The 72,089-nt window shown below is 44.4% G+C and overlaps 1 long non-coding RNA gene across 2 annotated transcripts; it reads right to left on the bottom strand.

The window, feature by feature from the left end:
• Positions 1–15,787: 15,787 nt before the first annotated feature.
• LOC311608593 lies at positions 15,788–50,840 on the bottom strand. Of its 2 annotated transcripts, XR_014783031.1 has the most exons (5): positions 50,453–50,840; positions 24,849–25,269; positions 17,784–17,912; positions 17,418–17,693; positions 15,788–17,116 (listed from the first exon to the last, which is right to left on the bottom strand). It is a non-coding gene; the product is annotated as an uncharacterized lncRNA (long non-coding RNA). The 2 variants fall into 2 exon arrangements; XR_014783032.1 differs by lacking the exon at positions 24,849–25,269.
• Positions 50,841–72,089: the final 21,249 nt, after the last annotated feature.

Below are 72,089 nucleotides of genomic sequence, written 5' to 3'. Positions count from 1 at the left end.
TTTAATCCAAGGGGTGGCTGCTTGCTCCGGCAACAAACAATTTCCTCCTGATACCAAACAGTGGGTACCTTATAGGATAACAAACACACAAGTTATTGTCACAGTTCCTGGTTCCTAGTAAATAAATGTTGTGTGTAGTGTTAGCACAGTTATTATTGTTTAGACACCAGAGGCAGTGTCCTGGGCTTGTGGCCTGTGCAGTCATTTACTCTAATGACTCTGTCATGCACATCTGTCACCACTCCGTGCCACCCCACTCACAGATGTCATGCCTCACACCCTTTAAACACAGAAAGGAAAAGAAAAGAAACAAAAAGGAACCAAAGATGAGTCCATGATCATTTTATTCCTTCCAGAATGTTCTTGCTCATTGCTCAGCCGGGGGGGTGTGGAGGCAGGATTTGTGCATGCCAACCAGAGAAAATGGTGGGTTTTGTTTTGTGGTGCAGCCCCATTGTGCCAGAAAGATCAAAATACACATACATTTAGATGAAGCGTGAAATACAATATGTGTGATTTTAGTGCCTCTGCCTGGGAAGCAAATGCTCTTGTATTTGCATTTATAACTAGCATTGCACCACATAAAGATGAACTGCACAATTCATGCCAACAACTGAAAGTCTTAAATCTTCCTTTATTTAGAATGGCATTAAATAGCAGTTTTTCAAAGCACTATGGGAAGTCAAGGAAAAGGCTGGTGAGCAAAGGAGAAAACTTGACATTTTAGCGTCTACCCTTAAAATTTAGGTTCTCCTGCTTTTTGAACAAGCCCCGTGTTTTTGTTTTGTTTTGTTTTGTTTGTTTTTGGTTTGTGTGTGTGTGTGTGTGTATGTGTGTGTTTTGTTGTTTTGTTTTGTTTCTGCCCAGATCCTCACACATTATGTAGCTGACCCTGAGAAATAAAATCTATTTGGTAATGGTAAAATAATTGCTGTAACTACAGTTTCTGGGAAACTCCATATTCAAAGAACGCACTGTAGAAATAGTTGCTGCTACAGAAATGAGAAGTTGGACTAGAGAACGTCAGACTCACCTAAGACAGTTTCCTGTGAGATTTCCTCCACCATGGAGAAGACTTAAAGAGATAAGTGAGCTGGGCATGGTGGCGCTCACCTTTAATCCTACACTCTGGGAAGCAGAGGCAGGCAAGTCGCTGTGAGTTGGAGGCCAGCTGCGCCTTCATAGCAAGTTCCAGGACAGCTAGCACTGTCTCAGAATTAATCAATCAATTAGCTAATTAAAATTTAAAGCCAGGAGTATATGACTATAGCATCTGGATGTCATCTGGTAAGCCATGAATGATGGCACACACAAGTTAGCTCAGTGCGTAGAAGGGGAGCCAGGCAGATGCTTGGGCTTGCTGGCCAGTCAGCCTACCTTAAGCATTGAGCTTCGAGTCTTAGCAAGAGACTCTGTGTCAGAATTTTAAAAATTGAAAAACACCAAAGTCGACAAGTATCAAGGACTGACGTGCGAGGTTGACCAGACAGGTACACAACATCTACACACACACTCACACACACTCACACCACGTAGCAAATCCAGTGTCTGGATGCACCTGCCTTTTGCTTTGAAGCAGTAATGTTTCTATTGCCACCAGCACCATCTGCAGTAAGATGAAACTTACTAGCGGTTCATCTGTTGTCACATGAGGCAAAGCAGGAAACGATTCCAAGACAGCGACCGTCTCCTTCGTGCCTTGCTTCCTCACTCTGTGCGTGCTACTTCCTCTCTGCTGTGTATTCCCTCTCCTGACAGCTTTGTCATCTGCCTCTCTGTGTAATGCAATCCATGCTCCCAAAATAACATTACCACTTCCATCCAGTTCTGATCATAAAACACAGGAGCAAATGTCTATAATTATGATGCTGTGCTTCAAAATCTTGACAGATTGAGATCATCAAGAACTGAGAACCTAGAAATCAAGGTGCTACATGGGGGAACAGCAACCCCCAAATTCAAAGGAGCTACAATCTGCTTCCCTTGAGTGAAAAATCAGAAGGTGCTTCGTCAAATCGAGTAAGTGCATCCAATGGTTTGACTGTAAAGCCTGGGGCTCAGGGTTTTGATCAATTCCTACCTACTATGGGGGGGGGGGTGGATTAAGCCATGTATACAAATACCTTGATTTGATATTCATAATTGACAACCTTTCTACCACACCCCAATAAAAGACTATTTGTGAAAGGATTCCTCAGATTAACATTTCCAAAGGAAGGTGCAGGTCACTGAAAGGAAAGTTCTGGAACTTTCCTCTAACTGAATTTGAAATGAAGTAGATCTTTTCATCGAAAGAAGTATAATGAGCCACAGAAAGCATCACGTAGGAGAACTGGGAACGGTCGTATACGCCTGGAGTTCCCCCGCTGAGAAATGAAGACCAAAAGTTCAAGGTCATCCTTGGCTACAAAGCAAGTTCTGTAGGCACCACGCATGCATATGGAGCACAGAAATACACACAGGACAAACATGCATACCCATACAATAAAAATAGTAAACCATCGCTTTGGCTTTCTCTCTGTTCATGCATGACAGATATCTCATTGCCCTCAGAGCACCCGTGACTACCCACGCGGGACCCTCTTGAGATCAAGCCTATTGACGTTCTTCTGCAGATGTGGAGGGACATCATGCCCTCATCTGAGATCCTAACCACTCACTCCTGACACCTCCCCCTCAAGTTGTTCTCAATCTTGCTCTATTTGCAGGTGTTCCTGAGGGTGCTAGAGACCATCTGTTGGCCAGGTTATGGATACCAGTGGTTTGGCTCTTCTGGGTTGTCACCCCACTGTGGTAGAGTGCTTTTTGGTGACACAGTTGCCTGAGAGTCACCCACGCTCTCGTAAGTAATCCCAACAAACTCTAGCTGGACTTGGATGGGATCCTTTCTTTGGTGTGTTGGTGCTGTATCGGGGGGGGGGGGGGGGGAGGGGGGGGAGTGGGGATGTTTCTGTGCATCACCCAGGAAAAGTAGCACACGTCAGCACAGTACAAGGTAACCTTCATTTTGAGCTTTGTAAAACTGATAAGTGATACCAAAACTAACAAGCTCCTCTCTTTGCTGTACGCCTGACATCTTAAATTCAATTAAGTAGTAAGAAACAAGCCCTAATCCGGGCATGGATGTTCAGTCTTCTGGATGGAAAATTGTCAGTTCAACAATGATATTTGTAGTATGGCAGCTAGCCATGTACTAAATGCCATCCAACCTCAGGCTAAGAGCCTAAGTCCTCACCTGTGTGAGGTGTGGGAAACAGGGAAGCTCAGCAGCAGGGTAGCCAATAACTAGCCTTTCACCTCTGTGAACAAATACCTGACAGAGACAAATTCTTGGGGACGTTATTTACTTTGCATCACAGCTTTAGAGGTGTCGGTCCACAGTGGCAGGTAGGATGTGGTGGGGCAGAACAGCACACGCAACAGTAGCTGGAAAACAGAAGTGGAGAATGCCAGCATGTTTCTCCTTTTTCCATGGGATGGTGCCATGGTCCACACTCAGGGAGTATGTTCCCTGCTCCTCTCTGGAAACTCCCTCACAGACACTCCCAAAGTTCATCCCCTCACTATCTCATAAGTGACTCGAAATCTGGCCTCATCCACTATGAAGTCAACTCAGCGAAACGCCCCCTCTTTCTGATGCTTCTGCTTGGTTCCCAACTATTGATAGCCTCTCACCTTGCCCCTTGGCTGTAAATCTCCAGATGTCTGTGATGCCTTGAACCCTCTTTCATCCCTACTTCCACAATCAGGAAAACTTTACAGTCATCCCAAATAGAATCTTTTTTACTATTTTAACGGGTGTCAGAAACTCTTTTTCTAAAAGATGAATTGGTATTTTTTTTTGATTTAACAATGTTTTCATTTGTAGAATTTTATACTATATTTACATCATTCCCACCCTATCCTCTCTCTCCAGCCACACTGGCTATCAGTCGGTGTTGCCATCGTGCAGGTATTGTCTAGGCAGCCATATTGTTGACATTTCCCCGGGTGCAACTCCCAGCGGACTTCCTGGTCCTTTAGCTTTTATCCTTTCACTCTCTCTTCAATATTGTTCCCTGAGCCTTAGGTTCAGGGCTGTGCCGTATTGTCACAGTTGGGATGGGTGGCTGGTGAGATCACGGACTCGGAAGGAAGCCTACAATTGCCATTTTCCTAAACCACTATAATTCCCAACTGCATCCTAAATTCTTTTTTTTTTTAAACATTACTTTAAAAATTATCAATTCCTAGGAATTCTTTTTCCTCTTAACCAAGATTTAGAGTAGCAACTTTTCAAAAAAAAAATTACTAAAGTAATACAATACGTTTTCTTGATCAATTATGAATTAAGAGGCAAATAATTTCAAATGAATAACTCCTAAGGTTTTGTACTTTGTGAATCATTCACCTTAAAAGCACAACTGGAATGGATTCAAAATTCTCCTTGCAATCCTATTTTGTCCCTGATGATCTGGCATGCTTCCTTGATTGATATGTCCACAAAGAACACAGACCTGCCCTTTGTACTCATAATTCTGTATCTATGTATGAACTGGAATCAGCCCTTTAACAAAATTGTATCTGGATGGGCTCAGTGGCCTTTAATCCCAGCACTCAGGAGGCAGAGGCAGATGGATCGCTGTGAGTTTGAGGCCAACCTGGTCTACAAAGTGAGTCCAGGACAGCTAGGGCTATTATAGCAGAGAAATCCTGTCTTGAAAAACCAAAACAGAAAAAGAAAAGAAAAGTTGTATTTGTCCTGAGTACCCACAGGCTTTTTCTTGCACTGTTCACTAAACAAAATAAGTCAGAAACTAGTTACAAAGTATTTACATTGGAATGTCTATTAGATATAATCTAACAATGATTTCAAATGTCCAGGAAGATGTGCATAGGTTGTATGTGAGTACTGCTCCTGTTTAGACAAAGAAGTTGAGTGTGGGGATTTTGGTATCCAAGGGGAGTAGGTTCTTAATATGAAGAGCTAACTGCAGTTATAAAAGATCGTACCACAGTCCAGAGAGCATCCTAATGTCAAATGCACTGTTAACCAAATGACTATAAAATTCTTTCCACAAAGCAGACACTCCCCGGGAATAAACATGACAGTGATTTATGTACATGGCTTCGCTCTCCTGGTCCTGATGGTACAGGAAAAGGCATCATCTGATCTCCTTGAAACCATGGAGACCAAGTCCAGCCAATGAAATGGGAGCTGAGGAAACCAATGCTTCCTCTAAAGAAGGAAGGGCTCGCCATTCTCACTCCTCTCTCCAGGCAGCCAAGTAGTGTGCAGGTACCACATGGTGTGGCTGCAAGGCGGAGCCTCTGTTAGTTACCCCATCTCTGTTTCAGTCACACTCAACACCAGCTAACTGTGCACTTAGAAACACCCACAATGCTAAAGTTGTGTTATCTGTTTTTTTATTACAATCAGAAATTCAAGTGTTATTTTAAAATAGTAGCTGATGTGTCTGTTGTTACTCACTAGAAGTATGAGATTTCACAACCAATTTTGACAGTTTTATAAATGCACTCAAGCCAGCTATGAATAACACATGATTTTTATAAGCTATTTGGCTTGGTTTCTCCGCACACTCCCACCAAACACATTCTCCATGCTGGTCACCAGAGCCACTGTGAACTGGGGGGTCCCTAACCATATGACATTCTTGAACCCTTGAAACCACACACAAAGTGTCATAAAATGTGCATTTTTGTGATAGGTGGTTCAGAAAGATGATTGATTTTCTTAAATAAAGCTGAAAAAATACTACCTGACTTGGAGCCCACGGGTGACTGCCTAGGTCTACCGTAGGACAGGCAGAGCTGAAAACGCTGGGTCAGTCCCGCTGGGGAGGGCAGCAGAGTGCGACGCAGAGCGAAATGGGAAAGAGGGCTTGAGATGAAACATAAAGGCACATTGAAAACCTTGCAACGCTGTAATAAGAATGTTATAAAAGGTCAGGGGACTGTGGGTGGGTCCCCTTTGTGCCCCCACATTTATGCTGCCAGCAATGATACATTTTGACAAATTCCTGCTAATTTATATAAATTACTGCCCTCCCGAGGAGTTTGCTCCTTTTAAATAAAAGGCACAGAATTGTAGGTACCAGGTCAATTGGACGGCTATTTGAGACTCAGGGCTTTGTATAGATCCTCAGATATAGACCTGCGAGACGCAGCCAAGCTCCCCACTACCACCGCTGTGCCAACCACCTCTGGCTTCCTTAGCTCTTGCCTGGGGTAAGAATTCATGTGAACAATTGCAGGCAATTCCAAGCTCCAGGCTCACTAATGGTGTCTCTAGCAAGAATCCTCCCTGGAGTGAGGTCCAGGCCCCTGCATCTGCTCTGAGGTCCATGCTGCCCGCCCTCTTGGGGAGCGCCATTTAAAATCTGTCCATCTCTGAAGACAGCATCTCCTCACTGGACAGCTGAGCCTTGGGAAGCAGGACATTAAAGACAGAAGTGTCCTTTCGTGTGACACATGCAGAGCAGCGGGAAAGGCCTGCCTTCGGGGAAGAGGCCACGGAAGTGAGCAGTGAATAAAGCAATGGTCCGGAGAGCACCAGCTTGGCAACATTTGTCTCCAAGAGCACCGTGTATGGGCGTGGCCGAAAGCTGCAGCTAACACCGTTATTGCATCGACTCAGACCTCATTTCCCCTAGTGCTTTATTCTGTAATTTGTTCCAACTTTTTTTTTTTTTTAAACAAAAGGAAAGTAATTCTGCATTCAGGAAGCACTATCGATCCAGGCTAATTTGGTCCATAAGGGGCAATTTCAACAGACTGTCAGGTTGCCATGGTAACATCCTGTTTTATTTATAGTAACAAGTTCAAGGTATGGCTAGGAGAAGCAACACATCTCAGCGCAGTGGTTTACGAGCTGCGTTCTGAGAAGATACGTCTTTGGGAGAAACCTTGAAAGGTGGGAGGTGGACTGGTGGGGGGGAAGGGGGGTTCTGGTCTCCACTTCCGTTACAGTTGGAGCAGCCTTGCTTCGATTGATCAGGAACATTTCCGGATTCTGCTGTATTAAAATAAACACAAACTAAATACAGCCAGAGAACTGTCTTTAAAAGCAAAGTGCCAGCCACCGGGCGTGGTAGCACACACCTTTAATCTCAGCATGTAGGAGGCAGAGGCAGGTGGATCGCTGTGAGTTTGAGGCCAGCCTGGTCTACAAAGCGAGTCCAGGACAGCCAAGGCTACACAGAGAAACCCTGTCTTGGAAAACTGGGGGAAAAAATGAGAAGACTAGGTCCTAGTATCCCTTTCTATCTCAAACAGGCAGAATCTAATGTCCACGGACAGATGTTCCTGGGCCTAATAGGAGCCTATTGCCCTCACATGCTGGCCTAGGAAAGGCCTCTGCAGCATCCTTAAGCCCAGTTCTGGTTCGTCTTGGCCACATCCTGGATCGACCTCAACTTGCATCTAGGTCTGGTTTCTGCCCTAATCTGATCCGATCCTTCTCCCAGAAAAATGCTTGAGGGATCCTAAGACCCCTCACGGCCAGTGCCTTTGGCAAGAGCCTTGGGAAACTTTGTCCTGCCATCTCTGTCTGTTGTGGAGCCTCTTGAGATTCCAGCGTGAACTGATATAAAATGTTTGCTTCAGTCGTATATGCCTGTGGTCGCTGTTTCCTGGGAGGATGCAGCAAGAGGAATCGCATGCGGGAGGGGAAAGGTCTGCATGGGAAATGGAGCAAGATTCTATCTCCTAAAACAAAACAAAACAAAACAAAAGCTGGGCTGGAGAGATGGCTCAGAGGTTAAGAGCACTGGTTGCCCTCCCAGAGGTCCCGAGTTCAATCCCCAGCAACCACATATTGGCTCACAACCATCTATGATGGGATCCGATGCCCTCTTCTGTCATGCAAGCCTACATGTAAACACATATGTAAAACTTCATATACATAAGTAAATAAGTCCTCAAACAACAACAAAAGCTGTGACGTTGAGCAATTCTTTATATGTCCTTGATGCCGGAAAAAAAGAGGAGGAGAGAAAGAGGGCAGTAAAAAGTGCGGGGAAGAGGGGGACACAGAGGAGGAGGAGGACTGTCACTCACAGCCCCTCTGTATTTGGATTTTGATCTGACCATGAGCCAGACCCACGCCTGTGTAGAAGGGAAAACCCTTGTTTGTCTCCATTGTTCCTCCTTTACATGCTGCCTGATGTTACAGATTCAGGGGAGCTGGAGAGGGATGCCAGGAAGAGAGGCAAATACATGGGGGCATCTCTGGACTGGCTATTCAATTTCACTATTAACCCAAAGTTGTTCCCCTAAAATAAGGTTATTAACTTTTCTTAAAAAGTTACCCAAGAGCCCAATGCAAAGACAGAGGCCACCCAGAAGAGACTGAAATCAAAAAAAAAAAAAAAAAAAAAGATTCATGAAGAGAATAGCTTATGAGATATCCCTTAAAAGATGGGATTTTTTTTTCCACAAGAGAGATGAGAGAGGAAAGTGGCTTCAGTGAGAGGCAATATGGACAAATGTGTAGTGGAAGCCGAGGATACATAGCTGGAAGCTCGAATAGGTAAGCAGCTAGCTTCACAGCGTTGTAGAGACAGACACTCCTTCCCTCGCTAGTAAGTATTAAAACTTGTCAGAGGCCAGGCACAGTAACAAGGACGGGGCAATGACAGCCCTTGTCGGTGTGGGCCTCGTATTCTTTTGAGTCTACCACAGGAGTCTCGAGTACTGGCTGAGGTGTGGGTACTTAATTAATCAGGCAACAGGGATCCAGAGAAGGTTTTGAATCAAAGAGCTGATGTATATTCTGTTCTTGCCTTTGCAGTTTCCATGGCAACCGAAGAGCAACATCATTTACTTACTCTACTTTAACCTAGCCTCATGTGTATTGACCCCTGACGATTGTAAGCTTTTCCAGAGAAACCTCATCTCCGACTCTTGGTTGAGTGTACCGCGTAGTCACGAGTCATTCTGCAGCCCTCAGCTGTCACTGAGGGGCAAGCATTTACCCGCTGCTCAGCGGTCCGAGAGAGGTCTCGTGCAGGCTGGATATCACCCTAAGGCATGGCAATCCCTGCTCAGAAAGCCAGGTACCACTCAAGGGCTTTCAAAGGAGGGATTTATACTAAGCTGTTAAAATTGTCAAAAGGACTGAGGAAGCAAAGGCCAAGGAAAGATACCGTCTGCTTCCAAGAAGTCTAGAACTGCGAACTGACCACTGATGATCTCAGCTTCCTCCAACGGCAAAAGAAGCAATTTGCATGAAGGCACATAGAAATTATTGCTGCAAACCCACATCTGCCACTGATCAGAGGCTGTATGCTTGGTGCTGCTCCCATGGGGGGCAAGAACGCCTATTTTCCTCTTACCTCATTTCATGGGTCTCTTTTACTGGGAAACTATAAAGCAGAGCTCTGAGGCCGAGGGATTCTGGGGAACATAATTCAAGGTTTCTAGGCTCTACAGTGCAGGAGAAAACCAGATGGGGCTTGAGGGAAAATGGCTGCCAAAACAATAATTCCTATTTAAAGTACAGTCATATCCTCCGAGAGGACATGCTCAACATCTAAGCCCTTGTGAATTCAATCTTATTTGGAAATAAGCATTTGGAAGATGTAATCAAGTTTAAATGAAGTCATAATGATTTGGGGTGGACTCAGAGCCAATATGATTAGTTGTGTTGGACGAAAGAAGAAGTCCAAACACAGACCCCAAAGGAAAAAAGATAGATGCTGACAGAGGCAAGAGTTGGGTGATTCATCTACAAGGCCCCAAACACTAAAGATCAGAAGCAAACACCAGAAACTAGAAAACTAAGGAAGTATTCCATTTTAGAGCCTTCAGCAGGAGCTTGACCCTGCTGACACCTCGATTTCAGATGGGTAGCCTCCAGAACTGTGGAACAATCTCTCTCTGTTATTTTTAGCTACCAATATGGTATGGTAAACTGCCATAACAGTCCTGGAAAACTGCTACATCACCACCACAGTCATGCACAAACATACGCACGTACATGGGCACATACATGTCTTTTGTAGCTTAAGACCCCTGTAAGCCACTGTTGCAAATAAGAGCGTGCTTGGGAACGGAGATCAGCAGTAGAAAAATGAAGAGATAAACAACTATGGTTTGAGATGGAGTGTCTCTGTCTGTAGAAGAAAAGCGGTTTCATTTGAACGCATCAGCACAGGACGAAAACTCTTCCAAGCACAGCCAATGCCCAAGCCAGACATCGCTACCTAAAATAAGCCTGGACCCACCAGATGTGGATGAAAAGTGTGTGACCTTCTCAGCCCTGGCAATTGCTTAAGGGGCTGTAGCTCTCCAGCACAAATTGGCATGCGGTGTTTTTCATGGATTTGCTTGGTGAATGGCTATGCTGATTTTACACGGCAGCTACAAAATCCATCTCTAAAATAGCAGGACTGCCTTCTAAAAGCATATCCAATTACCAAATCCATGGTGATCTCTCATCAAAATGGCCTTGATGGGGACAGAAGAGCCTGTATCTTTTTTCCCATCTTTTCTGCAAGTTGTACATCTGTGAGCTGTTTTCACTCACTCAGACAGTTCCTACCCAGAATATTTAGGCCTATTATTTGCTTCAAGGGTCATCCTTTTCTTAGACTGGATGCCTAAAATCCAACAGAAAGGCTTAGGAGTGGGCAAGTGGCCATAAAGATAGTGTTCGTCCATGTATATGGAAGACTATAAGAGATAAAGTGATGGTACAAACCTACAATGAGGTTTACTACCTCGAACTTTACTGTAGTGCTGAGAATTGAACTCATAATCTGATGCTTGCAGATTAACTTCTAACCCTGAACTATGCCCCCCAGCCAAAGTATTTTTGAGTTTTAAAACCCTGCTGCTAAACAAACCCATGTTCCTAGCCTGGAACCAAGAAAACCACAGTCTGTTCCTTCCTCTAAGCAGCTTTTCCCCCCCCACCAATAAAGTGCATTTCAGAAATTACAAAGTACAGTAAGAACAGCTACCATCCATCCTGGTTATCAGAGCCTACACTAGAGCCATTTTGATTTGGTCAGCAGAGAGGATATCAAGGAGTAGAACTGCAAGCTGTCAGTTTGGCCTGGTCCAAAGGCAAAGATGCTTAGAGGTGGGCGGGGGGCGGGGACTCGAACCACTGACCCAAGACTCCTTTCATGATGGCTAACTAGGATGCATGTTGGGTAATAATAATCATTGCTTTTTTTTTTTTTTTTTTTTTTTGCCTTTAGCAGCAAGAAAGTCTGAACACTTGCCAGCACCTCTTCCCAAGTCATTTGCCTCACCCAGTCAAAAGCACTCATGTCACAGCAGAAAACTTCGCTGCCTCTTCCAATGATATAACTTCATGTCAAAAGACTGTCAGAAGTCAGTAAGGCTTTTAGACGCTGAATTTCTCTACTAAAGTCTTGCAAGGACAAGCATATATTCCCTCCCTTCCCACACCCCACCCCCGTCCCTCACTTTAACCTGTCTCTGGAGGCCTGGCTGGGGAAGGCAGAGTAGCCATCCATCCAGTGTTGCTGACACGGTCTGCCCTAAGCCAGCCTCTCAGATGATACGGCTTCAGGGTTCATCTTCGCATATCTGGCCCTGGGTCTGCTCTCTGACACCAGCCCAGGAACGGGCAGGGGCAGTAACCAGCAGCAACTGCACATCCGCGGGTTCTGCCAGACGTGATTTCTTCTCCCTCATCAAAATTCATTACCACGAAGACGGTCTCGCTTCCCATTAATAACTGCGACAGTGACCAGTCTTCCTCGATTATCAACTCATTGCTCATGCAAAAAAAAATGTCAAGCGATCTAATATGGTTAGGAGCTGTTTGCAAGCATCTCCTATCTCGGCCTCCCTCAGCACAATCCAGGAGACAGCCTGGCTTCACCGGTACATGAAACGGAGCGACTGTTACAGGATCTGCAGAGCTTGTGAGGAATCAGAAGGCACAAAGGCATCGCAAGACGCCAACAGGCTCATCCTGACTCTACACGCGAGCAAAAGCCAGCCATTTAGGATGCCAGTCGGCTCTACCTCACGCCCACAGCTGTGGGGAGTGATCCAGACATAACTATCAGAGCTGTGCTGCGGGACCTTAAGCACTGTGTGAGGATAAATTACTCCCAACTCACAGACGCATAATCAAGGTCAGAGAAATTGAAAAACTCACCCAAATGAGTGGCGACGATGATGAGATTTAACCAAGTATTGTTGGTTCTTGGGGAGAATCACGGACTAGGTTGTTAGTTTGTTATTTGTTGTTTCTGGTGACAGGGTCTTTCTCTGTAGCTGAGGTGGGTCTCCAACCTACTGTAGCACAGATGGACCTTGAACGCAGCATCCCCGAGTGCTAGGTTTACAGATATGCACCCTCACACCCAAGAAACGTACTCGTATTGTTCTCGGCACTGAGCCCGTGCCATGCTTCATGAGACATACCAAATATTTTGAGTACCTGTAGACCATACCTGTAAATATTATACAGTCTGTAGTGCTGCTTATAAACAACTACAGCCTACAGCAATATTCAAATGATTAAAATAAAAACCCACAAAATTTAAAATGCAGATCTCCCAGTAGCAAAACAGCACCTCGTGGAATCCCAAGTGGACGCTGCCCAATTAAGGGCTTATTTTGCATTGATAATGCGTTACACCATAAGAGCCCATCCCAAGGACTTGCATTAAGTACCCTGTATGTGTGAACTCATTGACAAGTGGTCTTTTTGTTCTCCTTTCTAAATGTTTATGTGAAGTTTAGCTATCCAATAGATTACTGAGTGTGAGGATTTTTAGAAGTTTGTTTAATATAAGAATTTTGAGGTCTCTGGGAATTCCTGGGATCACTGATTTATTGTCCCTGGCCCTCCAAGAGTGGGGACTTCCCAGGAATTTGGAAACACTGGGAACCCAGTGTATCATTATTGTTGAATAAATGCACTTTAAACACGCCCCCTCCTTCCCATTTCTTTCAGTCAATTAGATCCTACACGCTCTCTTTGTATCCTTGTTTTTTCATTCCCCCACCCCCACCCCCTGCCCCATGAGGAAGTTCTCCTTCAAAGGTCTAATTTTGATGTGTCTCATTGAAGGGTTTGCTACTCTTTCTCATTTGGTCTCCAAGGAAAGACAAATATATGATCTATTCTTTTTTAATGTAGTTGAAAAATCACTGACTGACCCCTTGTGTGTTTGGAGGCGGGAGACAGAGACAGAGAGAGACAGAGTGAGACTGAGCAAAGATTCCAAGCACAGACAGGAAGCGCATCTTCCCACCGGCAGGTCACAGAGCCATCAGCTTCTCCACATAGGCACAGTGCATTGGCTACATTAAGTGCCACAGGCAGAGCTGGGACTCCGAATGACATTTATACCTCCATAAAGTGCCAGTGACACTTCCTGCCTTGTGAGTAAACACTTTCTACTCCTTGTGGCCCATGATTCATAGCTCAGACTGACCAGAGTACAGAACTTTAACATAACACCCAAGCTTTGGGTAATGCAGACCTGAGGAACCCTCAGACAACCACTGTCTCTGAAAACATCTCCTGAATTAACGTCCTCAGAATCAGCCACAAATCTAGCTTTGGGGGCAAATGCATTATTCCCAAATAAAAGACTAATTTCTTAACTCCTGCTTTAAAGTCAAAGACTTTTAAAAGAGGAAAACATGGCTTTGTGTGTGTGGTTTTTTTTAATTGACATATTCTAAATGGCATATACTTGCAGAATGCAGTATGATGTTTTGGTGCATTGTGAATTTATTAAATCAGGCCAGTTAATATAACAATCATTTCTCACAATTGTTTCTTGTAGCACAAACACTTAAAGTCTCTTAACCACTTTCAAGAACACAGAAGATCATTACTAACTATAGCCGACATTGTAGGCTCAATTTCCTTAATCAATATATTTTATTATAACTTATTAACCGAACGTATGTCACTTATAACCCGACTAGCCAAAACAATAGGAAAAGAGGATTAAAGAATAACAAAACTGTAAGGATATCAGTTCTGAGGAACGATTCTCCTGGCGTTGCCAGCAGGATTTCTTCTGATGGTACCTGGAGTAACCAGAACCTGGAACCTCAGCAGGAGCCAGAGCCCCGAAGCCTTCCTCGAGCGGTTCTCTCTAGGATCATCTCGAAGTGGAGCGATGAACAGCCAAAACTATCCCAAGTCTCCAAAGGCCCACCTCCAGTTCTGGCCTCATTTATATATCTCCTCCCAGAGTGTGTTCATGGGATCTTTTCAGCTGGCAACAATCAAGCTCCCTCATGAAGTGGTTGGTCTTCTAGTGGATTAACCTCACCTGTTCTCACAAGACCATTCTGATTCCGCACTTGGGATCATAAAAAGCAGGTTTATCTCTCCTTCGCACCACGCCATACAATAGTACAGAATGTATTCATTCCAAGATGACTCTGATCTTTTAAAGGTATTTAAATTGTTTGGTTAACTACATATTCTGATAGAGGTGCCTGAAGGACTAGCTAACTGAGGGTCTGTGGCTTCCAACAGTTCTACATCATTAGCAGTAGTAATATACTAAGTCCTATTACTGGCCCACTCTTCCTTCCAAACACTGACATACCAGAGATGGCGCCCCAGTCCCAAATAGGAGTATGTTTGTTTCATGTACCCAGATGCAGGGCACTGGATGTTTTTCCCACCAGGGCACTGTAGTTGGCCCTCTGAACATCTACTGTTTTCTCCAGCCCAGAGACTCATGCAGGAAGTGGCCTTTCATCCTCAGGGATACATTCAGCCTCATGTTTACAGGATTTTTCATTGGTAGTACTCATCAACAGTATGGCCACCATGTTTAGAGGTACCTGGACAGCTGCTAAGGTACCTCTTAGCAGGCCTTAGAATCTGCATTTCCCCTCTTCGGTGATTTTGATGACCAACTAGGTTTGGGAAACTTTGGTTAATGGTGACCTTGACTTTGTAGTCCCTGGCTAAATTGCCATCTGAGCCAAGAGAGACAGGCAATGAACAAGACTGTCTCAAGAAACAGAGAAAGGGGAAAGTAGGGCACTGGTCCTGGTCTCAACTCAGACAAGAACTGCTCGGCCTAGAGCAGGTTCCAGTGTGTGTGCTGCAGGTTGGAGGGCGAGTATGAACCCTGCCACATGCTCAGGAAGTGCTCCTTAGTGGTTGAAAGCTGTGAAGCCCCTGGCTGGGGAGCCTGACTCTGCCTCTTGCAAGATGTGGGAATTATGTAACCCTAGGCAGCCTCCGGCTCCTAATTTCTCCAAAGGGGATAAACTAGCTGCCGCATAGGAATCTGAGAAGTTGAAAGATCTTAGGCTCAGCACAGTGTCTGTTCTTTGTGACCAAGGGCCGGAAGAGGTGTGTATAAACTGTTTAACTATTGAGGAGGAAAACCCTTCTCTAAGCTCTCGGCTTTAGTAAACTGGAAGTTGGCAAAATGAAGTGTCAAAAGACAGATTAACGTGAGACAGGGAATACAAATATATTAGTATTTCCACATATTTTACCTGACTGGGCATGATTTAGGTCACTTGGGTCCCTGAAGATGAGTCTGCATGAGTCTCTGAGCTGCAGAAAATAGCATGTGTTTCACAGGATCATATACTTTTACACATTTAATGATATTGTATGTTTTTGTGTGTGCGTGTGCCCATGTGTGTGCCTGTGCCCATGTGTGTGCGTGTGTGCATGTGTGTGTGCAAGTGTGTGTGCGTGCAAGTGTATGTGCGCAAATGTGTGTGTTTGTGTGTATGCGCATGCACGTGTGTGTATGTGTGTATGTGTGTGTGTGTGTGTGTGTGTGTGTGTGTGTGTGCGCGTGCGCGTGTGTGCCCTATAGGTTTCAACAATGGAGATACAGTTTGGGTTCAATCATATGGAAATGCTGAGAAAACATGATGGCAGGAATTGAAAGTAAACGCTACTTCAGTGAGGTTTGTCCACTGCAGACTCATCTCAGTGCCGGTTGTGTCCTCAGGGATAAGCCACGCCTGGTTTAGAAGAGCCATGTCCTAAGTACTCTGTGTCAGAGACATGGACGGTCGGTCATATCAATGTCTTTCTGCAACGTCAGAATTTGCTGGATGATAGTACATTCACAGCACAGCACTTTCAGCTGCAGCCATCTTCCTGATGCTCCTGCTCTCCTTGCCATCCTGTCTAAGGCTAACGCAGGTTGTTTCACTATGAAGCTAATTATTAGTATTGACTCTCAGACTGTCATCTATCGCACGGTAAATATCTCCGTATGCCTATTCATATCACTGTAAGCATCACAGGTTTTCGAGCGAAGCTAAAGAATTGAGTCCAGATACTGAGGTGAAAAGTACAGGACCAGATCTAGAGGAAGGAACATGGACAGATGCATGGCAGGTCCAGACAGCCAAACACGGGGACAGGCAAGTGGAGATTCATCAAGACTAGGTTGGAAGTCCGCTGCCTATAAGCCCTTGATGCACACTCCGTGTGGGCAGATGACAGGTTAGTTGGAGGCCTTCACCCTCACAGTGCTATGTGTCCACTGCTTTATAGGCTCCACATGAGGGATTTTATAAGATTTTTAACACACCATATGCCTTTACAGGCTCAATTAAATTTATAGAGTGGCATCCTTTCTACCCTCGGTAATAAGTCATTTATTAGTCTGTGCCGCACAGCTGGCTCCAGACAGGTGATGCCCTTCATGCATCTACTCCCCATCCCTAAAATGGAGTCCAAAGCTGTGTATTTTACACAATAGGGAGTGACTTTATATCAGACCTCAGCCTGACCTCAACAAAGGGAGATTGATGCCACCTTCCCAAAGTTGACATCCCAGGTGCCCTTCCCAGGCAGGCAAGAGGGCTCTTCCTGTCTCAAGTACCTTCACCACAAAATTCTTCTTATGCACAGGTGGTTCATTTGAGGATGCACCGTCCAGCATCTTTCAACATAGGTGAGCTGGTCAGCATTCTCACAATGACCCAATGGCCCATGCAGTCACCTGGATATGAAGCAACTGGGCCATAATGAAGGGACATGTTTGAAAGTCGCTGTGCTCTGGAGGAACCGAGACTATTTCTCTGTAAACATGCTGGAATCTACTGTGCATGGGTAGAACGTATGGGAGGGAGGTCCACAACTGAGTATTACTGTGAACCGAAGTTTCTAGGAAAAAAAAAAAAAAGAGTCACAGATTGTAGAAGGCTGATGAACTAACTGATTAGAATTAGTGATTCCAGAGAGATGGACGAACACGGACCCAGAGCCAACCCTTTTAGCTTATCGTTAGCCCCCCCTTAACAGCCATTCATTGTCTACCCCTGTGTCTGACCTAACATCGCTGTCCTACCATGTAAAATCTTTTAGGATATATTAACAGATCAGCAGCTTCCTCACAAGCTGAGGCCACCATCAGGATATCTGAGGCCCAGAGTAGAGTTCCTGGCTTTGCTGTATGCCGCCTTACCTGGCATTTCCAACAGAGTGAAAAGTGCCTTGATTTATGACTGCCTTTGTTCTGTGACAACACATTTCATAAACCACTTATCACGTGGGAGTATGATCTTTGGGTTAGCCTGACTCATTGCTCCCAGGCGTCTGTCCTTCATATCTGACTCCAGAGTAAACCATCTCTCTTTGCATTTGAGGTGAAAACTGGGTTTTGTCCATATCACAGACAGATTCCGGGCACAGTGGAAGATTCATCTGAGTTGCACGGCTGTAATTGGGGTCCTCTACGGTCCTGCATGTCATCACAAAGGCATCTCAGTAAGGAATACTGTAAGAGTCTGGTAAAGCCCAAGAGAAACATGGGCCCTCCCCATTGCTTTACCTCAGTTGCCCATTGACCCTGGAAACAAGAACTGGTGCCAGAAAGGCTGCTCTTCTCTAGTATCCAACCTAACACAAGAAAGGGACCAGCGAAGCTTCGCCTTCCTCATCGCTGCCCTAGGAATTGCATCTGTGTTGTGTTTCATAGGGAAGAGGAAAAGAAAAGAAGCGATGAGAAATTCACAAAGAGCAAATGAACTCTTCCTCCCGAGAAGACAGGGAGGCAAGTAGACAGAGGCCCAGATTCCATTCTGCCTTTTTTCTCTCTCCTTTGCCCACCCCCAAAGGAACAGCCCAGGCCCTGGGCCAACCAGAGGGCTTGCTCTGAACTATTTATAGTGCCCAGCCTTGGGCAGAGCTCTTCCGATGTGGATATTTCTAGCTCTTTCTAATTCAAAGCAACTCTCTGACAGCCCTGAGCCATAACAGTGTGTGTTTAAGTGCTTTTACACATCAATATCCCAGGTCTCAAAGGATGCATAGATTAAGACAGTATTAGTCACCCTGGTTTACTCCACGGAGTGAAATAAATTAGTCAGAGTATCCTTTGTTTTGCAGAAGGACCGCATAAAATAAACATAAAATCCCTGAGCTTTGGCTGGACTTGTCTTAAGATGTCTCTTCTATCATATCTGTATTAAAAAATCAGTGTCTCTTCTTCCCTAATTGCAGGGCACTATAAATGAGAGATCCATCCACCACCAAGGCCACTGTTAGTTGATCCTGCACAGTTCCAGTGAGACCCTGCAGCCAACTTAAACTGCATCCCAGAGACTTGGATAGTGGGTGAATCAGCTCCAGTGACTGGACTCAGCTTTCCCTAGGGAACTTCGGTTGGTGAGGTAGTGTAGGCTGCTACCATATCTGTGGGCTATCACCAAAGACAAAGGAGAAAGTGAGAGCTAGAGGGATCGAGACTGTGAAGTGAAGCCTCTAAATTCTTTTTGAGGATGCAGAGGAGGTGACACAAATATGTTTTGTATTCTTTTATATGCACCTAACAAAACGGAGTTGCTACTGTCGTTATGATATAACCTATTATTAACCTTTGCCTAAGAACTATAGGATTGTGTGGAAGTTAAAAAAGAAAAAAGAAGAGAGAGAGAGAGAGAGAGAGAGAGAGAGAGAGAGAGAGAGTTCTACTTAACTGTGTTGGTTTCTGCCTGCTAGTAAAAACCCCTCCCTTTTATTTTAGAAAGACCCCAGAAGAAGAAAAAAAACTAACTTGAGAAACAAATATGACATTCTGAGGTCAAGGGTCATATTACAGAACCTTTTTTGCTAGCAACTGCTATCAGTAAATGTTTGACTGTTCTAATTGCTACCTACAAATGTTTGTTCCTGTAAACACTTAACTATGGTGACTGAGGGCATTCTCTTGAAGAGGATATTGGGACCCTGTCTATCTTGTCTTCATTCCTCTTTCCCTCTGTCCCTCTTTTATGGCCACCATGAGGTGGACAATTTCTTCTGTCACATTCAGCCCACCGCAATGTTCTGCTTTGACACAAAGCCAAAGGCAGCAGAGCCAACAGACCATGAGCTGTAGCCCCTGAAAGTTTCTCTCAGGTGTCCTTTCAGAGATGGGAAGCTGGCTGGTAGGTGGGCCAACATGGCTACATGACATAATGACTGTCCTCCTCAGAACTTTCTTTGGAGTGAGTCAGGTAAAGCCCTGACCTACTTCCATCTTAGGCTTAAAAGCCAACTTACAATCAAGACAAACTAGGTTAGTTCCTGTTTGTGAGTAAACTTCTGTTCCTCAAGGATTGGGCTAGGCTCCACCTGTAACCTTAATCATAAATGGTTCTGTACTGCCTGTTTTAGAAATGACAATCATGTTTTTGTTTCAAAAAGTTGTTCATAACCATCTTGCAAGCCTACCTTTGTTTCAAGAGATCATACGACCACAGTGTTATGACTACCTGTTGTTATGACTACTTTGTTGTGCCCACCTTGCAGCCATGTCTTTGTTTCGGGAGGTCCTCAGGACTACCTTGTTACGCTTATGTCTGCTCCTGTAACCCCATCTATTTTGCCCCCCAATTTCCCCACTTGCAAACCCCCTAACCCTGAGCTATAAAAGCCTTGTCTTCCTCACATCCAATGCTGACCTCTAGGTACACAAATAAAAAGAAACAAGCAAACCTTGCTTTAATTAATTTGGCCATATTGATTTGGGGTGGTGGTCTTTCTCCTCCCATCTTTAGAATTAACACAGGAAGTATGGAAGCTCATCTGTTGTTCCCCAATGGTTTCTATCCCCCAACTCACTGGTTAGGTCTCTTTTCCACTCTAATTTGTAAGGAAATTTTTGTAATATGGTAGCTTTAAAATACATGTTTAAGGTCCAATTATGAACACTTAACACTTTTTAAACACTTAAAGCTTTTCTACTCCCCCACCCCTTCTTTCCACCAGTACAAGTATTTAAGCTCTGTTGACTTTTTAAATGTGTTTTGACATCTGGTGGTGACAGACAACCCACTCTAATCATTTCAACATTTTTTTTCTCTCTATTCTCAGTGTTTATTTGTCCAGATAAACCAGAGGGTCATTTTTAAATTAAAAATAATGTTTGGGTTTTGATTAAAACCGTGTAATGAAATTTAAATAGATTTAGGCAGAATTACTATCACATCAACAACAAGACTTATTGCCAAAAGACACAGTCTCCCTGTGTAGTGTTTTTTAATGCTTGTAGTTCCCCACAGATGCACTTAAGCTCTTTTCACCTTCCCTCCATCCTCAATTATTTTATATTTTGAATGGCTATTGGAAAAATGTTAAGAAAATTGGTTGGAAGTAGTTGACTAAATTTTCATTTTGGTTTTGAAGAGGTGTTTTTTTTGTTTGTTTGTTTATTTTTATTTTTATTTTTTTTAGATTTCCTCCAAGAGGCCAATTATATAATCTACAAATAATTATAATTTTGTCTGCCCTTTCCCAATATTTGGTCACATTTATTTTTTATGCCTAGTCACTTTTATCATTTTAGAAATGATGTTGAATACTAATACTTAACTTTCTCGCTAGTTCTTCCCATTTTAATAGAAATGCTAATAGCAAGGAGTTTAACCCTTTGAATCTACATGGTCACCAAGCTGACCATCACGGAGCTTCTGAAGTACGCACTTCTCTGAAGTAGACTCTGCTACTCTCTCTCTCTGTTTTTCTATAAAGAGAAATTAAGACACAAAGACATTGAGTAACTTTGCCAAGGTCGGGCTGGAAATAACTGGCAGAGTCAAGATTTAAATCCAATAAATGTGAGTGGCCTGATCACTCTTTCTGATCCTGGATTTAGCTAGAATGTAGATTGAAGGACTTTAGTGGCCCCAGCAATATTGATAGCATCTCATAGTGTTGATGTTGGCCAACAAGTGATAGCCACTACCAGTGTTGACAGAGATGGTAACTCCAGAAGATCAGAATCGAGGTAGCAATATTTAACCATTAGTGGCAAGTGAAAGACGCATAAACATTGTAAAGAGAAACCAGGTCACTGTAGATGCTGAGAGTCACACTGGATTCCCAAGAACAAGACAGATGGGTATCTAATAAGTGTATTGCTTAGAGCATATGATCACAGACATTACAAGTAGGTAGACAGAAAGTTGGCATCACTGTGGGCACCACAGTGAACATTCAGAATAACCCACCAGCTTCTACCTCAGCCAGTGCTCAGATCTAGAACCAATCAAGTGAGGGAAAGGCTGGGTCCCACTGTAGGGAACACTGTAAGGCCACAGCAAACTGTCTCCAAGTGAAAATTCCACCAATCCTTCCCAATGTGGCAGAACTAATTACACACTAGTAAAAGGACTGTTCCGAGGATTTTTCAAGGACTATTGTATACAGGATGTGAGTCAACATGGGTAGTCCTATTATAAAGAGAGCATTGGGAGCCATCTGACTGGTGGAGTCTGGACTCAAGTCTGTCTTATAACAGATTTGATGTGTTTATAAGTGCACCTTGTGCTCATTTTCCCAGCTCTTAAGAATATAATCTAGAGAAATACAAGCAAATAGGATCCCATACCAGTTGTCTGGCTTCTAGAATTAGCTCCATGCTGGTCATTAAGCTGTTGTGTCTCAGCTTCAATTTGTTCTGCCCCTGACTCCACCCACCTCACCCCCAACCCTGCCACAAATACCCCCCCACACACATACACACGCCCTGCCCCACACTGATGCTCTGTTCTGTGATGCTAGAGAGAACTGCCAACCACACATGTGCTTTGTCATAGGACTCCATATTTGAGTCTAACAATGAGAAAATGCTAGGGGGATCCAGGGACTCATGGTTCCTCTTTGCTCTGTGGTCCTGCTAGCACTGCCTTAGCCTCACTTCTCACCCAGGGACTGGCAATGCATCGCAATCATAGCACCAGCTCCTGCAAGACCCACCTCACAATAACTCTGGAAACATCAGCATCTGTTAGCCAGGCCTTCTAGAGTTCCCACGGTCCCACGGTCCCCCTGTTCTGCTGAGAGTCACCAGATGAGTAGAGGAGTGACCCCTTTAAGAAGTTTGAGACCTGGCTTCTATTTGAAGCCTCTACCTACCAGGAATTCCAGTTTTTTCCTTGCTCTTTCAGCTCCACCAGTGGCAGTCCCTGCCTTCAGGTTCCATCTCTGAGGGACCTTAGCATTCTCTCCTCGGTTTCCCAGTTGAAGAACTAACAATTCTTTGTGTTAAGCTTTCTCTTTAAGTAAAATGTGTGGCCTTTGCCTCCTGACACGAAAATGAAAAGGACACCAGAAGTTAGGAAGAAAAGCAGAAATCACAGCTAAATGACCTTAAGGAGGTCAGTCAGATGCTAGTCCCTACCAGGCTGGCATCAGGTCACTAGCCTGTCCCCTAGAAAAGATGGTTAGATAGTGCTATTGATGTTTGACTACCATAGTCTTATACAAATATGCAGGCACAGGATTACCCATGAATTGAAAGGGAGACACGTTTCACTTTTGTTTTCTTTCCTTTTTTTATACAATATACTTTGACCATGTTTTATACCTTCTACAATTCCTCCCAATCCTTTCCTCCCTCCCCAACTTAATGATTCTCACTCTACCTTCTCTCTCTCTCTCTCTCTCTCTCTCTCTCTCTCTCTCTCTCTCTCTCTCTCAAACTAAAACTAAAACACACACACAGGCAAACACACACATAAAATCTAAATAAACAAACAAAAAAACCAATGTAATGGATATTCTTGGTTGTCAACCTGACTATATCTGAAATTAACCAAAACCCAATTGGCTGGCACATCTGTGAGGGTTTTTTTTTTCTTAATTATATCATTTGAAGAGGGAAGACTCATTTTTAATCTGGGTATTTTGAGGTGGGAAGATCCACCTTTAATCTGGGCCAGCCACATCTTTTGCTCTCAGCCTACATAAAGGACATGGAAGAAGGAAGCACTCTCATTGCTTGCTTGCTTCCACTAACAAGTCTGTTCCCTCACTGGCATTAGAGCCCACTTCTTCAAGACTCTGTTGTGCACTGAAGACCCACTGAGGCGTCCAGCCTCTTGGACTGAACAACTATTGGATTCTTGCACCTTCTTTTGGTAGACACCCATTGTTGGGCTAGCTGGACCTCATCCTGTAAGCCATTTTAATAAATTCCCTTTCTGTGTAGATAGGTAGATAAATAGGTAGGTAGATAACTACTTCTGGGCATGGGGCCTGCTCGCGAGTATGGTTTGATATTCCCAGTGCCACTTCATTGGAGGAAACTAATGAAGCATTCAAATACATGAGCTTATGGGAGCCACTCTGGTTCAAATCACCACAGTGACCCTGAAGAGTCCACGGAGTCAGACTCTTTTGATTACCCTCTTGGATGAGCCTCCATGGGGAATCAAAGCAGACCCCTAGAGGACTACAGTGTCTGTGCCACCTGCAGCAGAGAGTTCTTGGCCCCTCTGAGAACTGTCCCTGAATGCTCCTGTACATGTGGAGCGACTGAGAAACTAGGAAGCGTACGTCAAGCGACTTTGACAGCACCACCTTTTTCAAGTTGAGTATTATCGAGACTACGTGATAAAACTACACAGGAAAAAAAAACACAACTACAACACAGCCCGAGACTTGAACTTCTCATCGTCTGCGTTATGCAAGGAGACAAACAACATAAACCAGCAATGGTGCTGGCTAAGGGGGAAGGCATCTGCAGATGGTGAAGGAGAAAGAACTGGAAAGTAGACAAGAAGACCTTGACTAGACATCTTCCCATTGTTGTTTCTGTTTCCTCCTTTTATTCGTGACCTTAAAGAGCCAAACATAAGACAGATAAAACCTAACAGGGGCCCAGGTAAATCTGAGACGCAGGGTGTGAGCTGCAGCCGATAAGGTCAATGTTCCCCTCTCATCACTTCCTCTTGAATTCTTTGTTGCTCTACCTTCCAGTGATTAAATTAATTACATAATTAAATGCAAAGGGACAGGCATAGGGAGGAGTCTTCTGGCCAAGGGACAACTTGAATGTGCCCAGCAGGCTACATGTACCAGGAAAACTTCACCATGCTCCTAGGAGCATCCCGTGAGCTCCCACAGACAGGAACTGGTCTATTTAAATATCCCAGCTGCCCGTCTCTCCCGCCTGGGCAAACACTGAGGTCCATGTTCTAGCCTGCTACACGGGGTCCCCAGAGGGACTGAGCTCAGGTCACCTACAGTGGACACATCCTTGAGAAGAGCTCTGACTCACTGCCCTTTCCTCTTGTGCCATTTATACCCTGCCACTCTTCCTTCTCACGATGTCCCCTGCCACAGGAAGCCAAAATACCTATCAAAATGTAGGCAAGCTGTCATTAACAGAAACACTCCCAGTTCCTCCACACCGTTACCCAGGATTGCCCCCTTCTGTAAATGCAGGAAAATGGGCTTGTGGGCTGGGAAAGGTATTCATGGAAATTACTTTAGTCTCATTATTTTAAAGACTGTCACTTTCAAGAAGGCAACTATGGGATGTTCTGTGGGTGCAAACCCTGATCTCTGCCTACAGAGCGAAGGGCAGGTGGTGTACTGTCACCCCACCTCTTTCACATGCCACTCTTACATGATCTCAAAGCTGGGCGTGCCATAAAGCGATCCTTCTATCGGCTTCTTATCATCCGAACAGGGGTCCTTCTAGGATTCTCCCATTTGTTGTCCCTTGGTCTTCCTCTCACACGTCATCATAAAGTTCACATGGGCTCTGCCTCTGCCTTTCATGTCATCAGAGCTATTCTAATGACGTCTGAATGAGGCTGCGTGGTGGAGGCTGCGAGCCATATGATACTTGGGTCTGACTTTGGAATACTTTGCAGTGTTCTATCTTGAGCAGTGGACGGTAGGGTGGTTCCCGGGGTTCGTGAGGGCTCTCTTCTGGGGAGAAGGCAACTTTCCATGTAGAGCCGTGGTGGAGGTGACTGGCAAGCAGTAATGAGTGTCACTGCTGAAAAAAAGAGGTTCTCACAGGACAGTCCCTCCAATGAACCCTGGGAAAGAAAGATGGACAGAGGGAAGGGAAGTCGGAGAGAGGTGAGAGAGGAAGAGGAGGAGGAGAGAGATTTCAAAAAGGCCTTAAATCACAATCACTTTTCCAGAGGCCTAATAAACTGTCCATCTAATAATGCATGGAATATTTTGGGAAGAAATTTAAAAACGATTTCCTTTTACCGTCAACATTACAAACTATTTCATTCTGCAAGTGACATTTTAATGGCCAAACAATCATTGTGCTGTGATAAATCTTGGAAGGCTAGGGGTGATTTTCATTTTGAGCTAGGTCATGATTTAAGTGATTTTTCATGGATTAAATTCCATTATGATCTGGGTGACACTTCTTGTAATAATAACCTCACTGTGTGCCCCCTCTTTCCATATTTATCTCCCCTTGACCAGCTGCCATTCACACCATGACCCTGGGATGGTGACAGTCTCCTCTGACCTTTGCAGTTAGTAATCCAGAAAGCGTTAATGAGCTACCAAGCCACCCTAGCCCCTAATTAGCTGTCTCCTGCAGCTGCAGCAGAGAATCTTTCTACTGTGAGATTTGAGAAGTCAGTCCTCTCAAGAAAACAAGGAAAGAAAGAACCTTGGACCCCAAGGAGCCTCTCAGCCAAGCACTGCCAAGCCTCCAGTGTGAGTCCAAACACTAGATATAGTGACACTGGTTAAAGGGTTCAAACACATATTCAGTGCAACATACCCCAAAAGGTATTCAGAAGCCAGGAATTATGGGACTACATGAAAGAGCCTGACCAGCAAGCAAATCATTCGTAGTACACGTGTGAGAGTATAAAACATTTGGGTCACCCAGATATCTAACACCGAGTCTTCCCTTTATATTGCCTGGGACTGTGCGTTAAAAACATGTCATAATTGGGCAAGCAAGATGGCTCTACCAGTAAATGCACTTGCCTCAAAGCCCAGTCCTCTAGTCCACATGACGGAGAGGCTTAAATTCTGCCAAGTTGCCTTGTGGTGTCCACGTGTGTGACATGGTATAAACACACACACACACACACACACACACACACACACACACACACACACACACAAAATGTAATGAAACATGTCATAATCAACTAATCAACAATAAAATATCCTGTGGAACTATATTTAACTCTCTCTCTCTCTTTCTCTCTCTCTCTCTCTCTCTCTCTCTCTCTCTCTCTCTCTCTCTCTGTGTGTGTGTGTGTGTGTGTGTGTGTGTGTGTGTGTTTGAATGCTCACATGTGTATTCTTGTATGTGGAGGTCAGATGAGACATACGTGGTCCCTGACTGGGCCTGACCCCAGTACTGGGGTTACAGACACAGTCTGCTGCTGCACCCAGCTTTTTATGCAAAGCAAACATATTTGCAAAGCAGGCACCATACCCATGGCTCCTCCTCCCCAGGCCAGGGTTAGTGAGTACTAACGTGAGAAAGGTCGTCTCGAACCCCAGCCTGAGATCCTTACTTTGGGTCTTGATCTGAGAATCCACACTATGAGCAAATGTACACCAATTTTATCCCTGAATTATTCTGACGTGTAAAAAGTCTAAATGAATAAAGGTCAAAACCCAGAGAATTGTGGCAAAATCCTAGGTCATCCTGACTTATGTGAGCCCAGCACACCCGGATGCCTTGCAGATGAAGCCGGTTAAAGCAGGCCAGAAGTCCTGGGGCTGCTGGAGCTTTGACCACGTTCTTCAAACCAGCCTTTTTGTATCCAAGTGGCTGTGATTCCCTAGGATGAAAGGGGCCAGCATTCTCAGCGGTACCCAATTTGCTTAGAAACAGCCTAGTAGCTGACTACACGGAAGTCAGAAGTAAGAGCCATGGCCTCTGTTCTCAGAGAAATAAAAGACAAGGTTTGCATCTAGCCTGTGGAATCAGAAGGAACATATTCTAAATTGGTCTCTGACCTCGAGAAGATCCAAGGCTGCAGCAAGCAGGCTGCAGGGCCTGGAGAAGGCTTCATGGGGGGGGGGGGCGGGGACGGGACACGTGGGTATCACACTGAAACTTGGCTTAGAAAGATATTTGGCCTGGACTAGGAAAAAAGAAGAAAAAGTTGGAGCAATGATGTGATATCTGGAAGGAACGTGTGTGTCAGAAGTTGAAGGCAAAGGCTTTGGCCCACCGGAATATTAGATTTCTATGTGGGCCTTGGGTTCACTTAGCTTAGAACTCACAAAGAGTTGGGAAACGGGCCCAGAAGGCAACCTTCTTAGTGGTTTCTGTAGGGAAAACAAGTAGGGTTGAATAACGGCTGGATCGGGATAGTCCTGGATTCCACACTTGGTTCTGCTATTTCCCTGCCATGGCATAAGAGTCCAACTTAAACTGTTTTCTGTCCCTCACGGTGATCTCCATTTTCCTCCAAGATGGGAGCAGGACTGCTCACCTCAGTGAGAGTCTAACGTGAGAAGTACAGGACCCACCAATTAGAAGGAAGTATTTGAATTTACAAGAACAAATGCGAAGGGTAAAAGCAGGCAGTAGGCCAAGGAGCTGCTCAGGCAGGCAGAGCTGGGATTGCAGGAGCAGCCTACAGGGGAGAAGCTGAAAAGCCTCATTCTGAGCTAACCAGAGAAAGAAAGCACGTTGCGGCCGGGGGAGTGGGGGGGTGGGGGGGGTGGGAGGGGGAAGGGGTGGGGTGGGGTTAGGGGAGGGGTGTCCCGGGCCACAGCTCCAGGGCTCACAAGTTGTCCTTGCGTATGAGGAGAACCTGAGGATCACCTTCCCCTAAACAAAAGAGGAGGTGAGGGTGTCACGTGACAGCTCCCCAATGTCAACCAAGCCTCATCTTTTCTTCACCTCCCCTCCCTGGAAAAAACCAAGCCCAAAGGAAGGCAGGCGGCTGCAAGGACAAAGCAGATCATGCCAGACTGCTGGATGGGCAAAGAGGGCTTCCCCTCTGTAAATCCCAGAAGGAATGTTTCAGAGACGTTCTCGTTCTCACATTGATTTTTTTCCCTTTGTGTTTGAAACCTGACTTTAAAGCCTTTTTCTTTTTCATTTTCTTATATTTGGACAGGAACATCACAGGCATTGAGTAACGCAGTGACATAGGCCTTACTCCAAAGCGGTTGACTTCTTTGAACCTCTATGCTAGCAACTGAGTGATTTTCTTTCTTCTTTTCTTGTTTTTGTTGTTTTGTTTTTTATTTAATTAATTGATTCAGATTACATCTCACTTGTTATCCTATCCCTTGTATCCTCCCATTCCTCCGTTCCCCCTCCTGCTTTCACCCTATTCCCCTCCCCTTGTTTTATTTTTTGAGCGTTCATTTGTTTTTTTCCACACAGTTTTCCTTTGTAGCCCTAGCTGTCCTGGAACTTACTCTGTAGACCAGGCTGGCCTCGAACTCACAGAGACCAGCCTGCTTCTGCCTCCTGAGTGCTGGGATTAAAGGTGTGTGCCACCACCACCTGGCTTAATTGAGTGACTCTCTAGATGACCAGTAGTACCTGAGCTAATGATACTTTACGTCCAAGAAAAGACTCCGTAGCTGTGGACATAAACCTTTCCTGATGCCTATGTATCTCACCTGTATGGAGACTCATCAGCAGTGTAAGACTGAGACCTCTAGAAAGATCTCTAGTCTGTTCCCGGAGTCCCCACTAAGAGGCAGAGTCTGTTGTCGATGCAAATGAATAGAAATAGGAATTTACTGAGCTATTGCAATGGGGTCTGCCCAGCTCTTTCAAGCTGCAGACCCCAAGAAGCAGAGGCATGGGCCTTTTATAGGGTTTAGACAAAGAAATGAGTTTTACAGTATGTGATTGGTTGGCATTTGGGCAGAAAAGCTGCAAGCAGGGAGTTAACAAGTCTTGGCGTTTGGTGGTTGGATAACGGGTGGAGGGGCAAGTTAACCTATGAAAAGATTGGTTGAAGCAGTCACAGGGGGCGTTTAGGAACTTTTTTAGTTGGGGAGGGGTATTAGAAAATTTAAACACAGCTGGTTGTCCTTGAGTCCAGCTGTACCCTGATTCACAGACTGAGGCCTTGAGTCAAGTTGGACTTTTCAAGGTTTTTTTTTTTCTGTCCCTGACACACACACACACACACACACACACACACACACACACACACAGTGATCTGATATCTGTCTGTCCTTGGTTCAAGCTGGACCCTCTAGAAATTTACATGCTTTGGCCTTAATGGGGGTCCTTAAGGGGGCTGCTTCCTTCAGTGGTAGTATGGTAAGCTCTTGCAATGTGTGGCTGTTGAGCTATCTGTTTTGGATGGAGCCAGAGCCTCGGGTGAACCTGCCCACAGATTGTCAATTAGCTAGCTGCTAAGCCCAGACTCAGAGCGCTTCAAGCTTTTGCACTTTCACACAGCAGTTGTCACCCAATCTGTTCATTTCAGGAGAGGCCTCCACACTGATCACTTCTTTGATCATTTATTTGAGCTTGCACATGCAGGTGCTTGGTGTCATTAAGTTACGGAGATAAATCCACTGTGGCAGAGAAGATATCCTAAAGACTCCTGGGGTATAAGGGATCAGAAAGTATTTCCATCTGATTTCTTAGGTCTGATTTTATTTGACTTTTGAAATGGGGTCTCGTATATCCTAGGCTGGGCTCAAACTCATTTTATAGCAGAGGATGACGCAACACCATGGTAAGTCTTGAAGATTAGACTCAGGGTGTCCCACATGCCCAGCAAATTATTAACTGAACTGCATCCTCAGTCTCTGGGTCTGCATTTAAGGGTTTCATTTGAATAGAGTGTGGATACCAACTGATTGCCATGGTGATTTCGGTCATTGAAATCTCTTATGAGATTATTCATAACTCACAGAAGCTGAATCCTCCCTCTTATGGAGACCCTTGGATATTGTTATACTGAATCTGAGTTAAGAATATTCAGAGTTGGATGTGGCGGTGCACACCTTTAATCACAGCACTTGGGAGGTGGAGGCAGAGGCAGGCAGATCGATGTGAGTTCAAGGCCATCCTGGTCTACAAAGCGAGTCCAGGACAGCCAAGATAACATAGAGAAACCCTGTCTCAAAAAAACAAAGCAAAAAACAAACAAACAAATAAAGAATATTCAGCCATTTTCATAGAATTAGACAGATGCACCTGAAACAAATGTTTCCTTTTCTTTTCTATTTACTTTTGTTGTTCTAGGCAGTTTTCTTACTTTGCTTTCTATTGTTGAGATAAAAACTATGACCAAAACAACTCAGGGAGGAAAGGGTTTATTTCATCTTACAACTCCCAGGTCATCATGAAGGAAAGTCGGGACAAGAATTAAGGCAGACGAGGAGAAGAGATGGCTCTTCCAAAGGTACTGAATTCAATTCCCAGCAACCACATGGTGGCTCACAATCATCTATAATGAGATCTGGTGCCCCTTCTGGCCTGCAGGTGTAATACAGGCAGAGTACTGTATACATAATAAATGAATCTTAAAAAAAAAAAAAAGAAAGAAAGAAAGAAAAAAAAAAAAGAATTAAGGCAGACACTGAAGCAGAGACCATGGAGAAATGCTGCTTACTGGCTTGCTCTCCATGGCTTGCTTTTTCAATTTATGTAACACAGGACCATCTTCTAAGGGATGGCACTGCCCACAGTGGGCTGGGTCCTCCCACATCAATCATTAATCAAGAAAATGCCCCCACAGACTTGCCTATAGGCTGATACGATGAAGGCATTTTCCTAAATAGAAGTTCCCTCTTCCCAGATGACCCTGGCTTTTGTCACGTTTGCAAAAACCTAGCCAGCCCAGCACTAGTACATTTGCTTCCATCCCTTAGTTTCTAAAAGTCTGGGGGAATGACAGGAATCAGCCCATCACAGTGGGGAAAGCCTAACATTGGAATCACGAGCTGGCCACACTGCACTCACAGCCAGGAAGCAGATGGCAGACAGGAAGTGGGGCCATGCTATAAAACCTCAAGACCTACTCCCATTGAGCCATTTTTCTCAAGCAAGGTTCCACCTCCTCAAGGTTCTACATTCCAAAACAGTGACATCCGTAAGGCACCACCAAGTGTTCAAATACATGAGTCTATGGGGTTGGGGTGGGGCTGTCCTCCTCAAATCCTACTAGCTACAATTTCATTCTTCCTCACAGAGCTTTCTGTAACTCTCCAGCCCTCCATGAAGTTCCCCTCTGAGACCAACCAGAGGTCCATCATCTGGGAGAAGTCTACATGGTCACTAAAACAAAGAAAGGGAAACAGGAGAATCAGATTGGGTGTCCTCACCCCCTCAGGTGGGCTGGGATGCTCCGGTCTACCTGATCAGCACTAGCCACAGGCCACCAGATTTCACTGGCGGTGAGAAATAGAGTTTCTTCCCACGTGCCCAGAGGAGCCGGCATGGAAACGGACTTGACGAAAACATCACCTTTTCTCTGCAGCCACAGTCACCCAACAGTGAACACTGCCAGACGAAAAGAAACAGTCCCAATTATCTCACCCTAAAACTGAGTCTCAAGTGGAACCTTTCTTCAGTGTGTGGTTACTGAGATGGAGGGCAATTCACCCCGCTTCCCCCTGGCAATGTGGCAGGTAGATGGTCTACACCAAGATCACTAGACAAGCAGAAATGCCCACCATGAAACTCCATAAGAGTTGGAGAAGGAAAAAAAAAACACCTTAGGCTCCAATGGTGTTTCCATCTTTCCAACCCTTCCTTCTTTATCCTAGATCTTAGGAGAGACAGAACTATCCAACCCAAGCAGCGTCATGGACAGTGACAGCAGGCCTGACTCACCCACTTGGATAAGGGCCCAACAGAAAGAACTGGGAAGATGGCCAAGCTCTACAGGAGGGCCTATGTCACAGGGCAGGAATGGAGAGGGACGTCCTGCACTGAGCACAGATGTCAGTGTGGGCTGGGACTGTGCCTTAAGGCACACTGACCCTGCCCATAGTTAAGTACAACTCGGAGGAAAGTCCCAGGCACTGAGTAGTCAGGTTGGTAGCTAGGGAGGACCGACTAAAAGGAGGATGATCCCAAAAGCACTCTCCTCATCACTTCTGTAAGGAAGGGGGTAGAAGCGTACCTTTCTATGGGAAAAGGTCAGCATGAAGGCAGAGGGGGAAGAGGCAGAATGAGTTAGAGGGTGTTTGATGGTTCCCAGTGCTCATTGCTATAGACCAAGGCTCCTGAATGTTCCACCTCCCTTTGCCATCCGTGTAGAAGATTTGAGAATGAACGTCTGGCCCTGCAGAGACTTAACACTGTCGCCTCCATCTGCAATCCGAAGACTCCACATTTAGGTAGCCAAAGAAAGATGAAGATTGGTTTTCAAGGCTTCTCGTCTCTTTGTCTCTAGCACTTAGTGAGTAGGATGTAATGTTAGGTCATCAATAACACATCTGAATGAATGAAGGCTCAAAGAAAGAATTAGTTGTCCTCAGCCAAGAAAGCAGCCACAAGGGAAGGCTGCATCATCCGTAGGCAGATGAATCATCCAATGTGGAGCTGACAGCTGGGCCAATAGCACAGTACCTGTGAGTCACTTCATAAGAAGATTATCCTCCTGGACTGTACTTACGATCCTCCAGGGACTCTCTCATCTAGCCTCTGTGGCCAGGGTGTTTATGGTAGCAAGAGGAGAAAACTGAATTCCATATCGTCCCACCCCATCAAATGCTTACCTCTTCCAGGAAGGCTCTTGTGACTAATGGTGTCTCAGTGACCTTTGAACTCTTTATCATCTGCTCTCTCCTTTGAGTTCTAATTATATTTTTGCCTATGACCATTAGCATGAGTGAGTCATGTTCCTAATTTTCTCTCAAACCACATTTAGTATTTTGGGGGTATATTTCGTAATACATAATATACAACAGATATTTGTTCCGTGTTAATTGACTAATACTACCAATACTAACCTGTATTGCTTATTACATGAAAAGCCCAAGAAAACATACATACAATTATTCTACAATTCCATTCCCACAATAGGGTTGATATGGTTGCCCCCTATAATAATGGTAAGGAAACTGAGGATCACCTAGGAATCTCATCATGGTGAGGCTAATATTTAAGGCACGCCTGTGGGACTGGAGTTCGCAGTCCTAGCCACTCTTTGATGGGTGGTTGGAAGGAAAGATGGCAGCCCCAACATATTCTTACATGTTTTATTTTTCTTGGCAAGCCAAGAACCAGCTCTTGTGATTCCATAAGAGATTATAGTCGGCCCCATATGCCATGAGATACCCAGAGACGTAAGAAGAGCCATGCTGCCTGACCTTTGATACAACAGCTGCTGGGCTCCATTTGTGACATAAGCCTTCTTTCGTACACAGACCACCCAAAGGTCAGCCTGACCTGGTGACCCTCACAAGGGCTGCTTCTTATTTCCCAACTTATCCGTCAAGGATAATTACTTCCAAAGCCCCAAATCTTTATGATCAGCCAGAACCGTTATCTGATAGGAACTGTGAAACAAAATACCACCAGAAAAGAAGCTTCGGTTTCATCTTCCTCCACAGCTAATTTTAACCTGTTTCCTGCCCTTTGGATTTTCTCACCCGTCCACTTCCAGAGCTAATTGGCTGGAGGCTCAGAGGCTGAAAATTGAGGTAGCTGTCGCCCACATCTCTTCTGAAGTGACAAGCCCTTGCTCAGAGGTGATGGACGGAACTGTGCCTTCAATGAGCAGGAAGGGCCTTGTTTCCCAAGGACAAACAAAATCACCTAAGAAGCTCCCACTTCCAGTGAGGGAGCTGGTACCTTGCCTGACCTCTTGCTGAGCATCACCTTGGGCCTCTGTTGCAAACAAAGGCTTCTTAATTCCTGAATGGAGCCTCTTCCCACTGTGGAGGGCTCTCGGTGAAAGGTTGGCCCTGTTTCTGCACTAGGATATTAGTTTACACAGGGACTTCTTTTCAATGACATTCAGCTGGTTCAAAACCAACCAGGCCCTAAACTGTATAGGAAAATCTGCAAGGATTCAGAAACCAGGAGCCAGGGTAGGAGAATCCCCAAGTCATGCAGGCCCACCCCTGAGTGGCTCCTTCAAATGGATTCCTTGCAGAATCAAATTAGCTCATGGCTAGACACATCTATTCAGGTAAACCTCAGCCTGAATAGAAAGTGGATTCTTTCAAGACATGGCAATAGAGGTGGGGTGTTTTGGTTTCCTGAGCCATTATCCTTTAAAGAGCAAAATCTCTGTCTGTTCTCAAAAATATAATGGGCTTACCCGGCTCAGACCTCAGCAGCAGATGACTCATCGGATCTAGGCAGACCAGAGATGGCTAATGAAGTGCGTAATTCTCCCTCAGAGGAGCTGAGCACTAGTCCAAATACAATTTTATCACAGAACAAAACACAATTAGAGAAATGTGGGCATTTGTTTGATGATAAAGATCAGCTCAGGACTGAGCCAAGAGTTTTGGTTTTTTGGTTCTTTTTTTTTTTTTTTTTTTTTTTTTAATTCTTTTAGAAGCAGCTTTTGGCAAGGCTTATGCCATTACCTTTCATTTTAAAATCAAAAGGTCTGCTCAGTTTTTGATCAATTAGGGAAGTTGCTATTTATCATAAGAAGCTAATACCAAAAACTCTCCCTCCCCCTCCCCCCAAATAAGAAGCTTAAGGTACATTTGAGTTCAGGGACATGGCCAAAGTTGAAATAGAAAGAATTATTCTGAGGAAGACGTGGGTCTTCGCTTTTTTTTCAAGTCTTCTGCGTTTGAAACGCTCTGTGTATCATCTCTGTTTGTCTCTGCCAGCCCCTCCGACAGCATCTCACCTGCTTGGCCCTATGGGTCCCTCTGATCGCAGTTTAACCATCCTCTCCTCTCTTTACATGTTTCCATACATCAGGACGGATGCCTATTTGTCACAGCACTTGCCAAACCTTAAGGCAACGCGTTTACTGTTCTGGTATTTGATTGGCTCGAGCGAGATGTGGCCGGCCTGAGATTGGGTCCATTCTTGCTCAGCATGGCATCCCAAATTCCCAGCATGCCATGCGCCTGTCTCTTAAAAGGCTCGATGTGTTTGTGTTGAGTGGGTGTATGACGAACTGTTTCTCTGTGAAGCCCGCAGTTTTGCATGGGAGACCACCCTATTTAACACCGCTGTGATATTAATCAAAAAAGCTAGGCCCAGCCTCCTAACCTTGATGTAAAAGCGAAAATAATGATCTCAGAAATAAAGGCCGAGATCACACACCCTGCCCCCCCCTTTAGCAACACCTACTGATTGCTTGTCACTTTGTCACCACTACCAGGAAAGAGTCCCTTTTGTTAAAGGGACAGGATCGCTTTTCATCCAAACATGAACACATGGTGTTTATCCACGCAGAGCGTCACTGTACCATCAAATCATAAAAGTTAATTGGCCACATTTCCAATTCTTCAGCGCTATCTAAGTCACAATCTCTAGAGGCAGAGCAGCTGAGCTGTGGCAAGATGTGGCAGGTTCCCCGTGTGACTTCTCAAATAAATGAGCATCTCTGAGCCTGGATGAAACCTTACAGGTGTGTAGCACGCCCCTACACTGCAGTTTTTAACTACGAAACCCAAAAATCATTAGTGACAACAGGTGTCACTAGTGAGAGCAAGCAAGAAAAGCACATGAAAGTTGCCATAGATTTTCCTTCACCCTTTTCAGCAACTGTTTTCTTTCTTTTTCAATTATTTAGATATATTTATTTAAATTTTTATCTGTATGACTAACTATGCTTGCATGTATGTGTGTGAATCATGTATAGGCCTGGTACCTTGGATATTAGATTTTCTGCAATTGCATATATAGACAGTTGTGAGCTGCCATGTGGGTGCTGGGAATTGAACCTAGGCCCTTTTCAAAAGCAATAAGTGTGCTTTTAACTGCTGACAGTTTTTGCCTTGTTTTTGTTTGTTTGTTTGTTTTGAGGGTTTTTTGTTGCTGTTGTTTTTCAAGACCTTGTGGCCTTCTCTGTGTTTCTCTGTGTGGCCTTACCTGCCGTGGACTCACTTTGTAGACCAAGCTGATTTCAAACTCATAGTGACCCACCTGCCTCTGCCTCCTTGAATGCTGGGATTATAGGCCTCCGCCATGTCACCCGGCCCAGGCTAACCAGTTTATAAGTTCCAGTTCAGTGAGCGATCCTGACTCAAAAACATAAGATGAAGAGAGATTGAGGAAGACACGTGACATCAACATTAGACCTCCGTGTGGTGCATATGTACACACTCACACAAATACGATACATATCTATACCATCTCTCTCTCTCTCTCTCTCTCTCTCACACACACACACACACACACACACACACACACACACACACACACAACCTCATCTTCGTACTCATAGAATAACTTCATTTCCCAGGGAAAATGCAGTCTGGCTCAGCCAAGGACCCAAGAGGCTTAGAGTTGCATCATTGTTTTATTTCTACAATTCCCAAGCGTCTTTTTATAGCCGTGGATACCCTGAGAAGACCTAGTCAAAAACTAAGGAAAGGGAACAATAAACTCTGCCTGTGTCCTCAATAACCCCCCACCCCCGACACTGGCATTTATCAGCTCACACTATTCAACATCGAGTGGGACTTTTCATTTTTACCACCTTAATATAGCCCTGGGCTGAAAGGGTACAACACAGCAAAAACAAAGGTAGCCAGTAATTCAACATGCGACCAACAGGCAGTCAGCACCTTCTAGAAAGCAAGTCACTACTGCCACTTGCAGAGTGTGGCTTTTCCTCAGCTTGTGACATCTTTGAAGGTGAAGGCGATTCCAGACAATAGCTAACAGGCTCGTGCAAGGTCAGACAGACAGTCATGGCAGGACAAAAGGGAGGGAAGGAGGGAGGGAGGGAGGGAGGGAGGAGAAAATAATAGAGATAAAGGAGGGGGGAGAAAAGAAAAAAGGAAAAGAACACATGAACAGCCAGCCTGTGCTCGATGCCAGCACTGGGGAAGCTGAAGAAAGAGGGCTGAGAATTGTTGAGTCTGAAGCCAGCCTGAGCTACACAGCAAGTCTGAGCTAGCCTGGACTTTATAACAAGAAACACGTGTTCTCGTTATTCCGATTTCTCTTGAGTCAGAACAACTGAACAGCCCTTATCCCTGTCTCCTCTCCCCCTGCTTTTGCCACTCAGAGAGCTGCTGTTATTATTTTCCCATCATTATTTTCTGCTAGTGCTGTTTTACACCTGCGTTGCACACTCATACACACACACATACACAAACACACATACATACACACATACATACATAGACACACATATACACATGTACACACACATACACATACATACATACATACATACACACACACACACACACCTCCTAGTGATTTTTAAAGAAAAAAAATAGAAGAATACTATGTAATTTGTTGATCTTCTCGTTTATAGCCAGATAATATTTTGGACAGACTGTGCTTAGCCAGCTCTGTATTAACACTTTGTGTTACTCACATCTTCTCCTTACAGATGGTTCTGCAATGAATGAGCTTATACAAAATTCCCATTGCGTCTATGCAAGTGTTTCTGAGGGATGGGTTCACAGAAGTGCAAATGCCGTGCCCTTGTTTACGATACAAGATGAGCCATCTGCTTTTAGTGGGCACAGAAACAACCCTGGGTCAAGATGATTATACTGAGACAATGCCACCAGCACCGAGGAGAGGCAGGGAAATTACTGAGCAGGGATGACATGAGACTGGCCAGCTTGTACCATCTGTATCAACCATTTCTGAAATGTTACAGACATTGACCAGGTTTGGGCCCCCCAGAATTAAAACTCTTTGAAATAAAATAAAATTAAAATTAACTAAAAATAAGGGCTTCAATGCCAAACTTTAAATAGTGCCTTTCTTGTTTACATTTCCCAGAAATAGATGTCCTTAGGCAAAAACCAACACTGACTCACAGACGGTACTGAGTGGTCCCACCGAACAGTCAGAGACGTGGCAGGAACCAGGGGGGACGGTACTGAGGAAGTTCTGAGAAAGGAATGTGTTTGGGGTGAAATGTCCAAGGAAATGCTTCAGAGTCTGATCCAGAAATAAGACAAATAAGACGCTGTAGGAGCATCCCACCAGAGGCAGGGGTGTGAGAGGGGGCCTCCCAATACCCATGTGTTCTGTGCCTGCTACAGAAGTTAATAAAGTGTAAAAAAGAACCAATCAGTGAAGAAAGACCAAGGCTGCATCAGACAGACTCAACAGAACCAAGATGTCAGCCATACCAGATTAGTCCAGTAAATGCGGAACCTTTGAAAATCTTACTGTAAGGGCAGCTTGGAACATTTTGGTTTGGGTTTGTCTTTGTTGTATTTTGAAGGATGTTCTTAAGGTGGGTGCACATGTGTTAAAACTACAAAGAAAAGTAAAGGGTTACTTAACTCATAATTCTCCCTAGTGGTACCCTGGGGGGGGGACTGGTGGGGGGGGGATCCTCAAGGGATCCTGGTGGCCCTGGGTCCATTAAGTTGGCTGAGGGGAACATGGGCAGGCAGCTCCTCGCTGTGTGTCTCTGTGTAGGCACTATTTCACAACTTTTTAAGATGTAAAAGGAGACAAAGAAGTTAAAGAAGGGATAATGAGCGTTCAGGTGACTCCCTAGATATGATCTATGACGTATGGCAGTGTTTTGACAATCATATAAGAAGAAAGAGACAGAAAAGTAAAAACGTAAAACCTAGATTTTAAAAACTCAAAAGGTGAACTCAAAAATGGAATTGGGAGATGATAAATATAGCATTTCAGACCACTAAGGAAAATACAGATTATTCAATGAGATGTTAAGACAAGCTGGAAAACAAATAAACGGACCCCTGACTCATTGTTATGCTGCAGTAAATTCTAAATGAATCACAGACTTAACTATAATCATATTGTTGTATTAAAAAACAAAAACATAGCCATCCTAGAATAAAGTTTAGATGCAGAAAGGGAGTATAAAATCCTTTGAAAGAAAGAGGCAAACAAGAGACTAAAAAGACAAATAACTCCAGGACAGGCAGGGCTACACAAAGAGACCTTGCCTTGAAGAAACAAACAAACAATCAAACAAACAACAACAAAACCCAAACAAACAAAAAAGAGAAAAAATAAAAACAACAACTAATTGATTATAGTATCAAAACTTACAGAATTGTTGGGAGAGGGCTGGAGAAATGGTTTAGCTGTTAAGAGTGCATGCTGCTCTTCCAAAGGACCAACTTCATGACGTTCCTAGCATCCATGCTTACAACATCCTGTATCTCCTGTTCCAGGGGGCACCTCTGGCCTCTTCAGGCATTAGCATGTCACACACACACACACACACACACACACACACACACACACACACACACACACACACACCTTAAAACAATAAAATAGTATTATCCAGACCACCTTGATCACAAGGGTCAGAAGAGAATGTCACAGGTCTGCTAGCAGGTCAGAGAAGGAAGCAGGACACGGAGGATAGATGTTTGATGCCACATGAAGAGGGTGTTACAAGCCTAAGAATGGAGAAGCAACCCATAAAAGACAAAAGAAGGAAGGAGATAGAGTCTTCTTACCTTGAACTCCCAGGATAACCAGCTCTGCAAACCTTCTCACTGGCCCAGCAGATTTACTGTTGGACTCCAGGTCTCCAGAACATGGAAAAAAGTGAATCCGTGCTGCTTAAAGGCACCAAGTTTGTGACCATTGGTAATAATAACAATAACGGGAAACTAACTCTAAAACAATCCTAGTTAGTTCAAGAAAATGGGAATATCTTAATAGCCCCGGTAGAGTCATTGTCTACCATAGAAATATAAGCATCACTACCAATATGCAAAAAGAAGAAATATAAATTGGTCCACACACATGTAAAGAAGGATCCATCTTTATTAACCAATTAATCATTGATTGACACAGAGAAAAATAAATGCTAACGCTCCATTTGCCAGAGTGTGATGGGCAACGGGTACTAGAGTACTCTGTGGATGGAAACAGAAGTTTGTAAATATCTGTGGATTAACATCTGTTCATAATGTTTAATATTTATGCCTTTTCGACACTCTGCCCCTCTGCTCTACTCTCAGAGATTGATCATGAACTAAAATTCACAAAGATGTAAATATAAAATGTTCATCCCAGTATTACTTGTAGTAATACAAAATCATAAATGATCAAAGTGTCCACAAATAGAAGAGTCATTAAATAAGTTACTGTATGTAGCATAACAGAATCTATTGAGGCCATTAAAACATTTGCATGCATGCACAGAGAAAATATACAACATATTTTGAGTAAAGTGATATATAAAATAGCATACATGGTATCATACCATTATCCAAATCTATACTTTAGGATTTAAAAAAAAATCTGTGTTTTGAATTTTATAATGACATATTGTTTATACTGGATCCTACTGTAGTTTTCCACTGCCCCTTGCCATATGACCTTGCAGTGCACTGGGATAGGAAGCGTATCCTTTCCACCTCTACTAATTGTGGGTTTGGCCAAGGGAGCATAGGCGAAAATGACAATCTGTCAGTTCCAAACCAAGCCCTTAAGAGGCCTTCTGTGGGTCTGCTTACACACTTGCATTCCTGCCAACACCACAAGAAAAATATGTCCTTGGAAGCTGCTGACCCAAGAGGAATGTAGAGACAAGTGGAATGGAAGAAACCCAAGTGAGACTTTCAACCAAGCCAATCAAACCACAGTCTAAGAAAAGACACTTTGGCCAAGTCACAGACCCATGAAAAAGAAAGGCAAATGTGCTTTATATGCCACTGGATTTTAGAGGCTTGTTGTGAAGCACTGTTGTGTCCTTCTGTATAATTATATACTAATAAGCGAAATCTTTGGAAGAAATTACTAGAATGTTAGCCTTGGCTATCTCTAGGCGGTAGGGTTTGGTGCTGTGCAGAGTACAAGTCAACCCAGCCTCACTCCCATACTCCTGTCCCACACATCCAACCACCTACTGAACATCTACATTTCAAGGTCTTGGTCTCATCCTGCCCACAACTGAACCAACCACTGATACCTCCCTTAGTGACACTCTGTCACCCCCCCACCACCACAGCTAATGAATAATAAACTTGTTTTTTCAGTTGCTCCACCTAGAAGACTTGGGACCATCCTTTTTCCTCCTCTTTAAATCCCACATCAAGTCTACCAGCAACCCTGCCAGCTCTGACTGAGATGTTCCAAGAGCCTAGTGCCTCGAACCTTCTCTCCCTACTGCTTCCAAGTGACAGAAGCCATCATCTTCTCTCACTTGGCTTACTGTTTGAACCTCCTTTCTGGCCTCACTACTTTTCCTCTCTCCCCCCACAATCTAATATTTACAGTGTCTAGAATAGACATTTTAAAATGTGAAGTCAGGTTCTCTTGAGCCCCTTGCTGGAAGGGCCTCCAGCAAGGCACCCTTGTCTCCTGCATGCTCTCACGCAGTGGCTTCTCTTCCCTCACCATTCTGTACTGTCCCCCTGGCTCACCTGATGCTTGGGTATGGAGCCTGTGTGCTGGTCAGACTCTGTCTGACCTATCCTACCCAACTGTATCCAAAGGCTCTCTCTGTTCAGGTGCCATCTTTCTGAAGATATCTACCCTAACCATCCTTTCCAGTTAGACCTCAGCCCCTTCCACATTGCCTCAACTCTCTTTCCTCTTTACTTTGTGCCACATTTTCCCACAGCACTTGCCATGCCCTCACATGTTAGTTGTATGCTTTACGCAATCATTATGTTAGCCGCCTGCCTTGCTGACAAAACGTAAGCCTCTGAAGGACAGCTGGTTGTCTCGTTCTGGCTGAATCCCATCTGCCTAACCTGTGTCTGACACACAATAAGCACTTAAACTGGATTTGTGGGGTAATGAAGGAATTTATTTGTAAGGTTCTTTTTATATAATTAACATGTATTATTTTAATATTTTTTTTTCAAACGATTAGGCATTCTTCTTTTTAATCAACTCTTTTTCAGAGTCTGGTTAATCCATGAATTCTCTCCTTGAACTTAAGTGGGATTAAATCCCTGTAACTCCTAACTTGGCATTCACCCCCAAAGTTGATCTGCAGCACTGTGCCCACCAGCTCTCCTGACGCTGAAATCTCATTAGCTTATTATTTTTCAGCCATCGATGATTTCTTTTCAGCATACAGTTTTCTTTAGTCTCCTTAAACTGTTGTAGACATGAAGAGGGATAGTTTCAGCTGGCCTTTTTAGTATGTCTAAGCAAGCAACTCATGTCCTTGAATTCTTTATAGGTCTTACTCTGTGACAAAGTAAATTGCATAATTATTTGCATATTAGGAGACACCACCACAACATGAATATACGCTCTCAGCAGCCTCTCTACCACAGGCTCCCTTGCAGCTAGCTTCCCCTTTTCTGTAGATCTGGTCTGCTCTATTGTTCAAATACTAGATGCACAGCTCTTCTCCCTGCCTTCGTCAGCAGTAGGTCCAGAAGATTCTCAGTACCCTGGGAGATTTGTTTGGGTTCATTCTGTCTCCAGCTACGCACTAAACTCTCTGCAGTGATTACTGGAAGCTAGAACCTTCATACATGTGTCTTGGCTGTGGTTTCTATTGTTGTGATAAAGCACCATAACAAAGACAACTTAGGAAGGAAAAGGTTTGTTTGAATATATTCCTTGTAACCTATTATCCAAGGAAGTCACGGTAGGAGCTCAAAGAAGGGACCTCAATGCATGAACTGATGCAGAGGCCATGGAGGGATGTTCCATACTGGCTGGCTCTTTATGAGCTGTTCAGACTGCTTTAAAAAAATAATTTCAGGACTATAACAGGCCCAGGGGTAGCACTGCGTACAATGAGTTGGGCTCTCCTACATCAACCATCAGCAGAGATGACGTACCATATGTTTGCCCACAGGCCAATCTGGTGGGGGGCATCTTCACAATTGAAATTCCCTCTTCCAAAATGACACTAGCTTGTGTCAAGCTGACATTTAAAGAAATGAGCCCAGCCCAAGTAACTTTAGTGCCCACATCTATACCAGTTTCCCTAGAGAGGCATAAAATCTTAGTCACAGACAATATGCTCATAGCTAAGAGGCATGGACATCCAGTAATCAAGCACACAGATGATGAGTCAGACTGTGTTTGTTCCAACTCTATTTATGCATGGCCAGAGCAAAGTCAAAGTGTCTCAGCTGAAACTCAGATCAGTGAAATACACAGAATAACTAACTACTACAGAGTTTTCTGAGGATTAAATGACTCATGCTGAGAACAAAATAAATCTCTAGGAAGTTTATTATGCAAGCTTGACTGTAGAATGAGTCCCTTAGCCACTCCCCTTTGAGCAAGATTGGCACCCCAATTCCCTTCTACCCAGAATATATGGGAAAAGCTCCTGATTTAAACCTGATCTATAAAGCATTCCCTGGCTTTCCATGTTCATTGACTCACCAACTCTAAAAGCAACGGAAGCTGCTCCCATGTGCTGTAAAAGTGCCTCACCAGGAATACCATCTACCCATATCAAGACCAGGCAGGCAGCAAAGAACCAAGCAGGTGGGAATCCAGGCCATGCTACCCAGAAGGGAGCCTGTTTTCTAGCACTTGCAGAGGGAAAACCTAGTATTTTTAGATTTATTCGGGTGCCAATTAGAAGTAAGTCACTTTCAGGTCTAAATGGCCATGATCACTTCCGTCCCACACTTCCATCCAAACATGACTCACCATTGTGATTTGATGAAGTCCATCAAAGTGTATAGAAGTAATTAAGGCTTGGAACATCACCCATTTCCATGTGAATTAAAGGTACCAATGCAACTTCTAGCAGAAGAGGAGGAAGAGGAGGAGGAGGAGGAAAGAAAAAATCAATTTCTAGAACTACATGACCAAAATTCATACCAAATGCTACAAACTGTTGGAAACCTCAGGAAATCCTAACTCAACACTGTCTACTCAGGTTTCCAACACTTAATCCAAGTGGTCTCATTTGGGTAGAAAGAAAACTCCAGTTTTTGAAGAATTAAGTTATGTTCTACATAGATTAAAGGAGAATTGTGACGAGGTTGAAGAGATAGCATTTCATCTGGACCATGAAGGGTCCTTCTTGCCTCATGAGAATGTGTCTTGGGAAGAGAAAGTGAATTCTGAGGCCGAGGCTGGGATTGCTGTGGGAGGGGACTGGAAGGCACAACAAAGTGATTCTACTTAGAAACATCACACCATGGCATGCCAACTAAAAACCATGTATTGAGATAGCCAGGCTCAGAAGAGAAAAGGCATTGTAAGAAAATCCATAAGCACCTGTGTGGCTGGCGAGTAGATTCCCTCCATCAACTTAGACTGAGCAACTGAGGCATCCTTCCTCATGACACTGGGCAGGAGGCAAGATGGCTCAGCTGGTAAAAGAGCTTGTTGCAGAAGTCTGATTATCTGAGTCTCATCCTCAGAACCCTTGTAGAAGAGGATGGACTGACCACAAAGTTGTATCTGACCTCCACATGTACCAAGGTACCATAACACACACACACACACACACCATATCATCACCATAACATCATCATCATCACCATCATCATCATCATCATCAATATCTCATCATCATATAATTAAAACAAAATACTGGGGCTCTCTGGGGGAATGAAGAAGGCCAATCTAAAACTTAGATTATTACTCAAATTATTTTCTGAAATTCTGTTCTCTGTAGCTTTGCACATCTTCCAAACAGGGAGGGGTTTGAACTGGGGCATCTCTAGGTCAGGATGTCAGACCCAAGAAACAAAAGCTGTTCTTTCACAAAGGCTCTTTGTTGTGGAATTCCTTGACACTGACCCCGCTAGCTCCCTGTAAGTACAATCTTCAGAAATTAGCATTCTATTGATCTTGACCCGTGCTGTCATTGATGCTCTGTTTTATGTGTTTTAATTAAATGTTATTAGTTGCTGCTGTATCCTGAGGCCATGTACTGGAGGCCAGGGAGGAGGTTTTATAAATCAGACCTGGAGCTTGGGTTGGGAGTCCATCAACCGTTCTCACTGAGCCACTGTAATTATTTGCCCCAGATCAATGGAGAAGCTTTGATGTCGTCTACTTCAGGGCAAAGATGTCTTCCCGTTCATCTCCTTCCACGATGTAAATTCACGAAGCCCTTTTACAAGTCTCACCCTCCCCTGATATAAACCTGAGCTTTCTGTTATGTTTCTGGGCCGTCACTCATTGTTGCTACCCCGTCAAAGCTACATCACCCAGGACCTTGGACCAGTTTCATGTGGCTCTGTCTTAGAACCACAGTTTTTTTCTGGTTCCTCCCTCTTCCACCCTCTTGTTTTGGTTCCCTATGTCGCTTACAGTGCTTTGTAGATCCGGGCCCCTGTTAATGCTAAACTCCTTCTAGACGAACACATTTCTACTGTCTGCTCTATCCAGCACATCTGCTTGATGTACAGTTAGCGTTCAGTACACATTAGCTGAATCCAACTCAAGAGTGGGAGGAATTTGCACATCTCTTAGAAACACCCTAGAGGCAGCTGAAATCCACCCCAGGGCCTGCGCCCCATCTGCTACATCAAAGACCACAGCTAGAGGAAGAAGGGACTGTGGTTATTTTGAAAGCATAACCCTTGTCAAGTCTAACCAGTACTAATGTTTTAAATACAAGTATCTGTTATATATAGGAAATTCCTAGACTACTTCAGAGATCAAGATGGGGAAACTACTCTTTGCTCAAACTCCATCAATGTTTTCTTTTAAACATTTTTATTCATTTTTTCATTAGCACACAAAATGATAGGTTGCCTAGTGACACTGTCATATGTATCACCCCATTACCATTCCCCGTATCCCTACTGGCCTCCTTCCTGCCCCAAACAGTCCCTTTTCTGCTTTTATGTCTTAAATATAGTAAGTACACACAACATGTGTGTGTGCATATGAGAGAAATCATGATCTATTTGCCTTTCCCCATTGACCTTCTTTGCTTTCTTTTCCCTCCAATGACCTTTTCTTTCCTCCTAGATAAAGTCTCCCTCAACTTTCATGGCGTGTGTGTGTGTGTGTGTGTGTGTGTGTGTGTGTGTGTGTGTGTAGTGTGTGTGTGTGTGTGTGTGTGTGCCCTCAACTTTCATGGTGTGTGTGTGTGTGTGTGTGTGTGTGTGTGTGTGTGTATGTGTGTGTGTGTGTGTGTGTGTGTGTGTGTGTGCCCTCAACTTTCATGGTGTGTGTGTGTATGTGTGTGTGCCCTCAACTTTCATGGTGTGTGTGTGTGTGTGTGTGTGTGTGTGTGTGTGTGTGTTTCTGAGACACATTCAAATCACTAAACTGGAAAGGGGGTTCATAGCTTGAATAAGAATGACCCCCAGAGGCTCATACATTTAAATGCTTAGGCAGGGGCACCATTTGAAAGGATTAGAAGGTGTGGCCTTGTTGGAGTAGGTGTGGCCTTGTCAGAGAAAGAGTGTCATTGGAAGTGGGCTTTGAGGTTTCAAAAGCCCAAGCCAGACTCAGTGGCCCTCTCTTTTCCTGCTGCCTGTGGATGCAGATGTAGAGCTCTCAGCTCCCTCTCCAGCACCATGTCTGCCTGCATGCCGCCATGCTTCCTGCCATGATAGCAATGGACTAAAGCTCAGCGCTGTAAGCCAGCCCCAATTAAAAGCTTCCCTTTATAAGGGCGCCTCTTCACAGCCATAGAACACTGACTAGGTCAAGGGGTGAGGTGTGTGTGGTGGTACACACTCCAGCTACGTAGTGAGGCCTCGACTCAGTCAAAAATCATTTTTAAAAAATAAATAAGAAAAAAAGAACAGTCACTCACAAAAGTAAGGAAGAAAATCTAAATGTATAAGTGACAAGGATTTTTTATTATTTACCATTTGTTCTATCGCTATATTACAGGCCTTGACACAATAAGCAATTGTTGGGCCTAAAACCAGATAAACACTTCTTGAATAAATATTCACATGGGAATTTGGGAGCAGAGCAAAGACAAGCATCCCTTCAGACTTGCCTGTCACCTTAGCCCAAAGTCACCTTCCCCCCCAACAGCAGCCTTTTCCTGCTAGCATCTTCAGCTTTCTGAGTCTTGTTTCTGAGGTTTGCTTGATCATTTAGCAAACATCCATGGAGCACTGTGAGTCGGGCTCCATTCAAAGCGTGCCACACAATGCATCTACCTAGTCCTCACAGCAAGCTACTGCTATGTCCTCACAGTGGCTGTTACTACTATAGCACCATCTCCAATTGCTGATGAGGAAACTCTGGGATGGGAGAAATTACCACATGGCCTAGTTCACATAATGAGAGACAGAGTCAGTACTTAAAGCCCCACGGCCTGTTTCTTTAAGCACTAGATTGCCTAGCTTGGCCATAGACCAATGGTTCTCAACCTGTGGGTCACGGCCTCCTTTGGGGTGTGGATGACATTTTTCATAGGGGTCGCCTAAGACCATCAGAAAGCACAGCTATTTTCATTATGGTTCCTAACAGTAGCAAAGTTATAGTTATGAAGTAACAACGAAATTAACTTTATGGTTTGAGGAGGAGATCATCACAACTTGAGGAACTCACTATATCCAAGGGTCACAGCGTGAGGAGGCTTGAGAACCACTGACATAAACCAGTCGTTGATGTTTCTAGGTGTCTGAGGCTCTAGGTACCAAGGCTCTGGTGCCCAAGGCTCTTCAAGAGTGTCATAAGCCTGACCAGAGCGGTGAGCACATTCAGGCGTCATCCATTTGTTAAGCATCAGCTCCTAATAAGATTTATAGAACCCTGGCCTCATTTCCCTTATAGCCTAATGATAAGAAATAGGAAAATGTCCAAGAAAACTCACCGACGTATCTACTGAGACACCATCTTACGTGAGACAAAGGAAATACAACAGGCCAATGAGCTCTAGGATCAGCCACAGGGCGGGGGATGGGGGGGCTCAAGTTCTGTGCCTGGATGGAGCTTAGTCTCTCTCTCTCTCTCTCTCTCTCTCTCTCTCTCTCTCTCTCTCTCTCTCTCTTTCCTCTCTCTCTCTCTCAAGATTTGTTTATTTATTTAACATGTATGAGTACACACCAGAAGAGGGCATCAAATTCTATTACAGATGGTTGTGAGCCACCATATGGTTGCTGGGAATTGAACTCAGGACCTTTGGAAGAGCAGCCAGTGCTCTTAACCTCTGAGCCATCCCTCCAGCCCGGAGCTTAGTCTTGAGGGGAAACCATAGCTGCACAGTGAGGATTTGTGGGGAAGGTGCTATGTTCGATTCTCTTCTGTCACTATGATAAAACACCATGACCAAAAGCAACTCAAGAAAGACAGCTTACAGGTCCAGAGGGCGAGAGCCTTTCTCACAGTGACTAAGACGTGACCCAGTGAGAGGAACTGGAGGCTGGCTGGTCACATTTTGTTCCCACACACACAGGAAGCAGAGGGGACGAATGCCCTAACCCTGGGTGAGGTATAAACCATCAAAGCCCATCCCCAGTAGCATACCTCCTCAGCAAGATTCTACCTCCCAGCAATTCCATAACCCTCCAGACAGTAGCAGCACTTGGGGACCAGTGTTCAAATACCCGAGCCTCCCACTCAAACTGTCACACAGCTCCAGCCAGGGGATCAGAACAATCAAGAGTAACAATCGAAGGGAAGGGAAACAGAGCTCACCTCTTGCAGGACTGAAGGTTTTCTTTTACATTCTTGACCAGAAGCCACCAGACTTGGCACCACTAATTCCCAGTGAACACTCCATGGGCCCTTCACCTTCGTACCTAAATGTCTCTGAACACACCAGACTATCTGGGGCCACCGAGCACTGTTCCCAGGGGGCATGGCAATCTCCCGCCATCATTGTTTGTTCCCATGGTGGCCAACCATGTGGGCGTCTTTCCCACAAGTCAAGTGGCTTTAGACAAATTATTGACCTTTAAGCTTCAGTGTTCTGGCCTAAAAAGTGGGGTCACAAGATGCAGCAGCTCATTGTGACCGAAGGTTTCTCTTGATGTCAACTTGATGGGACCTGGAATCACGTTGGTAACAGATCTCTGGGCATGTTTGTGAGGAACTTTATAGATTAGGTTAGTTGAGGTAGAAAGACCCATCCTAAATGTAGGCAACACTATTCCCGGGCCATGGTTCTAGACTGACTAAAAAGGATAAAGTAGGCTGAGTTTAAGCCTTCACCTTTCTCTGTCTACTGACTGTGGATACAATGTAAGCTCCTGCCCCTTGACTTCTCCAGCGTCACCACATCCATCCGGAACTGTAAGTCACCATAAACCCTCTTCCTTGAGTTGCTTTGCTCAGGTACCGTCTCATAATGACAAGGAAGGAACACAGCGGCTTACGTGAGCTCACCCCCCCCCTCCCCCCGTCAGCACAGCCCTGGGCTGGAGAGCGCAACTACACATAGGCAGTTCTCCTGAAATGATGGGCATTTTTATTAATTGTACCAGGAATAGACTCCTCAGGTTTAAATATTTCCTGGCAGAGTGTTCCAGAGCTTCTGGCATCAGCTATGTTGTCTTCTAGGCTGATAATGGATTACAGGAAAAGGTCTGAAGGGCAATAAATGCAACATGATCCAAAAAAAATCTACCATTTCCCAAATAATATTATCTCTACTACTGTTTGTTGTTGTTGTTTATTGTTGTTGTTGTTTTAAATGCAGAGTACTGGAAATTTCTAATCATATTCATTCAAAGTCTCTCTCTCCTCTTTATTCTGTTTCATGTCGACTTAAGCAGGAAGACCTCAGCAGCATGACCTTCTGATGGGGAATCGATAACTGAAAGCGGAGGGCACATGACCAGAAACTCAATTCTCGCCCAGATGAAAAAGAGAATGCTATTTAACCCAAAGAATGCCGGGACGGGATTTCTGGTCGACTCCTGAGAAGTCGAGACTCTGCAAGGGTGGGGTGGGGGTGGGGCTCCACTCTGTCCTCTAGCATGGTTTTTAGCTTGCTGCTAAAGGGCTTTGTTAAGACCCAGGCGCTAGCACCATCTCCTGGTGGAGCTGAGAACCGGAAAAAAAAAAAAAACGGGCGTTTCAAGCAAGGACCCTCCCTCGCCTTAACCAATATTAAGTTCAGGAGGAAACCTGGTAATTTCGTCGGAACGGCTGTGTTCTCAACCTCCTGTTACGTATCTAAATGGAGAAGGGCAGATGATAAGAGTCTCGGGCCATTCACAGCCCCCCCAACAGGGATGGCCCCTGCTATGCTGTTACTTCCTTTGTTTCTGTAAGAGCCTCATCGCTCACCACTCCCGCCCAGCCACCAGAGGCAGCGTGTGATAGCCCCTCTTCCACCCACATATCCGTCTTACCTGAGGATCCTTCTCTGCCCAAACTAGCGTCTTCAAACACTTCCCCTTTCTGGGCATTCTGTACAGAAAGAAATGGTGTTGGAATCTGTGCTCAGAGCGAGATTTCCTGGCCACCGCAAAGCTGCGAGGCCCCGTTCACCCAGACCCAGAATTCCATGGTAAGGATCGATATGTCTCCTCTCCTTTTTAGGGAAATAAAACATGGATCCCTTGCCCTCGTGGCCTCTTTCACCTTCTAGGTTCTAGGTGAGATTGGGTGGTCTAGATCAAGTCGCCACCCCTCATCAGCTCTCTAGACACCTTCAAGCCAGGTGACTTGGCGTCATCAGGCAGAGGTCCCAAAATAGCTAGGGGAAAAAAAAAAAAAAGAAGAATCTGCAGAATTGTTAGCCAAGGAACAAACCAAGAAATCCTGCACAAATCAGTTTGAACACAGGAGAATCTCTGGCTGGCTGTATCCTTCGGTCCCTGCTCGATGTTGTATGTGAACTTGGGTTGGGTACAGTATCCTGAGCCTTCTCTGTTTGCTAGGCAGCGCTTTGCCAGCGGTTCCTCGTGATCTTGATGATGCCCATGAAATCGGTGCATGTGTGTTTTCACTTAACAGACAAAAAAAAAAAAAAAAAAAAAAAAAAAAAAAAAAAAAAAACAACCAGGGTCAGAAAGGATATAAGTAGCATATCCAAGATCTTCCAACAAGTAAGTGGAAGAGGCAGGACTCGAACTTGTACTTCCTAGTTCCTCTCAATCACTATAATTGAAGTATCTTTCAGAGACCCGGGATTTGGGGTTTCCTCCAGCGACACTGACAAGGGCTCTCCTTATAGTCGCAGGATGAATGAAATGGAAACAACTGTCTGCAGATGGAGGTGCTCTTCAAAGCCCTGTGGATGTGTGTGGGAAATACGAGACTGGAGCTGTATTAGCATCAGGCACTGCTTAGCCCTTCTTGAACAGCGTGCACCCAGTAAAATCCTTTTCCCCAGTATCATTTGACGCAGCTGTTAAAACATGGTTCTTACCCAAAGCCTGTTTCTTTAGGACCCTGTTAGTAGCTTTCTCACAGTGGCCATGCCTGACGATTGATTTCTCATGGCTATTTGCAAAAGCACAAATATAAATGCCATTAACTGGCAATAAAACCAGCCAGCCGATTCTAAAAGCCAGCACTGGCAACTGCTCCGTGGTCTTTGGGGACCTTTGGTTTGCCAGGTCCTGCTAAAGCAAACATTTCTTTTGATGTTAAGCTGCCAAAGGCGGCAACCTTGTCTTTTGCTCAAAATTTATGGTATGCTGATCTCTGGATGGAGAGAAGACACTTTTTAAAAGGATCACAGAGAGCCGCTAGGGTCCCTCATACCAGACCCACCCATCCCGGCTCAATATATTTCTTCCTTTTTTTCAAGTAACGTTATTATTTTTAAAAAAGAAAAATGAAGAAATTTAGTCAGTGTTCTTAAACTGTCTTCCAGATCCCTGCACTGGACCCTGTACATCAAAGATGTACAGACAGACAGACAAACCTCTTCAAGGCACTTATAATCTAGTGATGGGACACAGCCTACACATGAAGCCGCTAGAGAAACAGAGCCAGCAGCCACTGTCAGGGTGACATGGAGGACCGCAGACAACCACAGTTATTCGAGCGCAGAAGGGAAAGCGCCAATGTGGGAAATAGACAGCAAGCTGGCGGTGGCTATGTTGTTGCTGTGCCTGCTTTCCCTGTACCTTCTCATGCCTTTTAATGACAGATTTGTGAAATGACAAATCAAAACCCTTTTCTTTTTAAAGGTTACACATATTTCAGTTGCCATATTTTTTATTACATATATGTGTATATATACATACATATATAAACATATATATACGTACATATATAAACATATATATGTACATATATAAACATATATATACATACATATATAAATATATATATATATACACACCTCTTCATATTCATAATCTAGTGACAGGACACAGCTTACACATGAAGCAGCTAGAGGGACAGTTCATTTCGTGCAAGTACATAACTACTGCAAGCATATTCCATCCCCTGCCCCTCTAGCATTTTCCCCCACCTCTTTCCCCTCCCATTACTTCCCTTTGTTCTCCTAGACAGTTGTAATTTATGTATCTAGATTAAAATCTAGAATGCAAAATGGGAGAGAACACACAGTGTTTGTCTTTCTGAGCCGGGCTTAATTCACTTAGCGTTATTACCTCTTGTTTCATCCATTTTCCTACAAATGACATGATTCTATTCTTTATGGCTGAAATGTTTCCGTTATTGTGCGTACCACATAGCTATCCATCCCTCGGCTGCAAGGCATCTGAGTGGGTTCCATAACTTAGCTGTTCTTTGCTTCTGGTTTGTAGTGGTAGTAGCTGTTGTTGTTTAGGTTTTAGTATAATTATATTATCCCCTCCATCCCTTTCCTCCCCCAAACCTCCCCATGTATCCCCCCCTCCTTGCTCTCTCTCAAGTCTATGACCTCTCTCTCTCTCTCTCTCTCTCTCTCTCTCTCTCACACACACACACACACACACACACACACACACACACACACACACCCTCCTCAATCTGTATCTGCATAGTTTTACTAATATGCATATATTTGCCAGGGTGACCATTTAACTATTCTTTTTTTTTTTCATTTAACTATTCTTATAGCATAAATTTTTGATTGCTGACTATGAATCAGGTAATACCAACTTTGCAATGATACAGTTTTGGACCATGCAATGACCTTTGGTGATGGATGTTATAGTGTGGCCAGAAAGGAAAGGGAAACCGAAGAGAAGTAAATAGATAAATAGATCCATGTTGGGGAAAGACAGGAGCTAGGAAGAAGAGTCAATCAAGGTAAAGATGGGTTTGCCAGTGGTGTGGAAATGGGGCTGTGACAACAAGGGCAGCTTGAGGTGTGTGACATTGGCCAGATGATATTCAGCTAGGGGTGTAGAGTAAGTGAAGCCACCCAAACTGAAATCTAAAAGGGCAGGACATTCCTGGAATGAGGAACAAGCAGGCAGAGACTCTGAGATAAGATGACTCATGAGAGGAACAGCGAGGCTGGTGTGTTTCACTGCTGTGGGTGTGGGCATCAGAGGGAACTGCAATGCAGGCAGGAACCAGAGCAGGAAGGCTTCGTAGCTGTGATAAGTGCGAGGGATACAGTTGTGTTTTAAGTGTACACTGCTGTGCTTAAGAGGCCTGTAAAACAAACTTTCCCACTTGCCCAAAGACAGATAACTTTCTAGAACACTGGAGGCTTTTGTCTATGTAAGGTACCAGCCACGTGTTTTCACTTCTATAAACAAGATTGGTTGCCCCAGTTGCACAGGGTGTGTTTGATCACACGTAGGTGGGCGGTACATAGACAGGAAGTATATCAAGATGTCCCCCAATTGGATGAAAGCAGGAAGTACGTAGCCTTGTGGGGTTTGCACCAGATTAATGTAATTTGCAGCCATTCTCTGGGAACCTCAGATACGGTTCCCAGCATCCATTGTTCTAGACAGTATATAATAAAGCTTTTTTCAAATTTGGCTTAAAAATTGTGGTAGTGGTCTTTTTGTCTCCTCATGGGATTAACAGTTAGGGGTTCAGATGGGGAGGCCTTGAAGGCTTAAGAATGTGTGCCTGAGTGTGTCAGTTTAGTACCCACTGTAGGCCTGGGGCCAATTCTACCCAAAGACTCCTAGTGTGGTTGCCTATTGGAGGCAAACAGAGGTGCTGCGTTCCTGACTGTGAACTCGTCTTTCAAAACTCATTAGTCTGTGTTTGATTGCCGCTGTTATCTCTGCCATCGCTGACAGGTGTCGCCAATGTTAAATAAACACAAATTAATTGAATGTCCTAGAAGTCTGCTAAGGCAGACGGAGCAAATAGTGTGGAGGTAAGAGGTGAGAAACTTAGTTTCGGACTTGTGTTTTGTCATAAAACTCACGTCAGTGCTGCTTTCTCTCCCGGCTCGCCCTGTAAGAACTTCTATTCAGAGGGCGAGTATGGTTATCTTGTGAAAGCACGAGCCATGGCCATGTGGTTGCTGCTACAGTCTGAAGATCTTTTTGCCTCTTAACCATCTCTGGGGATCAGCGGACATGGCTGGGAACAGTATGCGTGAGCAGTAATGGCAGAGACTCAAAGCCATTGCACACGTCTGGGTAAACTCCCTCAGTGTCGTACGCCCACAGAAGGTGAGGCTGTCTCAAGGAAGAAGGAAGCATCCACAGGAAATGGATGCTTCTGTTCCCCAGACAGCATTCCCAGCATCATCGGGCAGCCATGTTCCTGTATAATGTCTGACAATACCCTGGCTTGTACCACAGTGGATTTAATGACGTGGGCATACACAGTTTATCCACACAGATGAAGCCAATGTGTTTATTTGGGTGTGAATGGAGAGAAATTGAAGGATCCATGCATCCAAGACACAAACATCAATACCACTGTGACTACATAATGCTCTATTTAAAGTGCTTGGGGGGCTTGACTGTCTTTCCTTCCAATTCGGAATCAGTACAATCACAGGCTTCTTGGCTGCCAGGAGAGAGAAGGGAGCCATATCCAGGGCTATTGGCGCCGAGGGATGCACAGACTGCTGCTGCCCTGCAGTGGGAATTGTTGAAACAGCAGCCAGAGAAGAGGATTCACCGGATGCCAGGAAAGAGGGGTGGGGGGTGGGGGGAGAGCAGGAAATATTTACTGAACTCCTGTTTTCAATTCGCTCTCATTAACAGCATAGCAGAAAGTGTAGGAAGCCTTCTACTGTTCCAATTGCACTGTGCAATATAAAGTGCACCAATAAAATGATTAAAAGGTCAATATTTCACTTTGCTGTTTTACCTCATCTCCTGGAGTCCTAGTTTCTGTGGGATTTACAAAAAGATCACACATTAGAGGTCAAACCTGTATGGTTTCTGTTTGCTTCTCTTATATTGTTTGTTTATTTTTGTAGTTCTAGAGACAGAAGCCTGTACAATGATAGGTCATAACCACAGAGTCAGATAGATATTTTTGTGCTAGAATATTAGTATGCCAAATCCCAAGGAATTACTTAGTCTATGGCAATCTCCCTTCCCCCTGCTTTTTTAAAAATTAAGCTAAGCATTGGTTTTTAGGCAGAATCTTCCTAGTCAAATTCTATTCATAGTTATTATTAATCAAATGGAAGTATTCGTTTAAGTACAAAATTGGCTTTTAGTTTTATTATTTGTTTACTTATATGTATCTCCTCACCCTGTCTCTGTGTGCCTCTCTGTCTCTCTCTGTCTCTTTCTCATGTGCGTGTGTGTGTGTGTGTGTGTGTGTGTGTGTGTGTGTGTGTTCTTTCGGGTGTTCTCAGAGACCAAAAGAGGGAGTCAGATACCCTGGACGCTCCAGTTACCCACGGTTGTGCGGTGTCTGATGTGGTTTCTGGGAACCAAACCTCAGTCCTCCCCAAGAGCAATGCACGCTTTTAACCATGGAGTCTCTCCAGCCTCATGATTTTGTTTTAACGTGAATGTTACATAATCTATTAGTGGTCTTCACAAATCAATACAAGACAACCCATCAGTGGACCAGCTGGTCAGCTTTTGGGGGAAGCTAATCAACCAGTGGAGTTGAAATATTAAGTAAAAATACAACAAAAACAGGAAAATCTGAATTTATAAAGTGTCTATTTATAGTTAGAGAGCTAGATCTAGCTTAGGGAAACTTCATGGTGAGCCTTTTTGGATTCAAGAAAAGACCAGCCAGGTCAAAGTGCGAGACTGACTTAAGAAGAGCATAAAACAGTAAACTTAGAGAGAGAAGAGAAATTTTCCTAATCCACAAAGGGCATTTCCAAAAACTCCTTGGCCAGCATCATATTAAATATCAAAAAGCTTATGTTAATAAAAATTAGGAAAGCTTTACCGTTCACCAGAAACTGAATAGATAGTCTGGTGTGACCAACCAGTGAGATACTAAATAGTAGTTAAAGTTAATGAGCCCTGCGGATGTACGTGGATGATACTTAAAGGTACTCTCCTAGTGAAAAGATGCAGCTGTGCAGTGTGAGAGGCTCATGCAAAACTTCTGGGACACACAGCACACTGAAGGCTGCCCATAGATTCATGAAGGAGTAAATGCAGGAACCAGATTCAGGCCCATATAGTTACAATGCTGCCTCTGGGGAGAACGAGGGTGTGGCTTAGAGTCCTCTACCCATGGGTGTAATATTTTATTGGGCAGGAGGAGGGGGCAGGAATATAGAAAAAATATGACCAAGTATTAAACATTTGTGTGTGTAGCGTGTGTACATGTTCGTGTGTGTATGCATGTGTGTGCAGATTCACGTGTATGTGAAGAACGGAGGCCAATACAAGAGATCTTCCTCCATCACTCTTCCTCGTATGTTTCTGAGGCAGAGTCTCTTGTTGACCCTGTATCTCACCGGCTCTGCAAGGCTAACTGGTGAGCAAGCTCCAGGGACCATCCAGTCCCTGAATCCCCAGTACCAGGACTAAAGGATGTGCCACTAATCCTGGCTTTTTACATCGATGCTGAGGTCTAGCCTCAGAAGTTTCACTTACACGAAAGTCCTTTGCCGACTGATCCATCCCCCCAGCCCTTTGAGCATCCTTTACTTTTGCGTGGAGATTAAAACAGTATTTTCCATCTTGTTCTTTTCATCTTCCATTAAAAAGCAGAGGCTGGGCTAGCCAATGGTAAAGCCTTTGCAAATCTTATTCCATTTTCTTATGCTCTAACAGAGTGTCCAAGGCTTGGTAACTGATAAAGGAAATACGCTTATTTTAACTCAGTTGCGGAAATCCGAGAATGGCATCTGCATGCGTGGCCTTGGCTGTTCTATGCACCACAGAAAAGCAGAGGAAGCAGACACAGATAGGAGAAAAAAGGAGAACAAATTCATATGGGGGGTGGGGGGGCAGGGGGGCGGGATGCAAAACCAGCATTAATTCCTCCGTAAGGACTCTGGCTCTGTAACCCAAAGGCCTCCCTCGGGCCCTACCCCCCAACACCTCAGCATTGAAGAATGAGCCCCACGGAGATTTTTGTTGGTGAACAACTGCGTTCAAACCACAGTTCCAGGTTAGTATGTGAGCCTGGGGCCAAGTCCAAGCAAAGGGTCACAGAGTTTCTGGAGCTTCCTCCCTGTCCGTGGAGTCAGTCAAAGCCTCAACAATATTCCTGTGCAGGAGGACCAGGTGTGTTCTTGGCCCAGAGCATCTCTGATTCTCTTCCAGCTCTTCCCCATCCCCCTCCCCCCAAGCACTCAGCCTGAGTGCTCAATGGGCACGGCCCACCAGCCCCTTTGGTACAAAGCTGCTCTGACATCATCCTCAAACTAAAGTAGCAACTGGACATTTTTCAATGGTACACTGAAGAAAATAAATAAATAAATAATGAGATAGTGCCGGGGCTGGAGAGGTGGTTCAGTGGTTAAGAGCACTGGCCACTCTTCCAGAGGACTCAGGCTCTATTCCCAGTACACACGTGCACACACACACACACACACACACACACACACACACACACACACACACATATAGTGGCTCACAACCATATGTAACTCCAGGTTTAGGGTATCCAATGCCTTTTTCTGGCCTTTGAGGGCACCAGGCTAGCAAATGGCGCACAAACAAGCAGGCAATATGCCTATACACGCAAAAAAACCAGACCAATTATTTTCAACTAAATAATATTGCCTTCTAATTTCATGTCCATGTACGTACACGTACACATATAATTCATTCGTGCAAATAAAATATGTACCATGGGAGTTTGGAAGGAAAAATAATTTCATTTTATTTTCCCCAGGTTAAAAAAAAAAAGCATTTCATAGAAATTCATTACATTTATAAACTATCATTCTGACTTCAATGGCTGGTCAAAGAAAATGATAATTTTTAAAAAAATCTTAAGAGCAGCAAGGAAATGAGGCAACATCACATTTTGTAGTTGTTTTTTTTTAATCATGTGAAGTGTCACTGCGCATTTTAGCAGATAGGAAAATTCCCATTTTGTGCTCTTTTTCTATTTTAACAGACACGTGGTAGAAACCAGTTATAGGCTCCTGTCACCCCTAGACAGCAGATCTCGCAGAACAGGAACTCGGCAGACGCTGAGGGAGGAAATTTTAATTTGATCCACTGCTGCACATTACCCAAATGTGTGCGTGCCTTAGAAGTTCCCTGGAGGGGCTGTTTCTTCAGTAATAAAAAAAAGAAACGTTATTTGGAAGAAGCGTATTTTAGCTGATTATCTCTCTGCATAAGGAAGCTGAAGGTTGCCTTAAAATAAATGTTGCGGTCTAGACTGCAGCCTGGGGAGAGACACGCCTGTAATCTCCTTGCTGCTTTGGCTCTCACAGCCCTGATGAGAACACCCCAAATTATAAGGCAGGGGATGGCATCGCCTTGCACGGTATTAGCCCATTAGGTGGACCAGCAATTTGCAACCCCGCCCGCCCGGTTACAGGAAATGCTGATTCTGCAAGTCCTCCGCTCAGAAGCCAGAGCGGCTCCCAGTAAATGCTACGCAAGCAGAAAGTGACTAGGGGGAAGGGGGGCCGGAGAAGAATCTCTCTCCTTTGTTCTTCCGGATCTTCAGGCCAAATGCGGCTCTGAGGCAACGCTTTTGCTGTGCCGTGATTTAATCACAAGCAATTAAATTGTTTCAGAGTGGGAATTTAAAAGGACCTGACAGGTAAGAAAGTTTGCGAAATACATTCAGCAAAACCGAGTATTTGGACAGGTGGAAATTCAAATCACCATCATAAAACTGTCATCTTCAGTTCAATATACATCTGCTGACCGCTCGTGGGTGTGTGTGTGTGTGTGTGGTGTGTGTGTGTGTGTGTGTGTGAGAGAGAGAGAGAGAGAGAGAGAGAGAGAGAGAGAGAGAGAGAGAGAGAGAGAGAGAGAGAGAGAGAGAGAGTGCATGCGTGTGAGCGTGCCTCAACTTTACCATCTTCTCCGGGAAGCCCTTCAGCTTCACTCCCCCATCCTGACCTATTCACCTTTGTTGTGGTGGTGGGTGAGACAGATGTCACTGTAGCCATGGCTGCCCTGGAACTCACGAGCTGGACCAGGCTGGCCTCTAACCCACGAGATGGGCCACCGCACCCAGCTTCTGAATGATTCCCTTTTAATTTAAGTTTATTGTCTCATTGTCAGATAACATGTGCCCAACTAAGGAGAAATAGAATGAGGGAAGAAAGTCACCCACGGTCCCACCAAATAAATTAAAATTTAAAATATCTGTTGGGCTTAGTTGAACATGTTAACACTTAACTGAGACTATAACACCCTGAGAAGTGTACAATACCCTAGACCAGCTAGAACAACTGAACAGACTAATCACTCCATAGTAACAACTGTATAATCTTCTCAGACTCGCCTAGAACATTCTCCAGAACAGAAACTCCATAAAGAGTCTGGTGAGATGGCTCATTGGTAAAGAAACTTATATCCAAGCAAGAGGTCACTCATTGGGACCACTGTGGTGTCAGGAGAGATCTGAGAGGTAGGCTGACCTTTGTTGACCTCTACACGTGTGCCGTAGCATGTAGAGCGCACAGGTGTACACAGACTGACAAAAGTAAATAAGGGTAATTTTAAAAAATTGACATGAAAGGGCCAGGGAGGTGGCTCAGTGAGCAAAGAGCTTGCTGTACAAATGTAAGGGCCTGAGGTTGGATCCCCAGCACCCGTGACAACGCGGGTCTGAAACCCTTGTACCTGGAGCATGCCTGGCAGAGGCAGGAGGATACCCGGGTCTCACTAGCAGCCAGTCTCCAATCAGTAGCCATTTCAGTCTCAGTGAGAGGTTCTGTCAAAATGTATGGTAGAAAGCAACAGATGAAAACACTGCCTCAATGCCTCATATTGAAATACTTCATATTTTACACACACGCACACACACAAGCACACACCCACATACTTTCTCTCTTTTATTTTCTATTTTATTTTATTTTATTCTCTCACCCCACACCCATATTTTAGCAGGATTTTTTATATTGTAGCCTTAAAAGTTTTTTTTTAAATGTTTTTGCTTGTTATTTTATTTTATATGTTATTCTAATGTTGTTTATATATTTTCTCCTCTCTTGAGTAATCTTTTTTTTTTCTTTCTTTCTCCTTGGATTGTGTGTTTTTCTTTCCTGTCCCCTCTGTTATATCTCCTTTTTCTCTTTCTACACTTACTAGTACCTTGCTTTGTCTAATGGATCTTTAATCACTGGGCTTAATTGAAAGTTGTTTTTTTTTTTTTTACTGTAACTGAGACTGTGTAAGATAACATCCTGAAAAATACCTAGTACCCTAGACCAGCTGGAACCAGTGAACAGAATGATTCGTTCGTTCCTCATTTTTAATATTCTCGTGTTTTGTCTGCAGTTCCCTTTCTTGCACTTCTCTATCAGTTTAAAACTACTTCATTATAGGGAAATGCTTTTAGGTTTAGTTTATTTCATGTGCACGTGTGTGCATGTCTGTGGGAGTGTGTGCAACAAGTGTGCCTTGCCCATGGAGGCCAGAAGAGGCCATCAGAGCCCTCAGAGCTGGAGTTACAAGTAGCTGTGATGACCCAGTGTGGGTGCTGGAATCCAACTCTAGTCTTCTGGAAAAAAGAGCGACTGCTCTTAGCTGTTGAACCATCTCCCCAGCTTGGGGAATATTTTATTTCCGTTTTCCTTTCTATTCTCTTTTTCTTGCCCTCCCCACCTGCCACCCACAACCCTGCCCTCCTTCCCTTCTCCTTTAGCCTACTTAACCTTGCATCTTCCTTTCCTCCCCTTTCCTGCCTCTCCCGTCCATCCCATTCATCTGTCTGCTCCACAGTACGTCAACACAGTGCTTAGCTTCACAGCACAGTCAAGTAGTTTTGCCATGTTCCGCTCCATCACTCATCTGTTTGCTGTGGCTGGTTTTTAGTGTGCTTTACTTCTTGTGTGGCTTGCCCTTACTGCAGCTGTATGTTGGGGGCTGGTCTGGGGTATTTTGATGCTACTTAATAAAAAGCCATCACACCCGGGCAGGGCAAATGGAATAGGCATGGCTAAGGTTCCCGGGCTTGGAGAGACAGAGAGAGAATCTCTGGCAGAAGAAGGCTGGAGGAGAGGAGAGTCCGGAGGAGAAGAGAGGAGAAGAAGGCCGCCATGGGTTAGATGGAAGAGAAGCACATGGCCGGCGTGGATGGAGACTTGGCTCAGATGATGATAATTAGCAAGTATTTGGGATTAGGGATGGGAGGTAGCTTGATAGAAATTATTAGAAGCAGAAGGCATGGGGTTGGGGCAGGTATTTCATACCTGCCCCACTATGGGAAGTAGTTTAGAGGATTAATGTCTGCCCTGCCCCAGGTTAACTAAGGCTATTTTAAAATATAACAGGTGTCTGTGTCTTGATTGATTGCTAGCGGGTTAGAATATACTGTCGTAATAATAATTATAGGCCAGATAATAAGCATTATTAGGCCGTATTGATGTTTTAACAACAACAGCATAGCCATTCATTTCCTTACTGGTAAGAAGCATTGGGAGCCATGCCTTCCAGAGTAGACGACTGAAAGAGGTAAAACACTACTAAATGAAGTGACCACCCCCTACCCCAGTAAAAATGGTCAGCCAGGGGCCAGAGCGACAGCACATCAGTCACAAGCTCTTACAGCTCTTGTAGAAGACCTGGCATCAGTTCCCACCATGCACAGGGCAGTTCACCACTGTCTATAATTTCAGGTCCAGGGAGCTGATGCCTTTTCTGATCTCTAGAGGGCTCTGCATGCTCATGATGCACATACAGGCATTCAGGCACACATACACACATAAATATTGATTGATTGATTGATTGATTGGTTGATTGATTGATTTGAAAAAATAGCAATCAAATGAAAGAGAATACCAACACAAATCCAAGCCTTCAGATCCTAGAAAAGAAAGTCAGTAAAATGGGTAAGAAAACCTACCAATATGGATGAAAAAGTTAGTGACATGAAAAAAATATATTCAGTTTGCTTATTGGTAGCATTCATGTTGTTTCACTTTTGCTTTGTTTTACCATTTAATACATCTCTCTGTCTGTATATGCACATGTGCACACAACAATTCCTTCATTTTTGTAGGAAAAAAATTGTTCAAGCCAAACTTAAAATATGCAGAAAAACTTTATTCTGCTTGGCAATAAAGGTCTTTATGCTGCCTTAAATATCCTGATTGGTGAAACAGGAAAATATATTTCTTTCTTAGTTCTGAGTTACCGCCCTGTAAACACACTAGTTTTGTTTAAACGGAACAGATTACAGGGGCTGGAGAAACAGCTCACTGGCTAAGAGTACTTTCTGCTCTTCCAGAGGTCAGGGCTTTGGTTCCCAGCTCCCACGTCAGGTGGCTCACAATCACCTCCAATTCCAGGGCATCCAAAGCTCAATGGCCTCCATAGGCATCTGCATGCGTGTGGTGCACATAAGCATACACAAACATATGTACACATACATAAAAATAATAAATAAATAAATTTTAAAACGGCAAATCTCAAGTGCTCACCAAAGATTTCTATTCCAAATATGCTGAAGTCAATGTATGTGCAGACAAATTTATAAGAGGTGAATGCAGGGAAGAAAGTGGCTGAGGAAAGAGCTGCCAACCACACCTCATTCTGTGACTATGAAACTCCTCTGACCATCATAATGTTCTTCTTGTAGCCCAGGGGTCCTGCTCAAACTACAGCACCAGCCAAGGACAATACGTGCAGTAAACTTCGAACTCCGACCCAGATCTAGCCAATGGACACGACATTCTCCACAGTTGAGCAGAGAGTGGGGACTGACTTTCACATGAACTCTGGTGCCCTGTATTTGACCATGTCCCCTGGATGGGGAGGCCTGGTGGCACTCAGAGGAAGGAAAGCAGGCTACCAAGAAGAGACTTGATACCCTATGAGCCTACACAAGGGAAGGAGGTCCCCCTCAGTCAGACATAGGGGAGGGGAGTAAGGGGAAAGCAGGAGGGAGGGAAGAATGGGAGGATACAAGGGATGGGCTAACAATTGAGATGTAATATGAATAAATTAATAAAATATATTTTTAAAAACTCCTCTGACAAGAAAGAGTCCCAGCTGGGACCTTGGGCTCAGAGCTCAGACAGCCTTGTGGTCAGTCTCAGGTTGGAATCACAATTTCTCTCATTCCCTGATGATTCTGGTGAGCGGAAGCCATTTTTTTTTTGAGGGGGCAGATATTGTTTTGTAAAAGGGGGGTTGAACGGAGTGATTTTTGAACTTTAAAAATAATGTATTTATTCACTTTACATCCTGATTGTAGCTCCTTCCCTCCTCCCCCTCCCTCTCCCCCTCCTTTTTCCCTCTCCCTTCCCTCCCCTACTTCTCAGAAAAGGGGAGCCACACACACACATACCAACCCACCCCGGCACGTCAAGTCACATCAGGACTGAGCGTTTCCTCTTCTCCTGTGGCCTGGTGAGGTAGCCACGCCAGGGGAACGTGACCAGAAAGCAGGCAGAAAGAGTCCATGTCAGAGACATCCCTCACTCCTCTTAACTAGGGGACCCACATGAACACCAGGCTGCCCATTGGCTACATCTGTAGGTAGGGGGCCTAGGTCCAGCCCATGCATGGTCCCTGGTTGGTGCTTTAGTCTCTGCAAGCCCTTCTGACCCTGTTTAGTTGGCTATGTTGGTCTTGTGGAGCTCCTTCCCCCTCCAGGTCCTTTTATCCTTCCTCCACACTTTTCCACAAACTCCCTATGCTTTGCCCAATGTTGGCTGAGTCTCAGCATCTGCTTCGATCCGGTGCTGGGTGGAGCCTCTCAGAAAACAGCTATGCTAGGCAAGCATAATAGGGTCAGGGGTTGGCTTTCTCCAGTGGGTTGGGTCTCAGGCTGGGCCAAGCGCTGGTTGGATGTTCACTCAATCTCTGCTCTATCTGTTCTGTCTTTATCCCTGCACTTCTTGTAGGCAGGGTAAGTTTTGGGTCAAAGTTTTTTTTTTTTGTCGGTGGGTAGGCGCTCCCCTCTCTCCACTAGAGTCCTATCTAGTTAGAGAGTGTCCTCTTCACTCTCCATGGCCCCTGCTACTAAGGAATCTCAATTAGAGTCACCCCCATAACCTCCCAGAAGCCTACCCTGTCATAAGTATCCAGCTTCTCACAGAGATGCACCCGCCCGAGGTTTCTCTTCTCTCGGCAGGCCCTCTGTCCTCCTGCCCCCACTCTCCCCAGGTCAGATCTCCACCCTCATTTCTCTCCACCTCGCTTGCTCTCCTGCCCTGTTCGCTCTCTTCAACTACTTTCGCTGTCTATTCTATTTCCCCTTCTGGGTGAGGTTTAAGCATCCTCCCTTGGGTCCTCCTATGGTCTACCGTACAGCGAGGACACTTGCCCAACTGTGTTCATAGCAGCTTTATTTGAATTTGAATTTAATTTCAATCCTTAATTCTGTTTGTGAACTGAAGAACGGATAAAGAAACTGCTACAACTACGCAATGGAATACTACTCAGCTATCAAAAACAAGGGAATCATGAAATTTGTAGGCAAATAGATGGAAGTAGAAAATATCATTCCCAAGTGAGGTAACCCAGACCCAGGAAGACACACATGGTATGTGTTCACTTATAGAGGATTTGGGCCAGAACATGCACAATTTCTAAACTTTTACCTTGGCTGAGAAGTTTTTATTGCTCTCATACCAAAAGGATGACTCAGTTTATTTTAAATGCTTGGGTTACTCTCTTTCTGTCTTTCTCTCTCTCTCCTTCCTTCCTTCCTTCTTGTAGCTACTTCAGTTTTAAATGATGCCAAGATTACTGTAACATGCAGACACTCTAAAAAATAACCAGCTCTGTTCCTCTGCTAGTGTCATAAGCGAGCATAAGAGTTTCCTGTCCTGTGTGCGCTGGGTGACGTAGAAAGGCGTGCTGTTTAAGTGTGTTTGTGCATGAGCACATGGGACACAAATACAGAAAAGCACAATTGTGCTCCAGCGCCAACATGGCTGACAGCTAAGGCATCTGATCTGATGTGCTCCCAGCTCATCAAAATGAAAAGACAGCAATACAAGGCCTGCTCTGATAACTTACAGATTAGATTGCCCTCCTGGGATATCTACCAGCACCAGAGATGCTACCCACGGTGCTGAATGACATACTTTTAGTTTAGTATTGTCGCTTTTCCACCCCCCTACTCAGCTTTTTAGATCAGCCCATTCTGGCATACATAAGAAAGAACATGATAATAATATTTGGGGCCGTTGGGACCTGCCAGGTGAAAGGGAGTGAACAGGTCTCCCTCGTTCTTGCCAGTTTCCTGCTCAGCCTTAAAAATCTGCTTTTCTCTGGGAGTCTCTTGCCAGTTCGGGATCTATGAAAAAACTACAAAGGAACTTAGAACCTGAAAAGGTTAAGGATGTAAAAGCAGAGAGACGTCACTCTTAAGATTTGCAAGAAGTGAAAACTGGGCATCTTCAGTTTATAACCAGCGCGAAGGAGCAGAAGCAGCTGAGACCTGATCTTTTGTGACTCCAGGAAGCTTTCAACCTCAGAACTGAGACACTGTCCTGTTAAGCTCAGGTCACAGTCCTGATCCCAACAGAAAATAACAAAATATCTTGCTAACATTTCCATTATAATGATTCAGGTAAGGAAGTGGAGGTCCCCACCCGCCCCCCAAATAGTGTCAGCTTGTTCTTAGAGGAAAAAAAAAAAAGAAGAAGAGTGAGATGGAGGGAGGGACAGAGGGAGGGAGGGAGGGAAAGAAAGAGAGAGGGAAGGCGGGAAAAGAGGACCAGGAAGGAGAGGGAGGGCTCTGTAAGCACACCTCAGTTTGCACAGGAGCTTTCTGTTCTGGTTTCATTTACGTCTGCTGCTATAGACTATCCTTCAAACGCAATTTCTTTGAGACACAATACCCAGTCACAGTCCATTATTTTGGGGAGGTCAAAACAGGAACTCAAAACATCTCAACCACAGTCGAGAGCAGAGAGGATGAATCCATGGATCCCTGCCTGCCTGGCTACTTCTCAGCTAACCCTTTTCACTCTTACACAGTTCAGGGCCCAGCTTGGAGAATAGGTTGGTGAGTAGCCCACACCAACCACCAAGACAATCCACCACATTCACAGGCAATCGTAACCTAGATAATTCCTCAGTGAGACTCTTCCCAGGATGACTCTTGGTTGTGTCAAGTAGGCAATGAAGACAATCCAGCATGCTGACTTTTCTAGATGATTTTTTAAAAATTTTATTTATTTATTATGCATACAATGTTCTGCCTGCATGTAACTCCTGCACACCAGAAAAGGGTACAAGATCTCATTATAGATGGTTGTGAGCCACATGTGCCTGCTGGGAATTGAACTCAGGACCTCTGGAAGAGCAGGCAGTGCTCTTAGCCTCTGAGCCATCTCTCCAGCCCTCTAGATGGTTTTGTAGAGTTCTTTAAGCCACATCATTCAGAGCTTTTCTTTGGGTATTTCCAGAGCTGGGTCTCTGTGAAGCCTCCCCAGCCTGAACACTGGGTTGGTTTATTTCTTTGTCAGTTTTATCATTTATTGCTCATTCTTTGGTGTGGCAAAATCTACCCAGACTCAGCAATAGCTCATAGGCAGGCAGATCTCTGACAAACCCTCAGCAGCACAGAGCGCATAGTTTGCTCACAACTACAGGGATTTTAGCCTGGGCTCAGCTGGATCCATTGCTTCGGGCAATGAGATGAAACAGAACATCAGAGCGGCAGGAATGGCTGCTCACCTCACGGCCCCCAGAAAGCAGAGATGGAACAGCGAGGTGTCAAGAACAAGGTATGTCCTCTCGGGACAGCCCCCCCCCAATAACCCACTCTCTCCAGCTGCACCTCCTTCACCATGGTATTATGACTGCATCAGGGTATCAATTCACTGATGAAGGCCGTGGTCCAATCACTTGTCAATAGCATCACTTCGACTGAAGAGCCTTTTCTACAGATGCCCGATATCTAAACCACAGCAACCGCTGTGCTTAGTTCATTCTTACTTCCTAGATAATTATTCTGAGAAACAGCCTGTTGGTGGAAACGCATCGGTCCCAACTCTATGGTCCAATTTTCTTATAGGCTTCACTGTGCTGTAAAATGACACTACTCAGCTGGGTGGTGGTGACGCATGCCTTTAATTCCAGCACTTGGGACACAGAGGCAGGAGGATTGCTGGGAGTTCGAGGCCAAGCTGGTCTACAGAGTGAGTCCAGGACAGTCAAGGCTACACAGAGAAACCCTGTCTTGAAAAACCAAAACCAAAACCAAAAAAAAAAAAAAAAAAAAAAAAAAGACACCATGCCTGGGGCTCTCCATTCCTGGCCTCTGAAATTTAGAGATTGCCTTTCCAAATTGCTTTCGATCATGCCCTCACCACCACAAGAGGAATCTGCAAGACCAAGAGAAGGTGCCCATCCAAGTCTTTTCTAGATCCTCTAGGTCAGAACCCTGGAATTCCCTGCCTGCACCACCTCAGTACAGCTCGCAACATTGCCATCCTTTCACCCACAGGTCTGTCTTGCCTGGAGTTAGCCGGCTACCAGCATTTACACTCCCAGCCAGCAAATGGCCAAGGGCCGCTATCTGCAAAGCTTCAGGCATTCCACTGGTGCCACCACGTACATGTAAACCAAGCGGTTTCCCATGGACAAGATCTAGTGGAAAAAAAACGAGCCAAGGTGGCATGGGGACATGGGGTAGGCTCTCTCTAAGTTCCGGCTTTTTAAACTATGGCTCATGACACCAGATCTCTGCAGTGAGAATTTGGGTTTCTTTAAACCCCCACTTATGTTAGTAATATGTTTGTGTTTCAAGGCCAAGTATAGGATATGGGCTGCTTCAGATGGACCACAGGAGCTAACTGAGATTTGTCTCATGCTCATGCTAACTGAATTTGGAATTCTGGGGACTCTTGAAGGGGCATAAATTCGAGAGCTCCCAGAGGTCCTGCGGGCGGCAGCTGCTCCCACTGCTGCTTCCCCTGCTGCTCCTGTCTTTGCTGCTGCCGGTCCCTGTTGCATCTCTTGGTGGTTGCTGGTTGGAGTTATCCTGATAATGAAAATTGGACTTACCCCCAATGAATTCGACAACCCTAATGAGCGGGAAGAAGTCTAAAGAGATCCATGCTCCCTTTCCCCTCTATCCTCCTTTCTCTCCAAGCTAGAGTTGGGGGCCTGGAAGGAATAGGGGTGGTATAGGCAGGAGGCAAAGGAACCCAAAAAATTAGTCAAAATCCCAGCTACAGATCTTAAAACAAAGGAGAACAAAACAGGGGCTGGAGAGATGGCTCAGCAGTTAAGAGCACTGACTGCTCTTCCAGAGGTCCTGAGTTCAATTCCCAGCCACCACATGGTGGCTCACAACCATCCACAATGAGATCTGGTGCCCTCTTCTGGCCTGCAGGTGTACATACAAGCAGAATACTGTATACATAATAAATAAATATTTTTTAAAAAAGAGAGAGAGAACAAAACAAACAACTGGCACAGTATAGGGTTTCATAAAGTTCAACAACCAAAATTAATTTTAAAAAATCATACTCATGATGAATACATTGTGTTTCCCTACATGTCAAGCAACTTTACCACCCACCCACTTCTGCACAGACAACATATAAGCTGTGCACTGTGCTTGAGATCTTGCTACACAGTACCAACGACACCGCCCAAAACAAATCTCCGCTCAGAATAAACACTGCTGTGTTATAAACTTCAGTGTTTCTTATTGAGCGTACAAAGGTTTCTGCTCTTATAGAAAATTAAAGGTTTAATTGAAGAAAACAAAGACTTTCAATATCTCCCCCTGTCATTCCTCAGCCTGCAAGCAAAAATTAGTATATTTTTTAATTGTATTGTGTTAAAATGTTTAATTCTTTTTTTAAAAAACTTCTGTTTGAGTTGACTATTTGAGTTTTATTTTTTAAAAATCATTAAGTGAATGATTTCACTTGGGAATTAAAGCAGAATTCCCAGTAATTTCTGAAATAGCCCTAAACATACTGTGTTGCATCATGGTTCAGGAATGAAATCGTGTGAGGAGAGTTCTAAAAATGGGCAAGAGTCTTGTGACCTTGGGTTCTTCACACATATTCTTCAAACATATTCTTGAAATATGTTGTCGCACGCCTCCTCTCAGCCGTAGAGGACAGGTGTGGCTCATCTCGGACTCCTCATTACTGCTGATTGCTGAAGCATGCAGAACTCACCTGGATAGAAGGAATGACTTCAAGAGACTGCATGACAGCATCTGTACCTTGTTAATAACAATGCAACATGTTATGTTTAAAAAGTAAAGCAATGACAGATAGAAGGTAGATACAAAGTAGATATAAGGTACCAGGCAGCAGATATTATGTTGTAGAGCTTTGGGGGAGAGGGGTCCAGAGAGAGGGGGGAGGGGGAGGGGGAAAGTAGAGGTGGGTAGAGGAGGGAGGGGAAGAGGGGGGAGGTAGAGAGTAGCGGGAGGGGGGGTAGAGAAGGTAGAGAGAGACCACCCGGAGGGTCTGTGCTTTTATATGGCCCTGGGCAGAGTCACACCCTTGTGGCATATAAGCGATGACATCACAAGTAGGCAGACTGAAGAAGAATCCTAACAATATATACGTGAAATTTGTTGAAATAATCGATGCTAACTGTTCTTGCTATGAAAAAGTTACGTGTATTAGGTCATACGTATGTTAGCTAGCTTGATTTAGCTATTCCATGATGTCGATAAAAACAGGTTGAGCGTCATAAATATATACATTTTGACAATTAAAAATAATAAGTTAGAGCCGAAGCATCTACGCAAAAAGAAACTCCCATCAAAGCTACTCTTAGATTTTGAGATTCCTTTCCTCGCTGTCCTGGTTTGCGTGTTCTTAAAGGATAAGCCTCCCGACTACCACATGCCCCAGACATGCCCACCCATGCACACCTACACTCCCAACAACTTGCAGTATCATCTTCCAGCAGTAGAGGGCAGCAGAGGACCAAGTTCTGTAACTACTAGCATCAGCACTTGAATCTCTCAAGCCCAGCCAGGCCTTCAAGTCAGTGAAGATGGCTCTGTCTTCCTTCACAGGTTCATCATTAGGTCAAAGACTCCTTGTTCCCAAAGACCAGGCCTGTTTCCTGATCTTCCTATGTGTGTCAGACTTGAAAAAGCAAGAGGCACTGAAGTCAGGATAAGCCAGCCCTGCCCAGTCTGTAAGTGGCAAACACGCGCAGTGGCAGGATTTCTGCAGCCGCTCCTGAGTTTGCCTGTTTAATTTGTGGCATAACCTGCTTCACACTTCAGTGATTCCTCAGTGCTTTCCATGCACACCAAGTTCAGCATCACTGACTCCTTTGAAAACCCCCCTCCCGGGGGCTGGAGAGATGGCTCAGTGGTTAAAGAGCGCCACCTGCTTTTCCAGGGGTCCTAAGTTCAATTCCCAGCAACCACATGGTGGCTCACAACCATCTATAATGTGATCTGATGCCCTCTTCTGCAGATAAAGCACTCATATACAGTAAATAAATAAATATTTGGTTTTTTTTAGAAAAAGAAAAAACCCCCTCCCATTCTTCATGCTAATTCAGTCTTGTACTAATCAAGGCTCATCATTGTCTTCATCTCCCATTGCAGCCAAGAACTAAATCAGAAGCTGGGACATTGTTTGGCTCCTAGAAAGCCATGGATGACAACACGTATCCAGGGAGCAAGGGCTCTGGGACAGCCGTGCAGGCCTGTGTGGGGCTCTGTCATCGGAGGCCGTCAGAGCGCCAGCTTCTCAATATTGAATTGTTTAAATTGTTCTCCTTCATTGTCCTTATTTTCTTTAAAAGTTTTTTTGTTGCACTTGTAGTTATGCATGTGAGCATAGATACGGATTGATAGTAAAAATACTACATGTTACAAATGACTATCCCCCTTTTCAGAATCATAGGTCCTTCTTAGAGGTGACTGCACTTACTGGTTCAGCTTGAATCCTTCCAAACCTACGTGTTGATATTCATATACTCACCCAGGCATATTCTATAGGATATGGTTATTATGTACTCACAATGAGCAAATACAAAGTTTCACCTCTATTCCCACCTAAAGCCTGCATGTCAAACCCAGCCTACCACTTATTTTTATAGGAACCCTGAGCATTAAAAAAATAAAAATGGCTTTTGCAGTTTTTGTTTGTTTGTTCAATTGGTTTAGTTGTTTTGTTTTGTTTTGTTTTGTTTTGTTTTGTTTTGTTTTGTTTTTAAGACACAGGGTTTCTCTGTGTAGCCTTGGCTGTCCTGGACTATCTTTGTAGACCAGGTTGGCCTCAAACTTAGAGCCTGCCTCTGCCTCCCTGAATGTGGGCATGCACCACATGCCCAGGTGGCTTTTGAAGTTTTTAATGTTGGGGGAAATAAAGCAAAGCAGAAAAGATTATTACAACATAGAAAATAATGCAAAGTTCAATTTCTAGTATTTATGTTCAGTTTGATTGGAATGTCATTCCATTCATTCATCAGCTGGTGTGTTTTGAGTAGAGCCGTTGAAACCAAAATATTTACTGTCTACAATTTTCCCAGGAAAAAAAAAACGCACTAAACTCTATTGAAGAACATGAATTCATAATTATTATAATTTTATTCTATGAATACAATATTGTGCAGGCGCTAA

The sequence above is a fragment of the Acomys minous genome (genome assembly GCF_964271855.1).
Source record: "Acomys minous genome assembly, chromosome: 11".
In the NCBI taxonomy this organism is placed as follows: Eukaryota; Metazoa; Chordata; class Mammalia; order Rodentia; family Muridae; genus Acomys; species Acomys minous.
This window is presented reverse-complemented; position numbering and strand designations above follow the sequence as displayed.